This window comes from Talpa europaea (assembly GCF_964194135.1).
Source record: "Talpa europaea genome assembly, chromosome: X".
NCBI lineage: Eukaryota > Metazoa > Chordata > Mammalia > Eulipotyphla > Talpidae > Talpa > Talpa europaea.
Window position 1 is genome coordinate 41,542,116 of NC_140081.1, and position 72,089 is coordinate 41,614,204.

General features: G+C 42.2%; 2 protein-coding genes across 6 annotated transcripts; one reads left to right on the plus strand and one right to left on the minus strand.

Moving 5' to 3' along the window:
* Nucleotides 1-2,463: 2,463 nt before the first annotated feature.
* Nucleotides 2,464-35,385, plus strand: ZC3H12B (zinc finger CCCH-type containing 12B; the record flags this gene model as incomplete). The annotated part of the gene is made up of 5 exons (XM_084258308.1): nucleotides 2,464-3,149; nucleotides 28,882-29,021; nucleotides 30,428-30,662; nucleotides 31,962-32,068; nucleotides 33,962-35,385. Exons 1-5 carry the CDS (start codon nucleotides 2,542-2,544, stop codon nucleotides 35,383-35,385), a joined length of 2,514 nt encoding a protein of 837 aa, XP_084114434.1. The 5' UTR covers nucleotides 2,464-2,541.
* A 7,517-nt stretch (nucleotides 35,386-42,902) lies between these two features.
* On the minus strand, nucleotides 42,903-60,243 carry LAS1L (LAS1 like ribosome biogenesis factor; the record flags this gene model as incomplete). Of its 5 annotated transcripts, none has more annotated exons than XM_084258378.1 (14): nucleotides 42,903-43,035; nucleotides 44,770-44,917; nucleotides 45,735-46,258; nucleotides 51,678-51,825; nucleotides 52,172-52,378; nucleotides 52,719-52,769; nucleotides 53,096-53,181; nucleotides 54,429-54,538; nucleotides 55,384-55,430; nucleotides 55,715-55,996; nucleotides 57,002-57,083; nucleotides 58,110-58,179; nucleotides 59,170-59,295; nucleotides 60,038-60,243. In XM_084258378.1, the coding sequence occupies 14 exons, from the start codon at nucleotides 60,226-60,228 to the stop codon at nucleotides 42,903-42,905; spliced, it is 2,205 nt and encodes a 734-aa protein (XP_084114504.1). The 5 variants fall into 5 exon arrangements, with proteins under 5 accessions (XP_084114504.1, XP_084114503.1, XP_084114506.1 ...); XM_084258377.1 differs by having other exon boundaries at nucleotides 44,770-44,920; XM_084258380.1 differs by lacking the exon at nucleotides 52,719-52,769.
* Nucleotides 60,244-72,089: the final 11,846 nt, after the last annotated feature.

A 72,089-nucleotide genomic window follows, 5' to 3' on the forward strand; every position in this document is an offset into this window, starting at 1 on the left:
TGGGACTGGCTGCTCACCTTTGTTTATGGAACACTCCCTCTGCCTTTACTCAGTTCCAGAAGGAGGACATGGGGCTGCCTGTCTCCAACAACCTTTCAGGCAGGTCTGGGATAGCTGCTCACCTTTGTTTGCAGAGCTCTCCCTCTGCCTTCACTCAGTTCCAGAAGCAGGGCTCAGGGCTGCTCAGCTCAAACAACCTTGTCGGTAGATTCATGATTTCCTGGGACTGGCTGTTCACTATTAATTGCAGAGCCCTCCCTCTGGTTAATCAGTTCCAAATGGGGCCATGGAGTTGCTGGCCTCTAACAGACTTGCAGGCAGACCTGCAATTTCCTGAGACAAGCTGCTCGCCTTTGTTTGTTGAACAATCCCTCTGCCTTCACGCAGTTCCAGAACAGGATGCAGGGTTGCTAGCCTCTAACAGCCAAGAACATGCTTTCATGAGACTGGCTGCACATTGTTGATTGCAGAGCCCTCCCTCTGCTTTTACTCAGTTCCAAAAGTGGGGTGAGTGAAACCAGCCTCCAACAGCCTTGCAGGCAGGCCTGTGCTTTCCTGGGAATGGCTGTTCAAGTTTATTGTGGAGCCCTTCCTCTGTCTTTACTCTGTACTGTAAGTGGGGCACAGGGTTGTTGGCCGCCAATAGCCTTGTAGGCAGGCCTGCAATTTCCTGGGACTAGTTGTTCACCCTTGTTTGTGGAGCCCTCCCTCTGCCTTCACTCATTTCTGGATGGTTGATATGGGGTTGTCAGCCTCCAACAGCCTTGCAGGCAGGCCAGCAATTTCCTCAATATGGAAGTAGGCTTTACAAATCAAATAACAAAGATTAGTGGAGAAGTAAAAGTAAAATGGGTATTTATGTGTTGGCTAATTCATTATGGGAAAATTCTGAAGTCACAGATAAGTAATATAATCATTAGAGAACTCATGCTGTCTGAATTTCAGTTCTGAGATGTCAATACTGTATACATGTGATGTTTTCAAATATGACTCTCCTAAACTAAAAATGTAGTTATTCATAATATTCTTAAAGTTATTGATAACTTTTATTGTTTCTGTAAATAAATTGAATTGTAATGGGGAACCCAAGTATGCTGGTTACACAGCTTTTAGATTAGTAAGCAGAGGTGTCAGTGCTCACAGGTCTACAGCCTTGCCTCAGTGCTCTTTTTTTTTAACCAAACCCCTGGAGGTATCTGTCACATACTTTAAATGTGTTGCTTAGCTCACTTTTATAGGTACTTTCTTTTTTTAAAGATTTATTTATTTATATATACAAGGACTGGGGTACAGGCCAGATGTGTAGGGGGTGAGAGAATTTACCAGGGACAGAGCAGGGAGCAGAACAGGCAGATCAACTGAAACACGCTACTAAGAGGAGCAGAGGGCGAGCCAGGAGAGGTCTGCTGTGCTATGTGGGTGCCTCCTTGGCCAGGCCTCAAACTCGTGCAGCAGTGGCTGTGGATAGCTTCACAGGTTGCATCTTAACTCTTTGTGCCATCAGGGAGGCCCTGATAAGTACTATCTTAGCTCATGAAATGAAATCCTTACCTTGTGAGATGACATCAATATCCTCATTTTACATATGAGCAAACCAAGGCTCAAATAAAAGGAAACACTTTGTTCAGGTTAGAACTCAAACCACTGGTAACAGATGAAGTAGATATAAGAGGACATGTTTAGAAATAAAATTGTTCCTAATTCTCTTAGTAATTAATATGCTTTTAAAAATTTTCTAGTTTCTCATGTAAGCTGAATCAATATTCTGCTTTTATTTAGCAAATGTAATAAGTAAAAGCTGAAGATAAAATTCATGAGTGCACATATACCTCTTTTCTTATCTGGAGCACACTTCTATTTGTTATCCTTATAGTCTACTTCAACTCCTTGAGCGCAATTTTAAATGACTGTCCAGTCTCCCCCTCTAGATGGGATCCTTATTATTTTGCACAGAGCAGTGTTGGAGAGTTTGTGCTCTTCAGGAGTGGAGCTCAGCTTTGCAAGAAATATCCAGTATAGTGTCTGAAAAATTTAACCAGATAGAAAGGAAAACAGACAGTCCTTTCAAGGATGTATATATTCTTGCACCCTGCTAAAATGACATTTTTCGCTTTCTCAGAGTTTTTGAGATACACAGTTAACTCTAGCTGTGACTGAGTGTGTGTACATGTATGTTTGTGTGTGTATGTGTAGAAATTATAGCATTACTTCCCCCACTGAAATTTTATGTCTAGAATTATTAGAGAATATTTTCAATGTAAAGTGAGTACAATCATTTTAAGAAAATAAAATGTCAGACAACCTGTAGGATTTTAGGAAGAAACATCTGCATTTTAAATTTCTTTTCCTGATTTTTACTAAACATGATAATGGTGTGTGTGTTTATTTGTAGGGACTATTAACATCTGAAAATACCAAATGAAACAGGCAAACTCTTGCACCATCACTACCACCACATTGTACCACAAAGGGATGCCACTATACAAGGATTCCAAAGAGGGTAAAAAGAAAAAGCTCATTACACCTCAGACTGCCCACTAAATGGGTATGACAGCCACAGCTGCAGTGGAAGCACAAAAAATGGAGAATTCTTCTAAGGAAGAAAGGCAGCAGACTAGGCAAGACAGCAGGGAGCAAGAAAATGCTGATTCTGAAGAATGGATAAGCTCTGAGAGTGATCCTGAACTGATGAGCATTAAGAGTGGCAAAAATGACAACTTCCACCCTGGGGACAGTCAGCTAAAGAAAAAGGAGATTCCATATAAGTCACACCGCCAGCTCTGTAGATCACCTTGTCTAGATCATCCAAGTTTTTCCCAGAGCAGCATTGTACAGCATGGGAAGCCTGACTTGGAAAAGGAATACCAAGTTAAGATGGATTTTGCTCTAAAACTGGGTTATTCCGAGGAACAAATTCAATCAGTGCTGAACAAACTGGGCCCAGAATCACTTATTAATGACGTATTGGCAGAGCTTGTCAGACTTGGGAACAAAGGTGATTCAGAAGGGCAAGTCAACGTGAGTCTGTTAGTGCCTCGGTGGCCCAGCTCCAGAGAGATTGCAAGCCCTGAATTGTCTCTTGAAGATGAAATAGATGACAGTGATAATTTGAGGCCAATTGTCATTGATGGAAGTAATGTGGCAATGAGGTAAGACTAGCATATATATTCTATCTTTTTAAAAACTGCCTTAAGCACATAGAAATTGTCTTTATTTGCAAAGCAAATTGGTTGTTGTCTTTTTATTCTAATTCTCTAAGAAAACAAAGACTAAACTTATCTTACTCTGGCTTTTTCTCTTTCCTTGGAAATTGTTACCAATGTGTTTTTAGGTGTCCTCAAAGTAACATAGATGTAAGTGATGCTTCAGAGCAGACAAAACCATTCAACCTTAGTTCACCTTGGGGCCCCCACTCCCATCCCTACATGGCTAGGCCAGTCATTCTGAAATGCTGAATTAATGATGTATCTTGAAGACTTATTTGGATCTCACAGTAACTCACAATTGCAATTCTACCAAATTTGGATCCCTTTGGTCTGACTTTTGATATGGTCTTTTTCTTCTCCCATTTGATTGCACCTTTCACACTGCATTTAATCAATCTCTTTAATAGTTCCCTATAGGGCCTCCCTGGTGGTGCAAGAGGTTAAGCATAGCACTATAAGGCTGTTCACAGTCTCTGCAGCATGAGTTTGATCCCCAGCCGGCCAGGTAGCTACCCACATGGTGCAGCAGACCTCTTCTGTCTCGCCTGCTGCTCCCCTCAGCAGTGTATTTCAGTAGATCTGCCTGTTCTGTTCCCCACTCTGTATCTGGTGAATCCTCTCACTCCCCACACCTCTGGCCTGTACCTTAGTTTTTGTATGCATACATAAATAAATATTTTTAAAAAAACAATCCCCTATAAATTAAGCTGATTTCTACCCCATTTCTTGTGCTCATGTCATTTTCCAACCCAGGAATGACCCCCTCTTATCCTAATACCCTTCAAAATTTACCACCTCTGCAAATACCATCTTTATTTTTCTGACCCCAATGATTGTCTTGAACTACGGTACTTATAGTAGGATGAATAATATCCCACTAAAGATGTTCACCTCCTAATCCTTTGAACCTGTGAATATTCTATTTTACATAGTAAAAGAGATTTTGCAATTGTGATTAAGTATCTTGAGATGAGGAAGATTATCCCAAATTATGAATGTGGGATCAATGTAATCTCAAGGGTCTTCATGAAAGGTAAGGAAGCAACAGGATCAGAATGAGTAATAGATGTGATTCCAGAAACAAGAGGTTGTGATATTTTAAGAAAAGAGGCTATAAGACAAGGAATATGGGTGACCTCTAGAAGTTGAATAAGGCAAGGAAACAGACTCTCCCCTGAAACCTGCAGAAATAACATAGCCATGCCAAATCTTTTATTTTAGACTTCTGACTTCCTGAACTATGAGATAATAAATTGGTTTATTTTAAGTTACTAAATGTGTGACAGTAACTTGTTACATCAAAAATTGGAAAGTAATAGAGACCAAGACTTTTGTACCTCTTTGTTCCTTACTCTCTCATAATGTGTTTTCATATCAGAAAATGTTAGAAATCCCTTCTTGTATTTCTCAATACAAGAGTTGTCATCTAGCTTTGACTAAAAGCCCCAATGACCATGTGCCTGCTTCCTACTGAGTCCACCAATATTTGATGAAATTCTTAGATTGTATACAATCAGAACAAAGTAAAAAACCTTAGATTAGCAAGTTTTAATTTAATTTTCCCATTTCCTTTGAGGGCAAGGACCTTATTTTATGACTTACTTGTTTTCCTAGTATTCGTTACTCCCATAAAGATAAAAGGGAGTAGGAAGGGGAATAAATTTTATGAACCATAACATTGTTATTTACATGAGTTGAGCATTTTAATATATAATTCTGTTTAATCTCACAGCAACTTTATTTTACACAAAAGAAAACTAGAGCTCAGCAAGATTAAGTGACTTCCTTAGGTCACTTTATTGATTTGTTTCTAATAGTTTTTTTAGTGGAGTACTTAAGGTTTTCAAGTGTATGTTATCATATTAGCTGTAATAGTGATAGTTTTAATTTTTCTTTCCAATTTAGGTATCTTTTAATTCTTTTTCTTGCCTAATTCCTCTGAATAGGACTTCCAATACAATATTGAATGATAGTTGTCAGTGGTTATCCTTGTCTTATATGTGATCTTAGAGGGAAAACGTTCAGTTTTTCACCATTAAGCATGATGTTAGTTGTGAGTTTGTTACATATGAGGCATGCTTATTTATTATATTGAGACATGCTCCTTTTATCACCATTTGGTTGAAATTTGTATTATTAATGGTATTGGATCTTGGCAAATTTTCTCTCTACATCTATTGTTATAAACATATGAAATATATTTCCTTTTTGACAGGTAATTGCATTAATTGATTTGCAGATGTTGAATCATCTTGCAACCAGGAATAAACACATCTGGTCATGGTGCATGATCCTTTTATTGTATTATTGAATTCAGTTAGCTAGAATTTTGTTGAGGATTTTTGCATGTTCATCAAGTATATCGGTCTATAGTTTTCTTTTCTTGTGATGTCCTTATCTACTTTGGTATCAGAGTGCTTTTGGCCTGACAAAATGTATTTGGAAGAATTCACTGTCCAATTGATTAAAGAGTATGGATAAAATAGTATTAGTTCATCTTGTAGGTTTAGTAGAACGCATTACTGAAACCACCTGGTCCTATGTTTTATTTTTCTTTTTAATAATTTTTCCTACATTGTTGAGCCCCCATAGTTCTTCCTCCACCCTATCACCCATGAACCATCATCACATTCTCCTGTGTTCTTCCATCCCCTGTTTTAACCCCTCCTTCACCCTCCCTTGCTAAAAGCCTCAGATCTATGGTCGGCTGGCTAGTTTTGACTTTTTTACCCTTTGTTTGGTTTCTCTATGTTCCACGTGTAAGTGAAACCATCTGATATTTATCTTTTTCATTCTGACTTATTATGGCTACCATAATCCCTTCCAGCTCCATCCAAGCTGTGACAAATAGCACGAGTTTGTCTTTTTTGATCACTGAATAATATTACATTGTGTAAATATACCTCAACTTTTTGATCCATTCATCTATTTGGGGCTATTGGGGTTGTTGCTACATATTGGCTAATACAACAAGTCCAATTTTAAACATAACAGTGCTGATTTTCTTTTGAATTAGTGGTTTTCTCTCATTTGGATAGATTCTTAGGAGTGAAATTGCTGGATTATATGGTAGATCCATTTTTTAGTGTTTTGAGTAAATTCCACACAGCTTTTCATAGTGGCTGGAACAATTTACATCCCCATAAGAAATGTAAGAGGGTTCTTTTATCTCCACATCCTGCCCAAGATTTGTTGTTTCTGTTTTTTTTTTTAATGTGGGCCATTCTCACTGGAGTGAAGTGTTATCTCATTGTGGTTTTGATTTACATTTCCCACATAATTAGTGCTGTTGAACTTTTTTTTTTTTTATGTGATTGTTGGCCATTAGCATTTCGTCTTTGGAGAAGAGTCTTTTTAGTTCTACTGCCATTTTTTGATTTGGTAGTTTGCTTTGTTAATGTTCAGTTGTGTAAGCTATTTGTAGATCTTTGATATTAGTCCCTTCTCTGTCATCATGTGTGCAAATATTTTCTCCCATTCAGGAGAAATTAGGCAAGAGAAAGAATTAATAATCTTTGTTTTGATTATTGTCTCTTTGCTGTACAGAAGCTTTTGAACTTGATGTAGTCCCAAATGTTTATCTTCTCCTTTGTTTTTCATGCTTCTGAAGAAGGCTCCTCAAATATATTTCTGAGGTTTATGTCATGGAGTGTTTTGACTATGTTTTCTTCTATATATTTTATGATATCAGGGCTTATGTTAAGGTCTTGTATCCATTATCAGTTGATTTTTGTATAGGGTGGATAAAGTTAGTTGTCTAGTTTCGTTCTTTTGCATGTTGCAGTCTGTTTTTCACAACTTCATTTATTGAAGAGGATTTCCTTGGTCCAATGTAATTTTTTTAATCATTTATCATAGATTAGTTTGCAATATATGTGTGGTTTCATTTCTGGGCTCTTAATTCAATTTCATTGGTCTATGTGTCTGTTTTTGTTTCAATACCATGCCATTTTTATTATGATGGCTTTGTACTATTGTTTGAAGCTTGGGAGTGTAATACCTCCATTCTTTCTCCTTTTTTGTCAGGAGAGCTTACACTATTCAGGGTTTTTTGTGTTTCCATATGAATTTCATTTTTTTGTTCTATTTCTTTGAAGAATACCATGGAGAATTTTATTGGAATTGCAATACATCTGTAAATTGCCTTTAGTATGATTGACATTTTTACAATGTTGATTCTTCAAATCCATGAGCAGAGAATATCTTTCCATTTCTTTGTGTCTTGGTCTATTTATTTTGACAGTGTTTTGTAGTTTTTCTTCTATAGGTATATCACATACTTTGGTTTATTCCCAGGTATTTAATTATTTTGGTACAATTGTAAATGGGTTGGTTTTCTTAATTTCTTCCTCTTGAGATTGAGTGTTTGCATATAGGAAGGTAACTGGTTTTTATGTATGCTACTTTTCTGAAGTAGATTATGTTTTAATTAGTCTTTTCTTTGGCGTTTTTAGGATTCTCTATTATATATATTATCATATCATCTACATACAATAAAAGTTTTACCTTTTTCCCTTTTTGGATCATTGTCATGTCTTTCTCTTGCCTAATTGCCCTAGCTTGTATTTCCAGTACTATATTGAACGGAAGTAGTAAGAGTAGGCATACTTGTATTTTTCCAGATCTTAATGGGAAGGCAATCAGTTTTTCACCATTAAGAATGATGTTAGTGGGCCTCCCTGGTGGCGCAGGTGGTTGAGTGCCACACTGTGTAGCCGTTTCAGCCCCAGAGCCAGTTCAATCCCGGCCGGCTGGCGAGAGTCCCACATGGTGTGGCATGCCTCTCCTGTCTCACCCACTGCTCCACTCAGCAGTGTGTTTCATTTGTCTGTTCTGTTCCCTGCTCTGTCTCTGGTGAATCCTCTCACCCTTCCGCACATCTGGCCTGTACCCCAGCACTTGTATAAATGAAAAAAATAAATCTTTTTTTTTAAAAAAAGAGAATGATGTTAGCTGTGGAATTGTTATATATGGCTTCTATTTTCTTAAGACATGGCTCTTTTATCCCAAGTCTTTTGAGAACCTTCACCATAAATGGATGATGGACATTATCATATGCTTTCTGGGAATCTATTAATATGATCACATGGTCTTTATTTTTCTTTTTGTTGATGTGGTGAATTTAATTAATTGATTTTTGGATGTTGAACCATCCTTGTGTTCTTGGACTAAATCCCACTTGGTCATGGTCTGTAATCCTTTTAATAGGTTTTGGATTTGGTTTGCTAAGATTTTGTTGAGGATTATTGCATCTGTGTTTATTAGGGAGATTGATTTATAGTTTTCTTTGTGTGTGTATTATCTTTATTTGGTTTTGATATTAGTGTAATTTTGACCTCATAAAATGTATTTGGTAGTTTTCTTTCTCAATTTTTGAACGTTTTTGTAGCAGAAACATTAGTTCATGCTTAAAGGTTTGGTATAACTCATTTGTGAAACCCTGTGGTCCTGGGCTTTTGTATTTTAAGAGGGTTTTGATTACGTTTTGGTTTCACTGCTTATAATTGGTTTATTCAAGTTTAATATTTTAATTTCTTCAGATTTGGGTAATTGTACAGTTCTAAGACCTTGTCCATCTCTCTGGATTGTTGAGCTTGTTTGCATGTGAATGTTCACTGTTATCTCTTTTCATCCTCTGCTTTCCTACTGTGTCTGTTTAATTTCTTTTCTTTTAGAAACTTGTTAGAAGTCTATTTTTATTTTTCAAAGAACCAGCTTTTGTTTTCATTGATATTTTGGATTGTCTTTTTATTTCTATCTCATTATTTTTGCATTAATTTTATTATTTCCTTTCTTATGTCCTTTGGATTTTTAGTGTTCTTTTTCTAGTTTCCAAGATGAGAGATTAAGTTGTTTCTTTGAGTTATTTCTTGCTTTTTGATATGGGCCTATATTGCTATAGGACCACTTTCACTGGTTCCCATACATTCTGGAAAATTCTGTCATCTTTGTCATTTGTTTCAAGATAATTTTATTTTCTTCATTAACCCAATGATATTTCTGTAGCATGTTGTTCAGCCTCCATGTAACAGGGGAGCTCCTTGCTGTCTTTTCACAGTTGATTTCTAATTTGATGCCTTTATGGTCAAAGACACTTGATATGATTTCATCTTCATGTATTTATTGATGTTTGCATTGTGACCTAATATGTGATATATCCTGAAGAATGACCCATATACATTTGAGAAAAACGTGTATTCAGTTTGTAGGGGGTGCAGTGTCCTATCAATATCTACTAGGTCCACATGATCTACACCTTCATTTAGGGCAACTGTGTTCTACTTTAATTTTTGTCTTGTTAAACAGCCCGATGGTAAGAGTGAGGCATTGGAATCACCTACCATACAAATACATTTTCTCCAGTGTCTGTTTTCAGAGCTGATAGTAATTGTCTAATGTATTTTTGATGCTCCCTCAATTTGATGAGTATATATTGATGAGTGTTACCTCTTTCTGGCATATTGTTCCCTTAATCATTTTATAGTGTCCTTTAGAGTCACCTTTTTTTTTTTTTTAGTTTGAAGTATGTTTTATCTGATATAAGTATGGCTACCCCTGCCTTCTTTTTGGGGTCATTTGCTTGTAAAATTGTTTTCCAACCCTTTACTTTCATTCTATGTTTATCTTTAGAGTTTAGATATGTTTCCTAGAAACAGCAGAAGGTTGGATTATGTTTTTTTTTAATCCAGCATGCTACTCTGTGTCTTTTTATTGGTGAGTTTATTCCATTAATATTTAGGGTGATTATTGATACATGCAAGTTTTTATTTTCATTTTGGTGATTGTTTTGTGGTTCTATTCATTACCTTGTTCTGTTCTTCCTGTTCATTACATTAAAGATTTATCATAATATTTCTTGGAGTGTGGTTTAGTAGCATGGATTTCTGAAGATATTGCTTGAGAAGACATTCTTTTTCCCTCATGAAGGAAAGAGAGATTTATAGGATAAAGCATTCTTGGCTGATATTTTTGTTTTGGAATTTTTTTTAATATGTTACTCTATTCCCTTGACTGTAGTGTTTCTTCAGATAAGTCTGATGTCAGCCTGATAAGTTTAATTTTATAGCCTGTTATTTCCCCTCATCTGCTTCATTATTTTTTTTTCTGTCTTGAACTCTTGGAAGGTTTACTATTATGTGTCTAGCTGTAGTTTTCTTTTCATTATGGTAGTTTGGTTTCTTCTAGCTTCCTGTATGCCTATTTTCATTTCCTTCTTCAAGTTTATTCAATTATTCAATTATTTCTTTCAATAGTTTCTCAGTTCCCTAGTATCTTTCTACTCTTTCTGGGATTCCTATAACTCATATTTTCTTTCCTCATGGTGTCAGATAATTCTTGAAGTGCTTCTTTGTTTTTTTTTTCCTTTGTTTCCCTCTTTCTTTTTTTGGCTCTTTTTATATCTGTGTCTTCAAGAGTACTGATTGGTTCTTTCATTTCATTTTGTGGCTTTTCCCAGAATTATTTAGTTGTTCCATTTATCTTTTGACATTTTGCAGTTCCTTTATTTTCTTATTTGTGGAATCAGTCTCATTGTTCTTTGATTATGTTTCTCTAGCATTCCGTTCCTTTTCTGTTTCTTTTTGCTTTCTAATTAAGGTGATTTTGAATCATTTTCTGTCAGGGAGATAAATTCTTACATGTCAGTGTCATTAGGTTCTGGAATCTGAGTTTCTTTCTGTGGTATATTGTTCCCAGAAGAGCTTGTTTGTTCATTTGTATTTGTCTTTCTTTCTCCCATTTTTGTTTTTGTGTTTGCTCTAGGCATAGGGCCACGTGGCCACTGGTGCCTGCAGGCATGACTTCTGTGTTCTCTTACCAGGGTTTGAATGTGTCTGCTTATAGCTTGGGCTCCTCTGGGAGGTGGGTGGAGGTAAGGGAGGGTGTTCTTGCTACTTTCCCCTCAGTTCTGACAAACCAAACCACTTCTAATAGCCAGTAGGATTTCTGGGTGCTCTTCCAGGGCATGGGTGGATCCACATGCTGCCTGGGCCACTGTGACAGATGGGTGGGCTTGGGAGCAAGGGGTCCCATGGCACGCATCATCTAGACCACTGCTGCTGGTGAGCAGGAAGTCTTAGCATCCTTACCTGGGCATGGGTGGATCACACATTCTGGGCTGCTGTGGCAGCTGGGTGGAGTAGGGGCTGCCCTCTCTTCCATTGACCAGACTGCTTTGTCCCTGATGTAGGTCCTGGCACCACAAGCCTCTGGCTGTGGCCTTGTATACTGGCAGGTACAGTAGACTAAGTGGGATACACTTCCTGGTGTGTCTGGGGACAGTTGAGTGTCCCCAATGCAGGACACAGTAATGTAAGGCTCCAGTTTTGGCCTCCTCTGCTTATATGCATGGGCCAGTTGAATGGTGTGGCTGGCACTTGGAATTTCTAAATTGTGTCTGTGGGTATCCAAAGGTCTCAGATGTAGGGTGGGATACTCTGAAATCCAGGCTGGGGCCTAGTCTGGGCTGGAAGATGTTGGCCAGCTTGCTGGGATGGGCTTTCTGGTGTGGCGAGGTGCCTGCGGAATATGGGCTCCACCTTTCCTTGCCCCCTTCTTTCCATTTAGTTAGTTCCAAGTGTCTGGGTTTTGCTAAGAACTCATATCAATCCTTTTATTTTTTTTTTCTTGTTTTTAAGAGAGGTGCTGACCCCAGCCTTTCTATTCTGCCATGCTTTGGGTAGAGTCTTCCTTGTTCGGTTTTGGAAGGCTGTGTGATTCTAAAAATTTGTCAACTTATTTTAGATTATTCAAAATGTTAGTATTTAGGTGTTCATAGTTTTCTCTTGTGATCCTCTATATGATGTCTGTTGTAACGATCATTTCTAATTCTAATTTTTGGAGTTTTCTTTATTTTTCCTTTCATGATTCTTGCTAAGAGTTGTCTATTTTAGCTTTGCAAATTACCAACTCTTTTACAAGAAACTTACCTTACCAACAAAGAAAAGTATAGACTAAGAATTAAAGGTTAGAATATGAGAAGATTAGTGGGTCCCTGTGTGTTTTATATGTGCTGCTATCCAATTCCCAAGTCATCGCCCTGTGATACTTTGTGGCTATGGGTCTGGATCTCAACAGTTGTCAAAAGTTGACAAAGAATGTGAGCAAAATGTGACATGGCTGCAACTGCAGACACTCCTCCAATCACATGGTTATATGAGATATGCTCCAAGAGGTGATGGTTTTTGCCCCCTACAAGCAGCACACCACGGTGTTGCTCAATGAGAAAACGGTCCTCAAATTCATTACAAAAAGGATGGGGACACACATGCATGTCTAGAGGAAGATGGGAAGAGAGAAGAGTTGTGCAATGTCCTGGATACCATGAGGAAGGCAACTGCTAACAAAGACTTAGCCTTCCCATTATGCAAAAATAAAATATTTCAGAAAAATAAATTAATAAATAAGGTTAGAAATCAGCTATACAATCAAATGGCAACCAACAATATCAGGAGCAATTATACTTATTATCTGTTAAGGTAGACTTTCAGTTAATAAAGTTTAACAAAGATAAAAAAGGATACTATATTATGATTAAGAGTCTAGTGATCTAATACAAAAAGAACAAATAATATTTATAAATAGATATTACCAAATGATGAAGCACCAAAATGCATAAGATGATAACAGAACTTAAGAAAGCTATTTATAACAACACAGTAATTAATGAACCTTAATATCTAAATTACAACATGGACAAATCAACAAGACAAAGTATAAATAATAAAACAACATCTCTAAATGAGGAGCTATATCAGATAGGTCTAAGAGACACTTACAGAATATTCATGCAAAAACTTCTGCATATACATTTTTGTTAAGAGCACATGGAATATCTTCAAGATTAGACCATATCTTGTGACACAAATAAGTTGGCAATAAAGCCACAAAGGCTGAAATTATATCTAATACTTTCTCTGACTATAATGATATGAAACTAGACACCAACTATAACAAAACAAAAACAGGAAAAATATGAGTACATGGAAATTAAATTTCTAACAAAATGGTTCTTTTCATTTGAAGAATCTTTTTTTGACAGACAATATCCAAATTATTGTAATAGAATTGGTACTTGTAGGCCAATGTGTTTTTCTGTCCACTCCATCTAATTAATTGTATTTTAGTATGGAGCATTATATGACATGCTAACATATCTAAATTTTGAGTCAAATGAGACATAAATCTAGTGTACCATCTGTGAGTATTTAATATAACTATAAATGTATCTTCTCCCAATTCCTCTGCAAATTTTCCCTTTCAACTTCCAATTAAATGAATAATTTTTAGCTGTTTTGATTTTCATGTTTATACCTACAAGGAATTGTAATAGAATTTCTTCTCTTTTTATTTCATGTTCTAATTACAAAAGGGATATTTATTTTTTTGTTGTTGAGTTAACACTTTTTTTAAGATTTATTTATATATGCATATAAGAGCTGGGGCACAAGCCAAAGATGCAGGGGGTGAGAGGATTCACTAGGATTCACCAGAGACAAAGTGGGCAACAGAACAGACAGACTGACTGAAATACACTGCTGAAGGGAACAGCGGGCAAGTCAGGAAAGTTCTGCTGCACCATGTGGGTTGCTCCCTTGCTGGCTGAGATTGAACTCATGCTCCAGAGGCTGCATATTGCTTCATAATTTGGTGCTTAACCCCTTTCACCACCAGGGAGGCCCTGTTGAGATAACATTTGTTTACAACACTCTTATGATTCAGTTTTATCCTGTTCAGATATATATTACCACACTATACCCACCATTATATTCCTCCAACATAGTCTGTTGCACACCCTGTTCTGAATGCTCCACTTCACCTCTGATAACCTTAATTCTACAGTCAGACTGGCAAGGTTTGTTACTATTTTGGTTCTGTCTGGCACTTTGTTTTGTTTCTCTATATTCCAAATATAAGTGATACCATACAGTACTTGTCTTTCTCCTTCTGACTTATTTTACTTAGCATTAGTCCCTCCAGTTCCATCCATGTTGTAGTAAATGCAAGAGTCATCATTCTTATAGATTAGTAGTATTCTAATGTGTATAGATAACGCATCTTCCTAATCCACTCATCTGTCCTTTAACACATATAGGTAGTTTCCATAACTTGACTATTGTAAAAAATGCACAATGAACATAGGAGAGCATATATCCCTTTAAATTAGTGTTTTTGCACCCTCAAGTAGAAATCCAGGCATAGAATTGCTTAATTTTATGGCAGGTCTATACTATATTTTTAGAAACCTCCATAATGTTTTCCATAAGGGCTGGGACAGTCTACTTTTCCACTCACAGCATATGAGGGTTCTTTTTTCTCCACATCCTCGCTGACACTTGTTTCTGTTATGTTTTTTTGTTTTTGTTTTTTTTTTTTTTTGATGTGGACCATTTTCACATGTTTCTCACTGTAATTTGGATTTGCATTTTCCCTGACGATAAGTCATGATGAGGACTTTTTCTTGTCCACCATTTGTGAGTTGTGCACCATTTTTATCTTCTTTGGGGGAGTATCTATTTTGCTCTTTTGGCTATTTTGGTTCATAGTATTAATTGTTAATTTATCAAGAAAAAATATTCCTTAGCACTAGTATTTGTGTTTCATAGTCCAGGAACACAAGTCAATGATATACTTCCATGCAAGTCAATGCAAAGAAATTCTTTGTTTCAAGATCACTTTACACTTTGAAAGATACTATCCTTCCTTATATCTTCAAAATCTTTCATGGAATCCTAATTTCTGTATAATTCTAGTATGCCTTCTTTCATGGTTCAACCACAGGAAACTTATAGAAAGCTGCAATCCACAGGAGTGCAATGAATGCTCCAACAATATGAAATCACAGATATTTGGCTAGAGGGCCTTGCATCTAAGGTTTCAGCAAAACACTTGGAGTAATTATGGTTATTTTCATTGACAGTAATGCCCTTCCACCCTGAAGGGGAAATGGAAAGTTGTCCATTTTTCTATTGGGTTATTTGTTCTCTTCTTGTTGAGTTATATGCATTCTTTGTCGATTTGGATATCAGACCCTGTTAGATGTACTATGTGCAAATAATTTCTTTCATTCATTAGGGTTTAATAATAGTTTCTTTTACTGATCTACACATCTGGTTTATATTCTCTTTTGATTCTTTTGCAATTTAAACTGAATCCACAAAGATCACTGAAACCAGTGCCATGGAGTGTTTCTCCTGTGGTTTCTTCTGTAAATTATAAACTTTCAGGTTTTACATTCATGTCTTCAATCAATTTTTAGTTAATTTTTGTATATGATTTGACACAGTAGTCTAGTTTTACTCTTTTGCATGTGGCTATCCATTTTCTTAACACTAGTTTTTGAAGAGACTTTACTTACTCCAGTGTTTTTGGCTTCTTTGTTGATTAAATATACATATATTTGTGGGTTTACTTCTGGGTTTCCAACTCATTTCTATTTTTCTCTGTGTCTGTTTTTGTTCCAATAACAATGTTTTTATTGTTATAACTTTGTAGTTTAGTTTGAAGTATGGGTTTATGATACCACTATTCTTCCTTTTTCTTTTCTTTAGGACTAATTTGGTTATTCAGAGTCTTTGTGGTTACATATGAGATTCAGTAATGTTTGTTATATTTCCTTGAAGAATTGCATTTAATTTTTTTTTAGGGATTGCGTTGAACCTGTGAATTCCTTTGGGTAAAATGGCCTTTTAACAAACTTAATTATTCCTGTGCATGAACAGAGAGTACTTTTTCATCTCTTTATGTCTTCTTTTATTTCTTTTAACATTGTCTTATACTTTTTATTATACAGTTCCTTCAGCTCCTTTGTCAAATTTACTCCTGGGTATTTAATTCATTTTAATGGTATTGCAATTTTGACTGTTTTCTTTATTTACTTATTTTCAAATTCATTGTTTTCATATAATTATTTAACTGATTTTTGTATATCAATTTTGTAATTTGCTATTTTGCTTTACCAATTTATTGTTTCAATTATTTTTTTGTAGTTTTTAGGGTTTTCTATGTATTTTTTTAAGATTTATTTATTTGTGCATACAAGAACTGAAGTGCAGGCCAGAGGTGCAGTGGGGTGAGAGGATTCACTAGAGACAGGGTGAGGAACAGAACAGGCAGACTGACTGAAATACACTGCTAAAGGGAGCAGCAGGCAAGACATGAGTGGTCTGCTGCTCCATGTGGGTAGCTTCGTGGCTAGCCAGGGATCAAACTTGTGCTGCAGAGGCTATGAATAGCTTCACAGTGCTGTGCTTAACCCCTGTGACACCAGGGAGACCCATTTTCTATGTATTATTTCATCTGCAAATAATGATAGCTTTACTTCTCTCCAAATTTGGATTATTTCTATATCTTTCTCCTACCTAATTGCTCTAGATAGGACTTCCAATACTATGTTGAATAGTAATAGTGAAATCAGACATCCTTGTCTTATATCAAATATTAAAGGAAAATTTTTCAGTTTTTCATGAATGAGTATGAAATTAGTCGTGGCTTTTTCAAATATGGTCTTCAATATATTGAGATATGTTCCATCTGTCACCATTTTTTAGGGTCTTTGTTATAAACAGAATTGTATTAAATATTTTGTCTTCATCTATTGACATGACCATACAATTTTATCTTTCCTTTTGTTGATGGGGTGAATTATTGGGTACATTGATTCATTTTGGAATATTGACCCATCCTTGTATCCCACTTGGGATACAAGTGTAATTCCCACTTGATCATATGTGTTATCCTTTCAATGTATTCTTGAATTCAATTTGCTATATTTTATTGAGAATTGTTGCCTGTATTTTTTTTAAATTTATCTCTATATATTTTACATCAGTATTCATTTTGGTACAGTTTGCTTTCATCTCTCATATGTTAGTCCCTACAAAATTCCCACCACCAAGTCACCCATGAACCATCACCATGGTCCCTTGTGCTCTTCCCTCTTGCTCCCCACCCCCCTGCTGCTGAATGTCTCCGGATTTATAGTTGCCTGCTAGTTTTGTCTTTTTCCCTTCTGTTTATCTGGGTTATTTTTCTATAGTTTTCTTTTCTGTGATGTCTTTGCCTGCTTTTGATATCAGAGTAAAGTTGGCCTCATAAAATGTGTTTGAAAACATTCCTTCTTTCTCAATTTTTTGAAGACTGTGAAAGATAGCAATTTGTTCATCTTTGAAGATTTGGTAGAACTCATTACTGAAATTGTTTGGTTCTAGACTTTTGTTTTGGAGAGACTTTTGATTGCTGGTTCAATTGCATTACTTGTAATTGGTTTATTTAGGTTTACTATCTTCTTGATTTAATCTTGATCCGTTGTAAATTTCTAAGAATTTGTAATTTCTTCTAGGTTATTCAACTTACTGATGTAGAGATGTTCGTAGTTTGATCCTATTTTGTTTCTCATTTTATTTATCATAATTTTCTCCTTGTTTTTCTTTATGCACCTAGCCAGAGGTTTGTCTATATTTTTTTTTGAAAAAACATATTTTTTATTGATCTTTTAATTGTCTTTTTAAATTTTCTGGTACAATTTATTTTTGGTACAATTTTCATTATTTCCTTGCTTCTACTGTTTTTTGGTTTTGTTTGTTCTTCTTTATCTAGTTCCTTGAGATGAAAGGTAAGATCATTTAGTTGAGCTTTTTTTTTTTTTTATAAATTTTATTGTTATATTCCCCATACAATTGCAGCCCCCCATTCTGACCCCAATCCCTCCCCTCCCGCCCCCGCCCCCCTAAAAGTGTCTCTGGTTCATAGTTTTTTGTTGATTTTGATTTTCACTTTCTTATAGTTATTCATTTTCCTGGTCCCTTATTTAAGTTTTCTAGATTCCTGCTATGAGTGAGACCATCCGGTATTTTTCTTTTTCTTTTTGGCTTATTTCGCTGAGCATGATCCCTTCCAGCGCCATCCATGTTGCAGCAAATTGCATGTGTTTATCTTTTTTGAATGCTGAGTAATATTCCATGGTATATATGTACCACATCTTCTTGATCCAGTCATCTATTTTTGGGCATTTGGGTTGTTTCCAAAGCTTAGCTATTGTAAACAGTGCTGCTATAAACATAGGGGTGCAGGTGTTCTTTGGAATTGATGTTTCTGTGTCCTTTGGGTAAATACCTAGGAGTGGAATTGCTGGGTCATATGGAAGCTCTATGTTTAGTAGGTCCAGAAATCTCCACAGAGCTTTCCACAGTGGTTGGACCAGTTTGCACTCCCACCAACAGTGCAGAAGAGTTCCTTTTTCTCCACACCCTCGCCAACATTTGTTGTTGCTAGTTTTTTTAATATGTGCCATTCTCACTGGTGTAAGATGGTATCTCATGGTAGTTTTGATTTGCATTTCCCTGATTACAAGTGATGTTGAACATTTTTTCATATGCCTGTTGGCCATTTGCATTTCCTCTTCAGAGAAGTTTCTTTTAAGCTCTTCTGCCCATTTTTTGACTGGATTATTTTCTTTGTTGTTGTTGAGTCTCATCAGCTCTTTGCAGATTTTTGTGATCAGTCCTTTATCATTAGTGTTGGGTGCAAAAATGTTCTCCCAGTTGGTGGGGTTTCTCTTTGTTTTTGTTATTGTCTCTTTTGCTGTGCAAAAGCTCTTTAATTTGATATAGTCCCAGCTGTTTATCTTTGCCTTCACTATCACTGCTTTGGGTGATGTGTCTGTAAAGATGTCTTTGATGTGCAAATCCCGTAGTGTTTCGCCTATATTTCCTTCTATATATTTTATGGTTTCAGGTCTTATGTCTAGTTCTTTAATCCATTTTGAGTTGATTTTTGTGTATGGTGTGAGGTGGTGGTCAAGCTTCATTCTTTTGCATGTAGCGACCCAGTTTTCCCAGCACCATTTATTGAACAAACTTTCTTTGCTCCAATGCATAGTCTTTGCTCCTTTGTCAAAGATTAGTTGACCATAAATCTGTGGGTTTATTTCTGGATTTTCTATTCGATTCCATTGGTCTGTATGTCTGTTCTTGTTCCAATACCATGCAGTTTTGATGATTATGGCTTTGTAGTATAGTTTGAAGTCTGGGAGTCTGATGCCTCCATTCCCTTCTTTTTTTTTCAGGAGAGCTTTGGCTATTCGGGGGTTTTGTGATTCCATATGAATTTCATCAATAATTGTTCTATTTCTTTGAAGAATGACATTGAAATTTTGATTGGAATAGCATTGAATCTGTATATTGCTTTTGGAAGGATGGCCATTTTAATAATGTTTATTCTTCCAATCCATGAGCAGGGGATGTCTCTCCATTTCTTTGTGTCTTCTTCTATTTCTTTTAACAGTGTTTTATAGTTTTCTTTGTATAGGTCCTTTACCTCTTTTGTTAGATTTATTCCCAAATATTTGATTTTTTTTGTTTCAATAACAAAAGGGATGGTCTTTTTGATTTCTTCTTCTTCAGATTTATTGTTTGTGTATAGGAAGGCTACTGACTTTTGCGTGTTGATTTTGTATCCTGCCACTTTACTGAACTGATTGATGAGTTGAATTAGCTTTTCTGTGGAGTTTTTGGGGTTCTCTATGTATAATATCATATCGTCTGCAAATAGTGATAGTTTGACTTCTTCTTTTCCTATTTGGATTCCTTGGATGTCTTTCTCTTGTCTTATTGCCCTGGCTAGGACTTCCAGTATTATATTGAAAAACAATGGTGAGAGTGGACATCCTTGTCTTGTTCCAGATCTTAATGGAATTGCTTTCAGCTTTTCACCATTGAGAATGATACTGGCTGTTGGCTTGTCATAGATGGCCTTTATGATGTTGAGGTATGTTCCTTGTATCCCAAGAATTTCAAGGGCTTTTATCATGAATGGGTGTTGCACTTTGTCGAAAGCTTTCTCAGCATCTATTGATATTATCATATGGTTTTTATCTTTCTTTTTGTTGATGTGTTGGATAACGTTGATTGATTTTCGGATGTTAAACCATCCTTGTGCCCCTGGAATGAATCCTACTTGGTCGTGGTGAATTATCTTATGGATACATTGTTGGATTCTGATAGCTAAAATTTTATTGAGGATTTTTGCATCAGTGTTCATTAGGGAGATTGGCCTGTAGTTTTCCTTTTTTGTGTTGTCCTTGTTCAGTTTTGGTATTAGTGTAATGTTGGCTTCATAAAACGTGTTTGGTATTGTCCCTTCCTTCTCAATTTTTTGGAAGAGTTTGTGAAGGATAGGCAGTAATTCGTCTCTGAATGTTTGGTAGAATTCATTTGTAAATCCATCAGGTCCTGGGCTTTTGTTTTTGGGGAGGTTTTTGATTACCATTTCAATTTCGCTAATTGTAATTGGTCTGTTTAGGTGTTCTATTTCTTCTTTATCTAGCTTTGGGTGATTGTAGAGTTGTAGGAATTTGTCCATCTCCTCTAGATTGTTAAACTTGTTTCCATATAACTGTTCATAGTAGTTACTGATTATTCTTTTGATTTCTGCTGTGTCCGTTGTGATTTCTCCTCTTTCATTGATGATCCTGTTTATTTGTGCTTTCTCCCTTTTTTCCTTTGTGAGCCTGGCTAGGGGTTTGTCTATTTTATTGATTTTTTCAAAGAACCAGCTCTTGGTTTCATTGATCTTTTGGATTGTTTTTTTAGTTTCAATTTCATTTATTTCTGCTTTGGTTTTTATTATTTCTTTTCTTCTACTGGTTTTGGGTTTTTTTTGTTGTTCTTTTTCTAGATCTTTGAGCTTCGAGATTAGGTTGTTTCTTTGCGTTCTTTCTTGTTTCTTGATGTGAGCTTCTATTGCTATATATTTTCCTCTTATTACTGCTTTTGCTGCATCCCATACATTTAGGATATTGGTGTCCTCCTTGTCGTTCAATTCAAAAAATTTTTTAATTTCTTCTTTGATCTCCTCATTAGTCCAATGGTCTTCCAGTAGTGTGGTTTTTAATCTCCATGAGGTAGGAAAGTTCCTTGCCTTCTTTTTATGGTTTATTTCTAGTTTGATGCCTTCATGGTCAGAAAAGATGGTTGATATGATTTCAATCTTGGTGTATCTGTTGATGTTTGTCTTGTGCCCCAGTATGTGATCGATCCTGGAGAATGATCCGTGTGCGCTTGAGAAAAATGTGTACTCCGTTTTTTTGGGGTTTAGTGTTCTATAGATGTCTGTTAAGCCCAATTGCTCTAGGTCTTTATTTAGAGCTTTGGTTTCTTTACTTATTTTTTGTCTTGTTGATCTATCCATTGTTGATAGTGGTGTGTTGAAGTCTCCCACTACGTATGTGTTTTCTCTGATGTCTGTTTTCAGAGAGGACAACAGTTGTCTGATATATTTTGGTGCTCCTTCGTTTGGTGAGTATATGTTAATGAGTGTTATTTCTTCTTGAAGTATTGTCCCCTTGATCATAATGTAGTGACCATTGGGGTCTCTTTTTATCTTTTTGAGTTTGAAATCTGTTTTATCTGATATAAGTATAGCTGTTCCTGCTTTCTTTTTTGGTCCATTTGCTTGTAGGATTGTTTTCCATCCTTTAACTTTGAGCCTATTTTTATCTTTTGTAGCTAAATGTGTTTCCTGGAGACAGCAAAAGGTTGGGTTTTGTTTCTTAATCCAGGCTGCAACTCTGTGTCTTTTTATTGAAGAGTTTAGTCCATTTACATTTAGAGTTAATATTGATATGTTAACATCTGTATTTGCCATTGTGTTTGTCTTTCCTTTGATTTTATTTATTTATTCTTTTAATAACTTTTTTTTTTTTTGGCCTTCTTTCATTGTTATTCGTCGCTCTGAGGTTCTGGCTTTAGGACTCCTTGTAGTATTTTTTGGAGTGGGGGTTTAGTTGCAATGAAATTCCGGAGTTTCTGTTTGTCTGGGAAGGTCCATATTCTTTCTTCAAAGAGGAAGGAGAGCTTTGCGGGATAGAGTATTCTTGGTTGGCATCTGTTTTCTTGGAGTCTGTTGACTATGTCCCTCCACTCTCTCCTTGCCCGTAGTGTTTCTTCGGAGAAGTCTGATGTCAGCCTGATTGGTTTTCCTTTGAATGTTATCTGTTTCTTCCCTCTTGCCAGCTTCATTATTTTTTCCTTGTCCTGGATTCTTGGGAGCTTTACTATTATGTGTCTTGCTGTATTTTTCCTTTCGTCGTGGAAGTTTGGTGTTCTTCTTGCTTCTTGTATATCAATTTTCAGCTCCTTCTTCACATTTGGGAAGTTCTCTTCAATTATCTCTTTGAATATTTTCTCTGTTCCTACATCTCTCTCCTCTCCTTCTGGTATTCCTATAACTCTTATATTTCCTTTCCTCATGGAGTCAGATAGTTCCCGAAGTCTTTCTTCGTTCTTTTTCCTTCGTACTTCTCTTTCCTTTTCTGTTTTGGTTCTTTTTATTTCTGTGTCTTCAAGATTACTTATTCGTTCTTCCATTTCATCTATTCTGCTTTCATTGCTTTTCCCAGAATTCTTTAGTTCTTCCATTAATTCTTTGATCTCCTGCATTTCTTTTACTTCCCTCTTTAGGGACTCAATTTCTTTCTTCTGACCATTGTTTTCCCTCTCTAGGGACTCAATTGCATTCTTCTGATCGTTGATTATTTTTCCCTTATCATTGTTTTCCTTTATGAGTTCTGTCAGTTTTTTAATCACGGCAATTTTAAATTCTCTTTCTGGAAGGCTCAGAAATTCTTCCAAGTTATTGTTGCAATCTGGGGGCTGGCTTTCTTTTTGTGGTGTGCTTTTTCTCTGGAGAGTTGCTAGGTTGCGTGTGGTTCTTCTCCTCCCTACTGTCTGTTTTCTAATTTGCCGTATGCGTTGGGACACTGTGTTGTTGGGACATGCCGGCATCTTGGGTGGGCTTCTCTGTTCCCCTCTGGTTCTTCCAGGAGTCATCTGTCAGTTTCAAGCAGCCTTTACTGGAGAAAGGTCCCTGTTCTAAAATGCCGATGTGGGGACACACTCCCCTGTGCGCCTGGTCTGCCCCGGCGGTGGGTTCCTGCTCCCCTCTGGGCTTGGACTGCAGGCCAGAGGGGGTCTGGCGTGGGCGAACTTCCCCCGCTCACCTCTGGCTCCTGAGGAAGCCTTCTGCAGGTAGTCTTTACTGAAGAAATGTCCCTGTTCTAAAATGGTGATGTGGGACACACTCCCTGCGCTTCTGGTCTCAGGCACACTCTTCTGCGCGCCTGGTCTGCCCCGGCTGTGGGTGCTCGCTCTCCCTGTGGGCTCAGACTACTTGTTCAGAAGGGGCCCGGTGTGGGCTAACTCCCCAGCTGGCCACTAGCTCCTTCAGTAGCCTGTGCTGGGGTCAAGTCGCTAGGTGGCACCAGAGATCTCTCCTAGAGCCCTTGGGGAGCTGATTTTCCACCCCGTGGGACAGGGAGCAGAGCGGGGATGGTAGGGTACACCTCAACGGCTTTGGGGTGCTGTGTCTGCCTTGTGCCCCACCGTCGTGGGGAACCCACGCCCCTAATTTCGTGCCCCGGGTCTCAGTTCCAAAGCCCTCAGTTCCAGGATGCGGGCTGTAGCCCAGATCAGTGGCGCGGGAATGGCGCCTTTTGAATCCCGCTCCCCTGCCTGGGCGCCTTGTTCCTGCTCACTCAGGGAGGGCCTCCGCCCGGGTCTCAGTTCCAAAGCCCTCAGTTCCAGGACGCGGGCTGTAGCCCAGTTCAGTGGCGCGGGAATGGCGCCTTTTGAATCCCGCTCCCCTGCCTGGGCACCTTGTTCCTGCTCACTCAGGGAGGGCCTCTGCCGTCTCCCCGCAAGCCTAGGTCGCAGGCGCGGGGACCTGGGCAGCTGCAATCCGAGCGCCGCTTTCGCACAAGCTTACCGGGTGGCCGGGGCTGTGTGCTGGTGCTGGTCTCCTCCTGGTGGGCGGGGCTCTCTTTAATGGCGCGTGGAGCTCACCTCCATGGCGGATCCTGCAGGGTTCGCCTTAGCTCCCGTTCACGGGGTGTGGTGGCTGAAATAGTTCCTTTCCACTCACAGTCCCACTTGCTGCATCCGTTTTTCTTGTTGGGCGTTTTGGTTTGTTGTTTCCCTCGTCTCTGCCGGTCGGAGAGTGCCGCCTCTGTGGGCGGGGGAGGGGAGCAGGGTTCTGCGCTTCCCTCCCTTCTCGTCCTCTTTTATGGCAACTTTCTTCTTCGGGCAGTTTGCTGGAGTCGTCCGTTTATCTTCCGTGTCCCAGTTCTCACTGGGACCTGCCGCTTTTCCTCCCTATTAACTTTTTTTAATGGGAGATCTTACTCGCAGCGTCTCCTCGCCGCCATGTTGCTCCGCCCCTCTAGTTGAGCTTTTTTGTGATTCTTGATGTGAGCCTGTATTTCTATAGTCTTCCCTCTTTGTACTGCTTTTGCTTCTTTTACAACTTCTGATTTTTTGGGTCTTCATTTTCATTTGTCTCCAGGTACTTTTTAACTTCTCCTTTAATTCCATCATTAACCCAGCAGTCCTTCAGTAGTGTGTTACTCAGATTCCATATATTAAAGACTTTTTCCTGCTTTATCTTTTTTTTTTTAATTTTTTTATATATATTTTTTAAGATTAATTTTTATTTATTTATTTATTTATACAAGCACTGGGTACAGTCAGAAGCGCGGGAGGGTGAGAGAATTCACCAGAGCCAGAGCGGGGAGCAGAGCAGGCAGAAGGACCGAAGTACACTGCTGAGGGGAGCAGCGGGCGGCAGGAGAGGTCTGCGCGCCATGTGGGACCCTCCTCCGATGGCCGGGGAGCAGCCGGGGATCGAACCGGCGCCGCAGAGGCCACGGGCAGCTTCGCAACCCAGTGCTCAACCGCTGCGCCAGCGGGGAGGCCCTTCCTGCTTTATCTTTCTAGCTTGATAGCATTGTGATCTGAGAAGATATTTAATGTGACTTTATTCTTCATGAACTTATTAACACTTGACTTTTGACCCAATGTGTGTTGAATCATGATGGATGTTCTATGCGCACTTGAGAAGAATTTGCTTTTAGGGTATATAGTGTAATATCAATCTTTATTACATGCATGTGATATAATTCCTCACTTAAGGCTACTGCTTCTTTATTTTCTGTTAAAGTGAAGTATTGAAATCCCCTAGTACTATATATAAATAGTATAGACATGGAATATATATATAGACAAGGAATATATATATATATATTCCATATATATGGAATCAATACATCAGGAAAACATGCACCATATATATATATATATATACATACATATGATTTTTTTTATTTTTGTACTATATTTAATTAAATGTGATAGCCATTTTCAGTCATCATTTATGTATTTATCTTTATTTCTGTTAATGTTGTTTAGACTTAATATATATGCTTATGATACATCTCTAATTCTCCATATGAATTTTATCTAAAGATCTGATGAAAGCTCTTCTTCATTAATTAACCCCTTTTTTCTTATATCTTATGTTTACCTGAATATTTTAAAAGAAGCTTATAGTAGAAACAGAAAAAGATGAGAGACAATGGAACCAAAATAGGAAATAACCACCATTATGTTATAATTTAAGAGTTCTTATTAACCATCTGTGACCTTTAAGGAAGTTATGATAGCAGTGATAATATTTTAATGATTGCATTAAAAGTAATTCAGACCCTAAGATTCTGAAAAATATGATGTTCACCTAATGGGAGAAGGGAGGGTGTTAAAGGTTGAAAGCTAAACATGATTACATAGTGGCACTAGATTTTGGTGGTGAGTCGGTAAAGCAAGTGCATATGACAAGGTATGAAGCTATACTCCCAAATCACATATTTTTAAATGAATAGTAATCAATATAATTTGAGTAAAATTGAATGATAATAGTAACAATAAATTGATGTCCTCTCTCACCACTGCTCTTCAATATAATACTGGAGCAGGGCAATACGACAAGAAAAAGACATAGAAGGAATTCAAATAGGGAAAAAAAAGTAAAAATCTCACTATTTGCAGATGATATAATAATATACATAGAGAATCCTAAAAATGCCACAGAAAAACTACTCAAAATAATCAAGCAGTTCAGTAAAGTAGCAGGATACAAAATCAACATGCAAAAATCAGTAGCCTTCCTATATGCAAACAATCAATCTGAAGAAGAAATCAAGAAAACTATCCCTTTTATAATTTAAATAAGAAAAATCAAATACTTGGGAATAAACCTAACAAAAGAGGTGAAAGGCCTATACAAAGAAAATTATAAAACACTCTTAAAACAAATAGAAGAAGACACAAAGGAATGGAAAGACATCCCCTGCTCATGGATTGTAAGAATTAACATTATTAAAATGTTCATCTTACCAAAAGCAATATACAGATTTAACGCTATTCCAATAAAAATATCAATAACATTCTTCAAAGACAAAGAACAAATACTGATGAAATTCATATGGAACCACAAAAAACAAAAACACGAATAGCCAAAGCCCTACTGATGAAAATAAAGGAGAAAATAGGTATCACACTTCCAAACGTCAAGCTATACTACAAAGCCATAATAATTAAAACAGGTTCGTATTGGTACAAAGACAGACACATAGACAAATGGAACCAAATAGAGAGCCCAGAAATAAAACAACACTTGTATGGACAACTGATCTTCGACAAAGGAGCAAAGAACATGCAATGGATAATGGACAGTTTGTTCAATAAATGGTGCTGGGAAAACTGGACCTCCACAAGCAAAAAAATGAAACTAGACCACTACTTCTCACCATGCACAAAAAATCAACTCAAAAGGGATTAGAAAACTGGACATAAGAACTGAAACTGTAAAATATGTAGAAGAAAATATAGGTAAAACACTACAAGACATACATCACAATGACATCTTTAAAGACTCATCAACCAAAGCAAAGATAGTCAAGGAAAAGATAAACAGCTGGGATTACATCAAACTGAAAAGATTCCGCACAGCAAAAGAGACATTAGGCAAAACAGAGAGATACCCCACTGATTGGGAAAAAAATCTTTGCAATCCATTCAACAGATAAAGGACTGATCACAGAGATATACAAAGAACTCACATGACTCAACAAAAACAAAATAAACAATCCAGTCAAGAAATGAGCAGAACTTAAAAGACATTTCTCCAAAGAGGAAATGTAAATGGCCAACAGGCATATGAAAAAATGTTCAACATCCCTTATAATCAGGGAAATGCAAATCAAAATCACATTGAGATACCACCTTACATCAGTAAGCATGGCACGTATCAAAAAAATAAGCAACAACAAAGGTTGGTGAGGATGTGGTGAAAAAGGAACTCTCCTACATTGATGGTGGGACTACAAACGGGCTTATGGAAAGCTATCTGGATGTTCCTCAACCTAGTAAAAATGGAGCTACCACAGGACCCAGCAATTCCACTACTAGGCATCTACCCAAATGACACAAAAACATTGATTAAAAAGAACACCTCTACACCTATATTTATTGCAGCACTGTTTACAATAGGTAAAACCTGGAAAAAAAAAATGCCCCAAAATAGATGACTGGATCAAGAAGATGTGGTATGTGTACACAATGGAATATTATTTAGCAATCAAAAAAATAAAATCATGCCATTCGCAGCAATGTGGATGGAGCAAGAAGAGATTATGCTCAATAAAATAAGCCACAAGCAAAAAGAAAAATATCAGATGGTTTCACTTATGGCAAGAATATAGGGGAACCATCTGGTATTTTTCTTTGTCTTTTTGGCTTATTTTGCTGAGCATGATCCCTTCCATCTCCATCCACATTGCTGCAAATTGCATGAGTTTATCTTTTTAGATTGCTGAGTAATATTCCATTGTGTATATGCACCACATCTTCTTGATCTAGTCATCTATTTTTGGGCATTTGGATTGTTTCCAAAGCTTAGCTATTGTAAATAGTGCTGCTATAAACATAGGGGTGCAGGTGCCCTTTTGAATTGATGTTTCTGTGTCATTTGGGTAAATATCTAGGAATGGAATTGCTGGATCATATGGAAGCTCTATCTTAGTAGGTTGAGGAATCTCCGTACAACTTTCCATAGTGGTTGGACCAGTTTGCGCTCCCACCACCCTAAATAATGGACCAGGAAAAATAATATCTATAACAAAGAAAAAATCAAAATCAACAAGCAACTGTAAACCAGAGACACACTACTGTGGTGGTGGGGGGAGGAGGGATTGGGGTCAAAATAAGGGGGGTGCAATTGTATGTGGAATATAACCAAGATGAAAATGCATACATTGTGCAAAAATGAAAAATGATGTAAGAAATATATAAAACAACAAAAATTAAAAAAATCATTGCAATTAAAAATAAAATGAATATAGGGGAACCAAATAAGACATCAGTGTAAAAAAAAATAATAACATCACAAAACACCACAAAGCAAAAACAGAGAAATGTAAGTCAGAGACATACTGCAAGGGAGGAGGCAGAAGAGGGATGAAAGGGAGGGAGGGAGTGAGGAGCAAAGGAGACTGAGGTGATGCTGCACAGGTGCATTGGTGAAGGAAACTTTATGGGGACTACACCTGAGGGGGTGTGGGAAGCAAATATTGTTTAAAAATGAATCATGATGTAAAAAATAAATAAATAAATAATAATAATATTAATAAATTAAAAAATAAAAATAAACAGTAATAATTAAAAAATTAGTTTTAGCATTATCAGGAAAGATAATATCTACTGCAAATGCCTTGGTACTAATAATAAAACCTTTTGGGAGCATTTTTTGCTATCTGTTGTCAATCTTCTTTTCTCTCATAATCTTAAAGCCATGGGAATAAACAGGAATTCTCCTGCAGAGGAATACAACTTGCTGTGGATTGGTTTCTAGATAAAGGCCATAAAAGTGTTACTGTATTTGTGCCTGCTTGGAGAAAGGAGCAATCCCGCCCTGATGCACCAATTACAGGTAATATTTCAAATCAGACATATCTTCTTATCCAGAAGTAAAGCTAGTAAAGTAGTTTAGTGAGCGGTTGATGGTCATAATTTAGATAATTATTTTTCTAAGTTTATTAAGTATACTTAAAAGATCTTTTACCAAGTGAATTTTTAAGTGTGAATTTTCTGATCTAAATAAACCCACTATTGTGTTGTGTCATAGGGCAGTTAAATCTAGCAACTTCAATTTTGCAGAGAATAAAGCATACAGCTGAAAAGAAAAACAAAATAAAACAAAACAAAAAACAGGATACTTTTCTATTTGAACATAAACCAGACTAAAAGGGGAATGAATATGGTTATGAATGTGACTATATTTTCCAAAAGTCTAAATAAACAATGTTAGACAATGGATCTCATTCTATACTACAGAAATAATTGTAGGGGTTGCAAATTATGGGATAGAATAGAGAATGAGAGAAGCCCCATGGCAGTCAGAGTCAATTTATCTGTGAGCCACAGTTGGCCCAATGCCTAAGGTCACAATACATTTATAGTCCCTTACAAATATTATTTTATTTTATTTTAACATCATAAGAAAAAAATTAATATGATAATGAATAAATAATAATATATCTAACTAGAGTATTTGTCTTTATACCAACACAGATTTTAAGTATAATTTTTAATATTTCTTTATGGAGGAATGGACCCACTAAAGGAAAAGTGTTTATTTTTCACAAAAGTCATGTGTTCCTAATAGCAGTAGGATCTTTACATTCACTTACAGCAGTAAATGAAGCTTGTTCTCTGTAGTGTTTCAAGGCATATAGACCCCAGTTCTTTAAGTATCATCTCTTGCTGATTTGCCAAATAAGAAAGTCCAGTGAATGGCTGTCAAAGCTATGTCACAGAAATGTCTGCTAGCTGCTGAACAGGCTCCTGATTATTTGAGCAAACCTTCTTTCCTGAACAATTAGGAGGTTAAAAGGAAAGAGGGTCAGTAATCACATGCTACAGATTGATGTTTCCCCTTAGTTGTGATCCTCTTTCAAGCAGAATGCAAAACTTTCCTCCTGGCAGACGGCTCCTCAGAATACTGCCCTGTTTTCTTAACCAGCCAAAAGCTGGTCCCTCAGCAAAAGGGCAAACCATGCATCAAGAATGTTATCAGTGTGATTTCTCATTATTGGTATTTTTTTTAATTTTTATGTCATTAAATTTGATTCCTTCATTTTATCAGTTTAAAAAAAAAACTGAAGTTCAAAGGTGAAGGTGACTTGCCTAAGGTCACAATCCAAATTGGTGCCATATCTAGAAACAGAGACCACTTTCTCTCTAAGAACAAATAATATATCCATCTAGTACCAACTTTCATATTTGCAGTATGGGGATAATTTCTGTTTTGTGGTATGTCAATCCATATTTCAACAGATCAAGATATACTACGTAAACTGGAAAAGGAAAAGATTCTTGTCTTCACACCATCCAGAAGGGTCCAGGGCAGGAGAGTTGTCTGCTACGATGACCGGTTCATAGTTAAACTGGCTTTTGATTCTGATGGCATCATAGTATCCAATGATAACTACCGAGACCTTCAAGTTGAAAAACCAGAATGGAAGAAGTTTATAGAGGAGCGGTTGTTAATGTATTCTTTTGTGAATGACAAGTACGTTTCTTTTCAGTAGGCACCGAATAGCCTAAATCGAAGTTACAACTAGGGTTAGATTTCATTTCAATAAACCTTTAGTAAACACTTTCTGTATAATGTGCGTTATGCTGATGGCCATGGGGATAAAGGCTGAATAAGAAATGAGACTCATCCTTAAAACACTTAAAGTGTAGTGGACAGAGAAAGAGACAAACCCATTGTGAGACAAACAATAAGTGCTATGCTTGGAATTTTTTTAAAGATTTATTTATTTATACATGCACTGGGCTACATGCCAGAGGCACGGGAGGTGAGAGAATTCACCAGAGACAATGCATGGAGCAGAACAGGCAGAAGGACAGAAATACACTGCTGAGGGGAGCAGTGGGCGAGACAGGATAGGTCTGCCGCGCCATGTGGGAATCTCCCTGGCTGGCTGGGAATCGAACCGGTGCTGCAGAGGCTGCGGACAGCCTCACAGTGCTGCGCTCAACCTGCTGCTCCACCGGGGAGGCCCTATGGTTGGAATTTTTAAAAGTTGCTTTGTCTATGCGAAATAATAAAAAATCACTTCGAGATAAAATATACAGAAAAGAAAGGGGGCTGCTGGACATTAACAGTAAAGAGGACATCATAAATAATAAGGATATAAGGAATGAAAATGTGTTGCATGTTGGGGAAACCAGCAGTATATAGCCCATGGAAGAATGATACACATCTTTATTTGTGATTAAATGTGACCAGAGGGAAGGACTGCTGGCTTAGTAGAAGATAAACGAGGAAAGAAGGACAATTAGAAGGCTGTGCCTTTCTTTCCTTGTTTATCTTCTTCAGAAATCAAAAAAGATAAACTCATGTCATCCGCAGCAACGTGGATGGAGCTAGAAGAATTATGCTCAGTGAAATAAGCCAGAGGGAAAAAGAAAAATACCAGATGGTTTCACTTCTAGCAGGGAATATAGATGAACCAAATAAGACATCAGTGTAAAAAAAACAATAACAGCACAAAACACAACAAAGCAAAAACAAGGGAGGAGGCAGAAGAGGGATCAAAGGGAGGGAGGGAGGAGCACAGGGGCCTGTGGTCATGGTGCAGGGTTGCATTGCTAAAGGAAACTCTATGGGGACTACACCTGAGGGGGTGGGGGAAAGCAAATATTGTTTAAAAATGAACAAGGATGTAAAAAATACTACAAAATTAATTTTACAAAAAGTTTGTGATGACAGTATAGGCTAGTGGTAATGCAAGTATGAACTTCTGATAAGTGATAGTGGGCACAGAGGAAAGACATTTACTTCCTGCTTGCGAACTTTCAGATTTATGCCTCCAGATGATCCTTTAGGACGTCATGGCCCAAGCCTTGAAAATTTCTTAAGAAAAAGACCTGTTGTTCCTGAGCACAAGAAGCAACCATGCCCTTATGGTGAGTACCTCTGTGTAGAACTGAGTTCTATGGGAAACATAAATACTCTGAGAATACTTTTAATGTTTCCCTTTCAACTAAAAAATTCCAGCTAATTCACTTTATGTAGGTTAAAGTCTGTATCTTCATATATTCTCAGTTACACATTTAAAGACACATCCTAGAAACTGTATTAGTTGTCACTTGTTAGAATGATGCATTGTGCTCTAGCTGTTCCTGTCCTGAGCAGTGTCATTGAGGGCTGGAACTTCCAGAAACCCACATGGCCTATGGAAGTAGAAAGGACAATGACAAATTGGGCTTGTCACCAAGAAAGATGTATCTCTCAGGCAGCTATCTATACCCTTTGTCAACTATCAGTAATCATACCCTTTTCTTCAGAATGCTACATTTCAGTTTGCTTCCAGACTTCATTTTAAGTTGCTTTTAAAAAATAAAAATATTGGGGCCTCCCCTGGTGGTGCAGGCAGTTGAGCGCCACACTGTGAAGCTGTCCGCAGCCTCTGCAGCGCCGGTTCGATCCGGCTGGCCGACGAGGGTCCTACATGGTACAGCAGAACTCTCCTGTCGTGCCCGCTGCTCCCTTCAGCAGTGTATTTCATCAGTCTGCCTGTTCTGTTCCCCGCTCTGTCTTTGGTGAATCCTCTCACCCTCCCGCGAATCTGGCCTGTACCCCAGTTCTTGTATAAATAAATAAAAAATTTCTTAAAAAATAATAATATCATTTTCTAGAGTGCATTCATGATCTTAAGTGCCTCTCATACAAAATTCATGAGCCTAACCATGAAATATGGGTTGCCTGGTCTGAGGCTACTTTGAATATTTCACTTTTTGTTCATGGCCCATCTTTGGTTTTTTTCTTCACAAATAACATTTTTTTAAATCATAGCATTGCTTCACATTTATTATCTTTATTCCATCTTCACAATGACCCTATAACATATGCATGATTATGAGCCTAGTTTATAGAAGAGAAAAATGAAGCTTAAGAAGTAAAGTTACTTACAAGATCACAAGATCAGTAAGTGACATAACTAGGATTGAAACTTAGCTCTGAGTAGTCTACAAGCCTGTGTTCTTTGCAGTGCATTATCCTGCTTGCTGCTGCTCTACACTATTTCTGCCTATGTTGTACCTAGTAAAAGTTGTGTGGAAATGAAGACTTGTTCAACTCTCAGCTTTCAGTTTTTTTTTTTTAGTTTCCATTTTATTTATTTTAACATTTATCATTTTTCACATTTTTTAGACAATATTTGCTTCACCCCACCCCCTCAGATTGAGTCCCCAGAGCACCTGTACACCTATGTTTATTTCAGCACTATTTACAATAGGTAAAACCTGGAAACAACCCAAATGCCCAAAAATAGATGACTGGATCAAGAAGATGTGGTATATATACACAATGGAATATTATTGAGCAATCAAAAAAGATAAACTCATGCCATTCGCAGCAACGTGGCTGGAGCTAGAAGGAATTATTCTCAGTGAAATAAATCAGAAGGAAAAAGAAAAATATCGGATGGTTTCACTTATAAAAGGAATATAGGGGAACCAAATAAGACATCAGTGTAAAAAAAATAATAATAACAGTACAAAACACAACAAAGCAAAGACAATTATAAACCAGAGACATACTGCAGGGGAGGAGGGAGAGGGGTGAGAGGGAGGGAGGAGCTCAGCTTTTAGTTTTCATACTGCAGTTTCCTCTCTAGCTTTCCTTTTCTACCCCCTTTCTTCACAGTATATGATACCTCCTTGTTATTGTCTGCCTCTCATCTTTATGGTCCATTAATTTTCTGCCTTAACCCCAAACTTGTCACCTGGGTGACCAGTTTTTAGCACAGAGAATTGCACCACTGTGAGACAATCTTACCTTAAGGCACTATTTTTCAGGCAAAAAATGCACCTACGGCCACAAGTGCAAATACTACCATCCAGAGCGGGCCAACCAACCCCAGCGTTCCGTGGCTGATGAGCTCCGCATCAGTGCCAAGCTGTCCACGGTGAAAACCATGAGTGAAGGCACCCTGGTCAAGGGTGGTACAGGGCTGCCTATTGCCAAAGGTGAGATAACTTCAGAAGTCAAACGTGTGGCCCCCAAGCGCCAGTCAGATCCCAGTATTCGGTCTATGGCTGTGGAGCCTGAGGAATGGCTGTCCATTGTCCGTAAAGCTGAGGCAAGTTCTGTCCCCTCACTTGTCACCGCCCTAAGTGTCCCCACAATCCAACCCACCAAAAGTCATGCAGTGGGTGCACTCAATACCCGTTCAGCCAGCAGCCCAGTGCCAGGATCCTCTAATTTTTCCCACCAGAAGGCCTCTTTGGAGCACATGGCCAGCATGCAGTACCCTCCCATTCTGGTTACCAATAGCCATGGCACCCCTATTAGCTATGCTGAGCAATACCCAAAGTTTGAGTCCTTGGGGGACCATGGCTACTATTCAATGTTAGGGGATTTCTCCAAACTGAATATTAACAGCATACATAATCGAGAATATTATATGACTGAAACAGACTGGGGTGTATATGCCCGGAACCCCAGCCTTTGTCCTGACAGCTGTATGAGCCATACCAGGAACGACAACTATTCCTCTTACAACAACCTGTACATGGCTGTAGCTGATGCCCATCCTGGAAGCAGTTTGAAACTGCATCGTTCAGCATCTCAAAATCGACTCCAGCCTTTTTCTCATGGTTACCATGAAGCCTTAACACGAGTGCAGAGCTATGGCCCAGAGGATTCTAAACAAGCCTCCCACAAGCAGTCAATTCCTCACTTAGTTCTGCATACCCAGCATTCAGCAACTGGAGCATGCTCCACCTGTGCTGGAGACTACCCCTTGCCCCCCAATACATATCCTGGTGCGATGCCCCTGCAGCCAGGACGTGCCCTAGTGATGACGAGGATGGACAGCATTTCTGACTCACGCCTTTATGAGAGCAACCCCATAAGGCAAAGGCGTCCTCCTCTGTGCCGGGAACAACATGCCAGCTGGGACCCACTGCCATGTTCAACTGATTCCTATGGCTACCACTCCTATCCCTTGAGTAACAGTCTCATGCAGCCATGCTATGAGCCAGTCATGATACGAAGTGTGCCTGAAAAGATGGATCAACTTTGGAGGAATCCTTGGGTTGGAATGGGCAATGATTCCAGGGAGCATATGATCCCTGAGCACCAGTATCAGACCTATAAGAACCTCTGCAATATTTTTCCTTCAAACATTGTCCTTGCGGTGATGGAAAAGAATCCCCACACAGCAGACGCTCAGCAGTTGGCAGCCTTGATTGTCTCTAAGCTTAGGTCTGCACGTTGACAAGATACAACTTATTCCTTTATACAGATATGAATATTGATGCTAATAATGCACTAATACTATGTAATTAACAATTATGTGTTGGGCTTTACAAGTTACAAAGTATTTATACCATTGAAGCGCATAACCTTGTGAGGTAAGTCTTACTAATGTTTTGTTTCCTGGACAAGAAAATTTAAAACTTGGTGAGATTAAATGACTTGCCATGTTCACACTGCTACCAAATGACCAATTCAGCACTCTCACCCAAGTCCTCTGACTCCAAGTTCCATGCCCTTTTGCACTGTACCATGCAGGCAATGGAGAATAAAACCTAGGGGGAAAGGCCTAAACTCAAGAAACCCCAACGGATTCCATTATCAGCATTTTCTTAGTCACACATTCTATATTACCATGTATCGACGATACATGTAATTTAGAGTAACAGCATCAGGATCACATCGTATGTGGAATTAACTTTCTAGGATTTGTAATAGGAATATATATGGCTATTTAAAAGTAAATGAATACTTCATTGCATGGCTATCTGACCATTCAATATCTTTAATAACCACATTATTGGGTCACATTGAAGTTTCTAGAGCTATATTTCAAACTTATTGTTAGCAATTATGTTGCATGTGTGACTATATGTAGTTTAAGATGTGTATATGTCTCTGTATTACCTTCTAGATAAAAGATAGATGGTGAAAAAATAGATGATGCACCATCCTCAATCTACAGCTGTGTAGATCACAAATCTTACTCGACTTTTTTATATGACATTTCATAGTTTCAACTAGTTTTGAAAGTGAAATTATATGCCTATATTTGAACATTGCTTTCCTAGGTATCAGAGCAAACCAGCTCTATTTCCTTTGCACTTTTTACTTGTCAACATTTATTGACAGTTCTTATTAGCTTTCAAGTCTCTTCATCTCAGCAATTAGGGGTTAGATTGCAGCCTTCTTCTGAAGATGTGTGTGCTAGACAAGTACAAAAGAGTTTGAACAGGACCAAGGGATTTACTACAAGAATTGGCTTCCCTTATCCCAAAAGAAATAGCTAAACTCATAAAGCATTCAGTGATGAACACAAAAGCTGCACTCAAGAAGGGATTGACACAAGTCTTTGGACTCGTGACCTATGCAGTATTCAACACCATGGGATGAAATATAATGGAAGACAGTGCACAGCCATGCAAACCCTTTCTCCTGCTGTCCATTCTTCGGGTGATAAGGTCAATCATTCACAGAGCAGAATTTAAGAAACAAAACCAGAGGATCTTCTAGGTTGAAAAGGCAGCTTCCAAAAAGGGATGCTGCATGTTTGTAATAGTTGTCATTTTTAATCCATGCAAGGAGGATGAAGTGGCCCTTAGATAATTCTTTAAGGTGTTAAGAAAGAAGGCAGGACTTTGCAACACCATTTGTGCAACTTGTATCTTGTTCAGGGAGGGTATATTTTTAGTTAAATGCCTCTTGAAGAGGTGTTTATTGTTTTGTTTTGTTTTGCTTTGTTTTTAAGCTGCCCTAAATGAACCCCCTTTTTGAATCCATTGTATACTTCAACATTTTGAACCAGCTCACTATTTCTTGAGCTGAGACTTGCTAATTTCTATGGTCTTTTTTTTCATGAAAGTTGAGAAGGCCTGGTCTTGGCCTTTGTTTCTTCATAAGAAGGTGTGACACTGCCTATAAATGTTTCTTACTGTGAAACACTCCGAATGTGAGCCTGCAGTCAGGGTTGTTTCTGGTGGTTCGATAATGGCTTGCATGCTGCTTTCTGACTGTCTCTGTCCCTAGTTGATCAAAACTGCATCTCAACCAATGTTTCTCTTTAGTTAACCACAACTTCACATTCATCTCCTACCCTCTGATCTTCCCATCCTCCAGCACATTAATGTGTAAAAGCATTTCTTATCAGGTAGGTCCATAAAGAGTGACAGTTGCCACTGAAGTACTTGCTATTTCACAAAACACCACCTCATACCTTCAACATTTTGGGCCTTCTAAATCTGTCCCATGTTTAAATCAGGGTGTATGACAATCTTAGTTGACTTTACTGCCTTTGTGCCATTCATCTTCCTACCAAAATCATCAATGGCCCTATGGTTTCCACTAGCTGCACAATTTACAGGGAAGCACAAGAATACTCTTGTCAGCTGCAATTCTCATCCTGAACATGTTCATAGCACTCGAAAAACTTAAGCTACTCCAATACAGGAAATATTTTTAAGGCAGCATATGTATTTATTTACTAAAGACAATGGCCATTCTCTTCATAAAATGTGTATGAACCAAAGCAGCTAAAAGCAATGCTCAAATAACCAGGAATGACCTTTTGTTGATGCAAATTGTATCTTTTTTCCTGATTGTATAGAAACAAATGTACAAAACTCATCTTAAAATAGGTTTGCTACTGTTTTTTCATTATGTTTGTGGCACTGTGTGTCACAGGGAAGTAGCCCAGGGATTGTGAGGGAGCTTTTATTTCCAAAGGGCAGTAGTAATTTATAGACAAAGAAAATTTTTCAAGGCCTCTTTATTACTGTGCACACAGGAGTTGTGTGTACAATTAATTTCAAGCATTACAATGCACAAGTTCTCTTTAGCCTATTAATGTCCTTGCAAAAGGGATTTTGTGTAAAGTCGTCAGTGAATCACCTGTAAAAATATATAAAAGGAGGGCCTCCCCGGTGGCGCAGCGGTTGAGTGCTGCGTTACGAAGCTGCCCACAGCCTCTGCAACGCCGGTTCGATCCCCGGCTGCTCCCTGGCCACAGGAGGAGGGTCCCACATGGTGCGCAGACCTCTCCTGCCGCCCGCTGCTCCCCTCAACAGTGTACCTCGGTCCTTCTGCCTGCTCTGTTCCCCGCTCTGGCTCTGGTGAGTTCTCTCACCCTCCGTGCTTCTGACTGTACCCTGTGCTTGTATAAATAAATAAATAAAATATATATATATATATAAAAGGAGCTACACAAATATGAATGCAAATATCCAGCTTGCTTCTTCATTACTAAAGAAACATTTTTTTTAAATATTGAGGTCTGCAGCACAGTTCCTGACTTTTACATTTTGTCTATAATTATAAAACAGCAAATACAAAGAAGTACTGGGACCCCTTTGGCTCCCTTAATAATAAAATCAAGCTTCCTTTGTGGGGCTAAGAGTGTGTCCTTCAGGATACTTACCTCCAAGCACTCAGCAGGGGCTTACTACACAGTTTTGTGTAATTTTCAAGAAGCAGAACATTTTGCAAGAGGTGCTTTGTAATTTTAAGTCTCTGAGTTTCTGAACTCATAGCAAGTCTGTGACTGTTCAGGTCCTAAATTTTATAGATTTTGTGATTTTTTTTTTCTTTTCATGATTTGTTGTTATTTTGACCTGAAGAAGTGTACCTCTGGAGTGGCATTGTCAATCCAGGGTACTGCTTCTGTAAGACCGTTCAAAGGAAAGTAGCCTTTTCAAAGGGAACATACAGCCATTATACTCTTGTACTCTCTCTTAAGGTGCAAGGTATGGAAGGGAGAATGACAGGTGCCTTATGGAGATGGTCCACACGATTTTTCTTCTTCTAAGTAATGACATACACACACACATTCCATCTCTCTCTCCACCCTCTTCCCGTATCCCCTCCCCCCATCTACTATCTTCCAGGAGAAAACTTTGAAAACCCATTTTTTTCTATTTAGAAATAAATTATCTTTCTATAATTGATATCCACTTTCTACATTGATATCCACTAATCCGTGGCACTGGGTTTTCTTCTAATATAGAAGAGTTCATTTTGAGAGACGCTCAGTTGCCATTCTATTTATGCTGTAAGTATGGGACTTTGTACAAATGTCCTTGTTTAGGGCCAACAATTTCACTACACTTTGTTTTCCTCTGAGAACCACATCTGAAACTTCACAAAGAAAGTAATGTTGAGCTGTTCAAAGAGTCCTCCCTACTCAGGTCTCCTTCTAACCCTTTTCTGCCTTCCACTCTAGTTTGTTACTCCTCAGGTCTTGTAACTGAGGAGTGGAGTTTTCAACAAAAATGGCACTACCTTTAGTTCTCATTGGAAACCAGTATATTTCTGTAACCTGCTTGTCTAGTCTATGCCTTTGAAAAGACCAACCACACTAATCATCTATCATATTCTAGCCAGCTATATACATAGGCAGAATGACTACTTTTAGTCTTGGTTTGTGTATCACTGAGCTGTAGTAGTATGCTTTATCCATTTGTGAGATTAAACAATATTGTTTAATGGTTGTAAATTTTTACAAACCTCTTTGGGTTTTTTGTTTGACCCAAACATAATGTAAGTCTCAATGACAAAATACACAAGGCCAAACAGAAATGAGTGAAAAAATATTGTGTCCCTAATTTTGTCTGCCCCTATAATGCATGTGCAAAGTTTTGCAGTATGTTCTTGCTAGCATGAATGTGCTATGATTACTTCATGAGGTTTTCTTTCACTTACAATCATGATGACGAATGCTGTATCATTGACACTGAACTGTAACCATAACTATTTACTACATAAATTATTTGTTTACTAACTACTAATGACTCTGTTTCATCAAGAACATCACACAAAAGCCATATGGCCCATAATATACAGATTTCAATTCACTCCTGAAAAATGAAATTTCTGTTCTTGGGATTTGCAGCCTGAGTTACATTATAAGGATATAAGGACAGGGATTTTCTTAAATGAGTTCATCTGAATTTTAGCATAGTAAGCATATATCCTATAATTTTTATATACTAACACAGCTCCAAATCCTTGTCAACGGCTATTTCCCACAGGGCTGAGCTGGGCTGGGCTGGGCTGGGCCTCCACTGGTAGGTCACAACCAGGTGGAGGGCTCAGGGCCCAGGGCTGATTTCTGTAAGCAACCTGTAAGTTCTCCCCTGGAGCCTCAAGGCCACAGAGATAATTCAGTGTCCAAAGCCTCTCCCTAATCATAGGTGGAAAATCAACTAATCTGACCACATTCTTCTCTAGCTTACTTCTCTGTCCTCAGGATCTTCCACTTTAAACACACTGGGACCTTAATTGGTGTCCCAACATGCCATGCTATTTATTATCCTCCAGACCTTCCTTCACTCCTTGTTCTGACTTGAGACTACATCACATTTGCAAGTAGTGTAGCTTGCCTGGTACATAGGTCTTTGTGTAGCTCACTCCTCTATACCTGTGATTCTCAAACTTCTTTATACATCAGAATCAGTGGAAAGGGCTGTTAAACCACATTGCTGCTCATCCTCAACTTTTCTGATTCAGATCAGGAGTGGGGTTCAAATAATTTTCATTTCTCACAAATACCCAAGTGATGCTGATTTTGGGAAAAATGTGGATCTCTACCAAAATAATTGTTCTGTGCCTTCCCCTTTTTTGTCTGCCTTGGTTTCTTAATGTATAAAATGAGGGGGCTAGCTGAGAACTAGGATTTCCTATTTTTTTAACAAGCAAAATCCATTTTACAAAAGAAATCTTATGTAGGATCCCAAAACATACACAATAGATAAAATCCAGGCTTCTCTAGAGAGTAGCAGAGGGGGAGCAAGAACTTACAGTACCCAGCTCCCCAGGAATAGGCATTCAGGCATTCACAGTACATATTTACAAAATCTCTTGACTAGAGGTGAGCTAGATGCTCTTTGAGGGCTCGTTCAGCTGACATTCCAGGGTGTTAAAGGACAGCATTTACCACTGTATTGAAAAGGGAAGAATTGAAAGGAAATTGACTGCATTAACCAGTGCCGAAGACTGCTTTGCCTCTGCCTAATGCTTGGGTTCACATAGGACAGTAAATCTTAATTCTCATGGGCCATTGGGTTGATGGCCCCCTTTGATAATTTGGTAAAACCTGTGCACCAATTCTTAATTCAAAGAGGTGTTGGGGACTCCCTAGGCTTTTAACACAAATTAAAACATAGCTAAGCTTTGGAAACAGCCCAAATGCCCAAAAATAGATGACTGGATCAAGAAGATGTGGTACATATATACCATGGAATATTACTCAGCATTCAAAAAAGATAAACTCATGCAATTTGCAGCAACATGGATGGCGCTGGAAGGGATCATGCTCAGCGAAATAAGCCAGAAAGAAAAAGAAAAATACCGGATGGTCTCACTCATAGCAGGAATCTAGAAAACTTAAGTAAGGGACCAGGAAAATGAATAACTATAAGTGAAAATCAAAATCAACAAAAAACTATGAACCAGAGACACTTTTTGGGGGGTGGGGGGTGGGAGGGGAGGGATTGGGGTCAGAATGGGGGGTTTGCAATTGTAGGGGGGAATATAAAAATAAAATTTATTATTTAAAAAAAAAAAAAAAAAAAAACCTCGACTGAGGCCTCCCCTGGTGGCGAAGCGGTTGAGTGCTGGGCTGTGAGGCTGCCCACAGCCTCTGCAGCGCCAGTTCGTTCCCCAGCCAGCGGCGAGGTCCCCCCCCCCACACACACACAAACAAAAAAACCTTGACTGGACTCTGGTGTGATATTTACACTAAATTCCTCCTGGGCATTTTCATAGCATAAGCCTTCTCCTTCCTCAGCTAACTCAGGGCTGGAATGCTGCTGCTTCTGTCCCTTGCTTCCCCTTCTGTCCTCAAATTTGTCCCCCCAGAGATGCCCACTCTCTCATCCGGCTATTTCTTCCCAGTATGGGGATGGGGGATAACTTCATGGCATACTAGAACTCCTTTATGATACTTAGCAGAAGCATTAGATAATCAAAATTAGTGACTGTCCTTTCTCACTGGGCAGAGGGCTCCGAGGGCTAAGAATGTGGTTTATTCATCCATGTTTCTCGACAGTTTAGGACTGACACAGGATAGGCAGTGTATCTGAGGGAATTGGTCTCTAATCTGACTCCAAAGCCCACCACAGGGAGGTCCACTTTATTTTTTCTGTGTCAAAGGAGTGGGAAAGTCATAAACATTTCCCTTTGGTTTTCATATGCTGTTTGGTACCCAATGAAGGAAGGCAGGGAAATAAGCCACAAGGCTATTTAGTATCAGCGTGGGTAGTCTTCATGCTGTCAGGGAGGTTCTGAGGTGGCTGGACTCTGTAGCCAGCAATGCATTTCCTCTGGGGTTTATGTTTCCAAGTGAGTTGACAGTACTTTATAGCTAAGGGGAGCAGAAAGGCTGGAGGCAGGCAGAAGGTATGAGTGGGGCCTGGTGGTGAGAACAATCTGGGGCAAAGGAATCACCTCCCACTCGAAGGCCTATTATAATCCCGCCATCTCTGGAGCCTCTAGAATAAAGCAAGGACTACATAAGTCTGGCCCAGAACACACACCCTCATCTCACAAACAATAGTTGATTATTTATTGTATTTCAAGGTAAAACAAAAAAGGCCCAAACATATTCAAATTTTCACCACTGCAGAAAGCTGAGCTTAAGTGGCTAGTATAGGTTGTCTCCCAGGTTATTTCATGGGCATCAGGTACACTGGGGAAGGGTGTGTGGGGGACAGGGGAGGGGGTTGTTGCCCCAGGAGGGCTGGAAGAACATATGCATCAGGGCAGGTATCAGAAGAGCTGCAGGCCAGTTTTAAGCCCATGTAGCTGGCCTTGGTTCCAGAGCAGGCCCTCCAATTTACTGCTGCTGTTGCTGCCATTGCTGCAGTTGCCACTGCCAGTGCCACAGCTCAGGCCCAGAGTACTGTGGAGAGAGAACAGGGGTCAGATAGGAAAGAAGGTTGCATTTGGCTCTGGAAGAGCTAAGTATGCTTGATGTGTATGTGCCTATGAAAAGGGCCCACTGTCCCACCTGGCTTTATAAAGAAGAGACTGGAATAAATGTGAGAAACTACTTAGGATGCCCCCATGATGGCTCTGCCTTTTCTTCAGCTGAAGGAAAGGAGGAAAGAGCGGCCTTTTCAAATGAAACATTATGTAGAGCCAGTAGCAGAACTATTTGGATTGAGGTAGGAGGAGGACCCAAACCAACCCACTCCCAGGAAGATACTGAAAGTGGCTGCCTAAACACACTGACTTCCAAGGCCCTAGAGCTTGGGGAAAGACCATCCTAGAAGTACACAATTGCCCTAAATGAGATGACAGCCGGCCCTCCCTCACCCTGGCCTAACTCAGAACATTTTTGCTTCCCCTGCTTCTTGCAAGTCAAAGGTCCTTCCAGGTTGATGAGGGTGACAGCTGAGAGCCCATCATCCTTCCCTTCAGGCAGATCCACGATTAAACTACTGCAGCTGAAAAAACCCTTAGAGATGATCTAGTCCCAGCCCCTCCCATCACCCATCATTTTCCAAATGAGGCCCAGGCATGAAAAGGCATATACCCATGTCATATAGCCAAGTCAGGGGTGGGGCAAAGACAAGGTTCAGGGAAGGTGGTGTGGGGTGGGATGGGGGGTTAGCCATGTCCACTCTTGCAGAGGAAGCCTACCTACTAGCGGGGGTCTGGATTTAACAATTCCATCTACCCACACTTCACCTTTGATACCCTGATGCTCATCAAGCCATCCTGGCCCAAGTGGAGAGGTGGTTTCTCTCAGACGTGTGGGACCCACTCCCAACTACAGACCACCTGGCTTTCCCCAGCTGTCTCTTCTCCAAGAGGCATGCTGCTGGCCCAAGACACTGTCTATAGCACTGCCTTGGGCATGGCCTGGTGTTGGGGCCCCTGGGTCCTATAGCCCTCCAGAGGAAGGACTTATCTCCCCAGGAGTGGGCAGATGGCACAGGAACAGACTGTTTCAGGGGCCCGCAGGGGTCTCTCTCTGGTACTCACAAGATTCTCCCGGTCACAATGGCCCCCGCATTCCGGAATGTACAGGCCTCTGGACGGGATCCTTTGTGTTACCAGCAGAGCCCCTCAGCAAGGGCTGCCTGGGTCCTGGCTCCCTGATGACCCAAGGGCTCCCACGCCTGTGATCCAGAGGCGAGTTTCGAGGGAGAGCATGGAGTCCTGCACAGGCTTTGCTACCAAGATGCCTGGACAGTGCAGGGAGGCCTACTGATTACTCTGAGTACCTGTGGACAGATCCCATCCCCTTTCTGGGCCTCAGTTTTCTCCTCAGGAACATGAAAAAGTTGAATTAGAGCATCCATTCTTGACCTTTTGGCGCTGGTGGACCCTTTACAGAATCGGTCAACAGCTGTGGACTTTTCTCCTCCCAACCTGTGTGTACTCATACGTGTGTGCACACACATGCACACACATGCAAAAACTGGATGCATCTGAGAGAAGTGCAAAGCCAGTTCTGCATGACTTCCTCACTGGCTCCCCCAAATAGAGGCTGGGAGACCTGACAAAGGCACTGATTGGGGAAAGCTACCCCCCCCCCAACATTGTGTCGTCCTCTCCCTTTCTCCCCTCCTTTCCCCTGTAGGAGGCAGAGAAAGGGGTGAGAAATCCTGCTGCCATGGGCACTCACCCATTTTTGCACTTTGGAGGTTCCAGCCGCTGCTCTAATACAGGCTGGTCCAGAAGATACATGGTGTCATAATTCTCCAGCATTAGCTCTGCTGGGTCCTCAGTCTGACCTGGCATTCGGCCTAAAGGAAAGGTGTCCCATCGCACATCTTCTATAGAACAAAGGGCCGAGTCAAGAGCAAACTGATTAGCTGGTTCTCAGATGGTTGACATCACACAGGCTATGGCCCACATCTACCTGCCTTCAGTGTGTACACATACATACAAACACATACACACACACCAAACTGCTCATTCCTTTGAGGTTTCCCTGCCTTAACATTCCTGCTGCCTTTACCTAAAAGAGGGTACTCAAAAACCCACCCTCATGAGCAAACTTATGTTCCCCTACTTTTTTATCATTCAATCCTTCCTGTTCCCTCCTGGCTTTATCTAACTTGTATGTGGACCATGAAACCACACCACTTTTATTCTCACTCTTCTGATCTTACTTATACCTCCTCTGACTTAATGCCCTTAATGCCTTTTTTCTCATACACACAGCAAAACTCTATCTTATCACCATCCAGCCTCTATGTGTATATACACACTCCTGTATACAGAAAGCTCTTTTGTCTCCCTGTCCCTGGATCACCACATGTGATAAACACATGCAGAATCACATACCCGTCCATCCCTCTCTCACTTCTCTTGCCTGTTTTGTTGCCCCATACTCATCCCTTCTGAATGTGCTCTCTGCATGAAGCAGTTAATAGGCTGGTAGTACTTAAGTCCCCAGCACTTACACACACCATCGTAAGGTGAAAGAAATCTACCTGTCACCATACACCGAGCTGCTTCCCAGGCTTGCTCACACTGGATAGCACCTGCAACTTTCCATCTCTTCTCTAGGGTGGAGGGGAGACTCAAGAATCAACCAGACAAGGAAGATTAGTGCAGGGCCACAGTGCATATTAGGCTTCTTACCTGAGCTAACTTGCCATGCAGAGCCCTGCAAAGCTTCTCTTTTCTGGGCAAGGAGCAAGGCATTCTCAGCAGTAGGAGTCTCCTCCTCTGTAGAGAAAGGCCCCATCTCCATTCTGTCTTCCTCCTCCTCCTCCTCATCATCATCTTCATCATCCTCATCCTCATCATCCTCATCCTCCTCTTCCTCCCACTTCTCCTGGACATCATTTTCGTCTTCTTCATCTTCCTCCTCCTCCACATGGTCTTCCAAGACAACTTTCTCTTCCTCCTCATCTTCCTCGATATCATTAAGGGTACCCTGCTCCCCCTGATGCTGACCTTTTCCTTCAGGCCTGGAGCAACAGTCAGCTGGTTTGAGGTTCCAATACAGTCTATCCAGTGTGTATGGAGACTTCCCAAGGGAGGAGGTCTCTGAGCCCTCTTGCACCAGGCTCTTATCTCCACTCTGAGTATAAATGGAACAGATGTGCAGAAGCTTCTCCTGCTCCTCGTCAGGCAGGACCTGACCCATGGCTTTGAAGATGCTGAGCAAAGGGAGGGATGAGGTAAGAAAGATTCAAAATCTCAAGTCACTTCATACCCCAACACTTCAAGGTTTGAATTTGGTCTGTGACCTTCTAGATCTGCCTCTGAAAGGCAATGCAGTAGAGCAGAGGGAACACAGAAAGAACAGGACCATGGACCCAGAACAAATTCTACAGTTCACGTCTGACTCAATTCTATTCTTAGGAAAATAAGGACAATAATGGTAAATGACTTATAGGGTGGGTGGGAGTAAATAACAGCTTATATAGAATGCCTGGCACAGTGCCTAGCACATAGTGGGCAGGCAATAAATGATAGCTATTAGTCTGTACTAAAACACTACGTAAATAAACAAACTAGCCAACAGGCCTGAAAAACATGAGAATAGCAGATCCCTCTCTCCTTCTGGCCTAGCTGGATAATCTGTCCTGAGTCCCAAAGATATGCCTGGAAGTATACCGGGCACCTTCTGAGCGGAACACAAAGTGGGATCACTTTCTGGGAACAACTACGGCCCAGCCTGGAATGCAGAAAAAGGGGAAAAAAAAAGCAACAGCTGACAAGACAAAGCAGGATGTGGGAGGGAGGCCTGATGAGAACTTTGTGTCCTCAGGCACTGTAGGAGCTGGGGAGAGGCAGAGAGCACAAAGAGGGCAGGAGAGATCAAGGGAGGGTTTCTTGCAGATTCAAGAGCTCTCTCACTGTACACTGTGGTGCTTTGTGTGCAGTGAGAGGAGCCTGGTTTGAGGGGAAGGGCTCTGCTGAGGAAGAGAAGGCTATAAGGTTATGTGTGTGCTGGGCAGGGGAGTCACATTCCCCTGTGCACAGGTTAAGGTTGCATTTCTAAAGATCACCATGTTGGGCCTCCCCTGGTGACGCAGCAGTTGAGCACTGGGCTGCGAGGCTGCCCGCAGCCACTGCAGCACCGGTTTGTCCCCCGGCTGCCAGTGAGGGTCCCACAAAAAAAAAAAAAAATCACCATGTTGCCCCTGTGGAGGATGGTCTGGTCAAGGTGGCCTGGAGGCAGGGGCAGGGAGACCAAGGAGAGTTGGTGAGGAATGAATGACCTAGAACACTGGTAGTGGAGAGGTGGGGGAGAGAAGCTGTGAAGGACAGACAAAGCAGGGCTTGGTGACCAGATAGCAGGGGTCTGGCAGTGGAGAGTTAAAGATGATGACATTGTGCATACACAGGATGACACTAATAGCAAAACCACCAACAGACACAGAGCCATCAGGAAGGAGAACCCCTGGGGAGGAAGAGGGTGAGCATCCCTTGCACAGCCCCACATACAATCCGGCACCCTGGGAGGCACCTGGTTATGCTGGAGTCATGGGCAGGGTGGACAGATGGCTAGTTTTCATGAGGGTGTGTCGAGTTTGACTACCAAGGCACTGTGTGCTCCGCGGGTGGCCTCTCTCTGGGTCCCACAGGTGCACTGACCACACATGGCCTCTGCTCACTAGTTGCTGGGAGAGGGCCGTAGGAGACTGACTTCACTGGAAGACCCTCTCTGCAGGGCTAATTTCATATTCTGAGAAGACACTGGCTCAAATTGAATTGACATTGGCTGGCTGGGGAAGCTCTTGAAGTTTCCAGCTTTACTGGAGGAAAAGTCAGAGAAACTCTTCCTTCTGACTCTGTCCATTAGCACGATTAATAATAAATATTCCCGGGCCTCCCCAGTGGCACAGCAGTTGAGCGCTGGGCTGACGAAGCTGCCCGCAACCTCTGCAGCACAGGTTCTATCCCCAGCCGCTGGCGAGGGTCCCACATGGCGCGCAGACATCTCCTGCCACCCGCTGCTCCCCTCAGCAATGTACTTCATCGGTCTGCCTGTTCTGCTCCCCGCTCTGGCTCTGGTGAATTCTTTCACCCCCCGTCCCCCGCTTCTGACTGTACCCAGTGCTTGTATAAATAAATCTTTAAAAAAATAATAAATATTCCCAGGCACTTGATATTGGCGCGATGCAATATCACCGATGTTTATTATTACCCACCCCTTATCCTGAGCTGTCTAGTCTGAGCACTGAGGTGCAGGGATGACACAAATCTTAAAAATGCCTCTCCTTCCTTGGGCTCAAGACTAAGAAAGTCGCCAGTCAGGATGGTGGACAAAAGGTTGACTTTGGACTCACAAGACCAGGGCCAAATCCCTGTCCCACCATCAACATATTATGCAACTTCTCTGGTTAATGCTCTTCTCTCCTCAGAGACTCAATGTCGTCTGTCATGTAAGGGTGTGATACCACTACTGAAAGGTTGCCATGTCAAATAAAATGTAGTAACGTGTACAAAAAGCACAGCACCATGTCTGACCCTTAGTTGCCAGTGATAGCTTTCATTCTTCCTCTGGGGAAAACAAAAGCCATGTTCTGTAGACACCTACTGACACACACTCTCTGGCAACAGTGCAATCTAGTGGAACACTGTAGAGAGGGCACAGGAGAAAGGACAGGATATCTGGATCTGGCCCCAGCTCAGACATGTGGACTTGCCAATGACTGGCAGCATTACACCTACCAAAACCCCATTTCCCAATTTTTACAAAGGGATTAGGAATAGATTCACTGATTACTGGGAAAGACGGGATCTGTGCACAAGAAATCGTACCCAAGTGAGCCGCTGTTACTGCTGGCATGTGTTGCATCCTCTGGTATGCTTGGGTTGGAAGAAGGTCTCTGTGGTGCAGACTTCTCCGAGACCAGCAGCTTCCACTCTGCAGGCACTTAGGATTGGAAAGTACCTTGAAGGCCACCTATCCAAACCTCTCCATGCTGCTCTTTTTACTCCCTCCCCACATTGCATATACATGCCATGTTCCTTCTGACTTCGTAACTTTTATTCTTTCTCCTGCCTGAAAGCCTCCTATGTGATGATTGCCTGAACCAGGCCTTCTTCGTTTTCCTCCCAGTTTCCCACCCATCCATATCATTTCTAACATAGAATATACACATTTGGAGATTTGGCTGTTTGATTCAGTCCCATCTCCTGGAGGTTTTGCTCTGGCTGACTTTTTCTACAAGGCTTTTTTTTTTCCTTATATGCTATTACTCAGCCCCAAATGTTGTCAGGGCACAAGAAAGACTTTTTGACTTTATTGGTGGGGGTTGGGGGGGAGACAGGGAGCTAAAAGGGTCTTGACATCCAGATTACCACTTCATTTATTCCCCAGGGATAGTCAGCTCCCACCAAAGACAGCACTGCTGGCAATGAAACAGCAGAGTATAGTTTAGTTCAACAGCATTTACTGAAGTCTATTTGGGGCCTATATTTATGTGGTATGCTGGGGCACAGATGGTGAATACGGAGCCCTTGCCCTCAAAAAGATTAGTTTGATGGAGGGAAGGAGACACGAGGCGAAATATACATGGCAACACAAAATCTCATATTTGGAAAGAACTTGAGAGTCAACATGATAGGGTACATGGGCCACCTCCAAGTGAGATGAGGAACAGAGGAGGAAGAGCACTTTGGGGTTGGGGTGGAGAGTTAGATGACCAATTCTCTTTTGGCCATAGTAAGGTGCCTGTGGGCTATCCAAGGGGAGATATTTGACATGTTACCACATATAGGAGGTTCTTATGGGAAAGCCTGCACTAGAGAGAGAGATTTGGGTTTGGGTACTTTATAGGAACTTGTGAAAAAGCACAGGCCTTTCCAGGGAGTGGTAAAAAGCATCAATAGAGCAGACAAAACGATGGACAAGGGCCCGGTAGATTTAGTAATAAGGAGGCTGAAGAAGCTCTCACAGTAAATGCAAGGGTAGTGACAAAATTTTGAGGTTGTAGAGTATAGACTATTCTTCTGAGATATGGGAGGGGAAGGAGTAATAAACTGGTGATAACCTAACAGAGGAAAAGGTGGAAAAGGTGCAGGGGAAAAGGTGATTTTGCTTATGTTGCTGTTGTTTTAAGATGAGAAAAATCAGGCATATTCATAGGTTGAAGAACAAGAACCAGTAGAACAAGGGAGAAGCTGGGGGTGAGGCCCCAGCAATGATGGCAGAGGTGGTTCCAGAGCACAGGTAGAGCAGGCTTTGAGGTAGGCAAGGCCACCTCATCCTGAGACTGGCGAGAAGGTTGAGTGTAGCTGTAGATCAGTTCACGAGTGCTGGACCTTAGGTCGAGGGGGCCCTGCTGGATGCCTCAATGTGCTTGAGGAAGCTAGGGTGAAATGGGAGATGGGGAGGGCTTGAGGTGAATAGTAAAAGGGTTTAGAACAGTCAGGAAATGAAGAGAAAGTGGGCAGAAAACAGGTAAAAGTTTCAGACAAGCAGAACTGAGGCCTGGCTCAAGATTAAAAATCATATCTCTGCAGTGGCAGTAATCCGCAGGGCTATGTGGTTTTCTCCAGCAGAGCTCAGCTACCTGGGCTGACGAGTAGGGGAAGCAGAGTGGGGAGGATCAATCTCAGCCAGGGCGGGGGGGTGGATTGCAAGTCAGAAATGCCAAAGGATGGGTAGAGCTGAGTATGCTGATGATGAGTGGCTAAAGTAATCACCCACAGAAAGGACTGAGGGGAGGCAAGGTTGACGGAGGCAAGAAATGGAGTAATGGATGTCTGGATGTAGGCAAAGAGATATCAGGGTAAAAACTGGAAGGGCAAGAGGTTGTGGTCACTGAGTAGGCTGCTGGGATGTCAGCTTTCAGAGATGAAACAGTTCTGAGTGATAGAAATGGGTTGCTAAGTGTAGTGGAGAATGAAGGTCACTGGAGTTGAAGAGCTGTAGTGTCAGATGCATCACTCAAATGAAATAGATGTTTCAGAAAGCAGGAAGAGAATAGGGTGCTAAAGGCTTTCATGAGTATGACAGAGGTAGCTTAGAATCAGGAAATGACAGAGAAGAGGAAAGGGAGACAACCATAGATATTTACAGGAACCAATGCAATAATTAATTCAGTTTGATCATAACATCTAGGGTGGATAGGATAGGGAGGAATCACAGGAGGTATGGTTACCATGATAGGGCAGGGGAAAATCCAAAAGAAAGTTACATGTCAGGCTGACTAGAATTAATCAGGAAGGCAAAAGGGAGTCACTGAAGGTTGTTGAGCACCTATGCTTTGGGAAACTAATGAGAAGATAGCACTGGGCTTAGAGTCAGAAGACTTACTTTCCTAATAAATATAAGCTACCATTTATTGTGCACTTACTCTGTACAGGCCACTGTGCTAAGCACTCTAGGGGGATTGTCTCATCTTTATCAGGCTGACTTTGCTCAGCCAGGTCTTAGGCTATATGAAGTTCAGCAAGAATACTTTATCCCTCCCCTTTCTGGGAGTCCCATCTGTTATTAAGAAAATGGGACTAGATGAAACTTGCAAGGGGCCCATCCAACTATGTCATTCTCAGGCTGTGCAGCCCTGAGGCTTGTAAGACCTCACCCTCTTACCAGATGGAATTTAAGAAACTTACAGCTGAAGGAGTTGGGGGCTGGCCCAGCAAGGTGAGCCCAAGCAGGACTCAATCACCCGGGGCCAATCAAGGGAGGCAGAACAGTTGAATAACCTCCAGCTCTTTCTTGACTCCCATTGGCTTGCAGAAAATCGGCGGGCATTTCGTCCTGAGAGAGAAGAGAGAACTTGAAGAGGAAGAATCAGTAAGACCTTCCCAACCCAACCTTACAACATGAAAACCTTGGCTCTGTCCCTACCATCCCCGACGCCAGACTCTATTTCCCAATTGCTCAAAATATTCAGGGTTCTCAGCCCCAGCCCAGTTTTCTTGGCTTTGAGAAGAAAAAGATGGGAGGAAATTTGTTCCCTGCTGCCACAGAGCCTTCTTAGCAAACCTAAATCCTTAACAAGGGACATGTCTATCTGGTACGATTCAGCTGAGAGCTGAAGACAGTGGCAGATGCTCCTGCCTGGGCTGCCTTAGGCCCTGGGGCTAGGGCTAGTCTCCCTCACCAGTCTTGGTGTTAGCCACGATCAGTTCAACTGTCCATCTGAGGATGTAGGTGGGCCGGATCCCGCTGTCTCCCAAGGTTGGCAGCTCAGAAAGCATCCTCTCCAGCAAGGCCTGCGTGAAGGTCTGGGAGTGCAGGCCCCTAAGCAGGGGCTGCCAGAATTGAGAGAACGGCTTTGGCACCATGACATCGTTCAAGTCCATGTTTTCTGGTTTGTGAGGGACACCCATTGACAGGAAAATGGGAAGCAGGGGCCAATGGGATATAGGGAGAGGTGGGGGAGAGGAAGAGGAAAGGAGGGAGTAAAGAAAAGAGGGAAGAGAAGGAAAGGGTGAGAAAGAAAAAGAGGAAGAGAAGGGGAAAGAGGAGGAAAGGGAGGGGGCCCCACCACCACCCACCAACAGAGTTGCCACCACAGAACCAGGAGGAAAGAGGAGAGCAGAACATCAGGAGAGAAACCAGTTAGTATCTGGGAACCAACAAATAACTCAAAACAGTATGTAAGAAAAAGAGCTCTGATTCTAGCTTCAGCTTTGTCAATAACTCACTGTGTGACTTTGGTTCAGTACCTTCCCCTCTCTGGACCTCAGTCTGACCATCTGTAACATGAGGATGTTAGACTAGACGACCTCACAAGGCCCTTCCAGTTCTGCTGTTCTAGCTCTCTAGCAAGTGGCTAAATCACAGTTAACACAGTACAATAATGACATTATGTTTCCCCTCTCCCCTCCCACCCCAACCAATTCCAAGGCACCTAATAATAGCCCAACAACTGCAACCTGTTCTGCTCAGCAGAGAGGGGCTTCCAGAGGGGATGGCAAGAAATAGCCCTTGCCCCCCTGCCCAAGGTCACCCAACCTACCCCTGGTGTTCCTGTGCAGGAAACACAGTACGCTAAAGCTTCAGTGAACCCCCAAGACCCTACCTTCATATTCTATCTGCAAAGCTGCCAACTGCTCAAACGTGGGGACAAGAAAGCCATCATCCAGAAAAGCATCCAGCACAGCCTCCCTGGAGCAAGAGGACACTTAATTAAGCAACCTGAAGCAGACAAAAGACCCTCACCTCCTTTCCTATTCACTCCCAAGGCAGCTAGTGTCTCCAACTCAAGTAGCCAAAGCAGCAAGGTGAGCAAAGGAAGGGAGCTGAAAGCTGAATCTCAGGCCTCAGTGTCCTGGGCATGGGCCAGAAACAGATCTGTGGGTTTTGAATAAACTTTTATCAAGCACACACTGAATGACCTAAGGACCATAACAAGGGCTGCAGTTGCTACACAAACCCAAAAACACAGAGAAAAAAAACCTAGGCTCACAGAAGGCAAGGACTTTTAGACTTCAGTTCCAGTTTATCATTTTTGTTTCTTGACAGTCCTCTGATCTTCTACCCATCCCCTTCTCCCTGATTGTGCTCTTTCAGATCCTAGAGGCAGAAACTTTGAGGACTCAATGGCAGAACCAAATATCATCCTTAGTCCCAAGGACTCTGAGAACCCAGAACAAAGATCAAAAGCTACAGGGTAATCTCTCCTCCCCATCCAGTACAAGTAAAAACAAGCAACAGCAGTCATCTCCTCCAGAACTGGAAGCTCCCCAACAGAGGTTCTTCTAGCTGACCAGTCCTAGAGGGGAAACAAGAGCTTCTAAGGTGTCACAATGCCTGCATAGTTGTCATGCTCAGATCGTTTCCTCCACTAGGCTCAAAGGAAAGAGCTGTTGTTCCATCCCTCTCCCATCTCCTCAGGTCAATATCCACTTAAAGCAGCCAGTGAGCTGCCTGCTCAGCACCAGGAGGCAAACCCTACTGTGCAGATGTACAAGGGTAATTCTTCCAGCTACTGAAGGGGCTACCCACCCAACTGATGCTGAAGGATGTGACCAAGGAGCCAAGGTTGGGCAGACATTGATAACATTTTCAGATTTAGTAGTATCCTAGGAATATCTGGGGACAATCCTAACCTATAATTTAAGTTCCACATACCAATGGACAGAGGGGAAAAAAGCTGGCCAGAAGATGGATGATAGCAGACATTCTTGCCTCTGATCATTTTAGGAACTCAGAGTAGGCAAATTCCCACTTGGTAGCTCGCAGGGCCAGGGGAAGAGGATCATGCACAATACAGTATCACTCTGTGAGGGATCAGAATTAACCCTGGGATTTCCTATAGCAAAAGTTGGCAAGCTTGAATATGGAGACCTTTTTCAGTGAGGCTGCTATACTCTACATTAGGGAGGAGGCAGCCCCTGATTACAGTTACACACCTGTTCTCCCATATAATGCCTTTAAGCTCTGCCAGGATGCATTCTACAGGTGGAGACAGATTATTCCACGCCTTAATGGCCTGAGGCAAATGCCTAAATTTCTCCAGCACCTGTGGGCAAAAAGAGTCCCATCAGAAGACTGGTTCAGTCAGACAATCCTCCCCCACCCCTCCAAATGCCTTCCCATAGAACCTCTCAAGACCTCCCTTCAGGTGATCAAGCAGAGCATGCAAAGGTGAGCTCACAACTTCCCTATTGGCCTTGAAACTAAAAATGTCTAACACTCAAATGTCAGACTTTCTTCTCCTGCTCTCCTCCTCCTTTCCAATATCCTTAATCACCTGTGGTTTCCAACCACCAGATACCCCAATACTGAAAAATCCAGTTGGGGCATCTCTCCAGGCCTCAGGCAAAGTGATGAGGGGAAATAATGGGTTATGGAAGAAGGGATTCAGAAGACCCAGGTTCTTATACTGGCTCTACCACTAACTGTATCTGTTACCTTGGGTAAGTCCCTTCACTGTCAATGGCTTTAATTTCCTTGTCTGTGAAAAGGAAGGATTGAGCTGAATGGTCTCTATAACTACCACCTTTCTTAAAATAGCACTCCTCAAGCTCACCTGATCTAGGAGAGTTCCTGGGTGCCATCTGCTAGTCAGCTTCAGTAATGCAGAACTATGCAACCACTTATGCCCAGTTGTTCCCTACACCAAGTGGGGCAGATTATCCACAAACTTCCATCATCTGCTCCCTTCCACTGGTGTAGAGGATCAGTCAAGCAGACTCTGCTCCTCTTGTCCTTCTGACTTTCCCCCCTCTCTTTTTCTGAGAAGTTCCCTCAAGCTTTCCTACTTTTCCTTCAAATCTTTCTCAGGACTTCTCTCAGGTAGCTGGCAAGAGGGAAGAAATGGCTGGAATAGGTGAGAACAAGTCAAGTTAAGATCCATTTTCTTACCTTAAACTGCTCCTCTTCAAATGATACAAGCAGTTCTCGGGATCTTTCTGGAAAAAGAAAGGGAAATAGATAGGGCATTCAATCCAGTGGCCTGTTCCTGATGGGATTTTGAGTCTCTCTCACCTCATTTTTTGTGTTGTAAACTGGGAATTAAGATTCTTGTCTCACCTACTTCACAGGGCTTAAAGAAGATCATTTATGATAGTGATTTTTTAATCTAAAACTCACCGCAACCCCAGAGGAAATGCAAGCCAGGGAAATAATCAGTGTCCACACTAAGTCTGAGTCTTCTAGGCTCATGGGCCCCTCTCTGTTTCCCAAGGACACCTACCATAGAGCTCTTTATGTCTCAGAGCCTTTTCCCAATGTGGATCAACCTCTTTGTTGCCTTCACTGTCTCCGTCAGCCTTGACATCCAGCTCTGCACCTTTCCCCTCATGCTTAGGCTCTGGTCTCTGATCAGTGATGTCATCAGCAATGTTTTTATCTTCCTCTGGATCATCTTCATCTGTCTCTTCCCTGTCCTCCTCCAACTCCCAGGTTTCTCTCAGGCTATTCTCCAGTTGGCGGCACCAATAGGTCTTCTGGAGCCAATCCAGGACAAAGTAGCAGCCTAGAAGAAGGGAGGAAGAAAAGCAGTATCATAGGCATGGCCATAGACAAGCAACTTCCAACAGGTCCCCAGCTCTCCCAGCTCCCAGCCTCATCTTACAAGGCCCCAAGGGAAGAAAACTAGCTCCAAAAAAGGCACAAATCTCAAATATCCACGGGCAGCCCCTCTCACTCTGGGTTATCCCCCTTCTCTTTGCTTTCTCCTGTCACTAGTACATCTCCTAGAAAAAACTAATACTGGACTTGGAGATGGGATGTAAAAAACAGGGCTGGAAAGTAGAAGAACAGAGACCCTGCCCCACTAACTACTTAATGGCCTTAACTAAGTCTCTTCCCTTTTCTAGATTTGTTTCCCCAACATGAAGGGAATAGGTTGAATCAGGGGTTCTTAACTGGGATGGGGTATCTTAAGAACCCCTGGGTTCATAATACTTGGTGGCACACACTTCTTAAACCACCCCTTACTCCTCTCCTCAGACACAAAATTTAAGGCAAAGTCAAAAAACTCAGTATCAAGATATCAAACTAAATTAGAACAGTGCCAAGCCATATTGGAATATCTGAAGCAAAAGGAAAAATAAATAATATTAATTCTGTTTTTATTTAAAGTTCTGACATTGTGTTCACCATGGGGTTTCTGCACCAAAACACTATTTAACTTGATTGCTGAGCTTTTGATGCCCTCCTTAAAGTTTGTGGCTCACTGTCTCATCCCAGTGCAAGCTCTGACCTTAGGCAGAGATCTTCCTCTCTCCACATTGCCACCACTGTGCCCGAGAGGAGTAAGGGGTGCTTTGAGAAGTGTGTGCCATCAAGTGTTATGAACCCAGGGGTTCTTTGGACACCCCATCCCAGTTAAGAACCCCTAACTCAAGCTATCCCCTTTATATTGGGGAAACAGATCTAGAAAAGGGAAGAGACTTAGTTAAGGCGATGTAAGTAGCTAGTGGGACACCAATCCCAGGTCCCTATGCTTAACTGTGATGTTTACTCCCCGGAGACTCACCTCTACGGCAGTCATTTATATGGGGCATTTTCTTGTGGGTCAACTGATGGCGAAGTTCAACAACCCAATCCGGAATATTCACCTGATTGTAGGGGAGGGTGTAAGTGCAGAAATTAGAAAATATTAAAGCTGAAGGGACCACACAAATGAGTTAGCCTGGCTTCTCCCAAATTTATAGATAAGGGAAAATGAGGTCCTGAGAAGCAGTTCTGATCTTAGTGGTAGAGTCAACATTAGATAGCGGCTCTCCTAATTTGTTTTATTGTTTTGTGGAGGTAGTCTTGCAAATTCAAAAAGATACTAGCCTCCCCTAACCACCAACCACTCTTCTCCAACATAGAGATACTGGTCTGTACCAGTCTCTTTACCTAGGTACCCTTTACCTCCCTCCCTCTGTCCTACACCTTGTCCAAGTAGCACCTCTTAATGACCGAAAATCTGCCTGCCCTCTGGGCACTACACACCTTAAATACTCACTCAAGGAAGGAAAGGCTGGTATTTTCATGCTGCTTGGCTGAGCTTGTCTCTTTCCTCAGATAGTCAGCTCCATGAGGGCAGGTAAACTTTGACTGCCACCTCTTTTCTTGTCCCCACCCAGCAGTACAATTTTTTTTTTTTTAAGATATATTTATTTATTTATGCAAGTACTGGGTACAGTCAGAGGCACGGGAGGGTGAGAGAATTCACCAGAGCCAGATTAGAGAGAACAGGCAGAGTGATGAAGTACACTGCTGAGGGGAGCAGCGGGCGGCAGGAGAGGTCTGCGCGCCATGTGGGACCCTGGCCCAGCGGCTGGGGATTGAACTGGCGCTGCAGAGGCTGCCAGGCAGCTTCGCAACCCAGCGCTCAACCGCTGCACCACCGGGGAGGCCCACCCAGCAGTACAATCTTAAGTCTCAGCTTCACTGGGCCACTTCCAGCATGTTGAGCAGACCAAGACTACTGAGATAGTAGCCATAAGCAAGAGACAGGCTCTGGTGTTCTTGATGGGCTAGGTCAGTAGTAGTGGGATAAGATAGTCTGACTGTGTGCTCATATCAACCCAGGACCGATTTAAAGAGTCCTTCTAGAGAGAGAGAATTAATCAAGACAACTTTATCATACACACCTCCTGAGCCAGGAACTTGAGGGGGAGCTTGGCAAACTTTGTCTTCCTTTCCGAAATAAGATTCACAAACCTGGGGTAGGGGAAAAAATAAGTGGCACAGCCCAAGTAACGTAACTGTTTTATTAAAACTAGTTGGGGCTGCAAAACACCCTGCATGTCCACAATCTTTCCAATGACTATTCTATCCTGTTCCAATGGTTGGTATCAGCCATAACAGGGATGGGTTCCATCCAGTCTGCCCTCTACTGAAGCCCTATAGATGAGTAAGACACTAGTCCAGTCTTGAGGAGACCTGTCTAGAGTAAGTAATCATGACACAATATAACATATCATACTAAAACACAATATGTTACAAATGTAAGAACAAAAGTTTACATCAAATGATATGGAAAGCACAGCTAAAGGAAGGAGAAGGTAAGAAGAGCTAGGGAGGAGGTAAGAAGAGCTAGGAAGGACCTACTGGCAACAAAGGGAACGGTATGCGGTGAGCAAAGACTTTAACAGATGTGAAAACTCAGTGGCAGCCTTTTTCTCAAAGTAGTGAGTCTCTAGAACTATTTGAGTTACTTTGTAAGTCAGGAACTTCTAGCCCATGTCTCCACTAACACCACTTAGCAACATTTCAGTGTTCATGGAGAGAAGGAGGAAAGGCTGAGTGGTGCTAGGTATAGATAGGGGCAGGATTGGAAAATTCACATTACATCATGACCAAGAACATAGAGCCAGTCAGAAAAGTTCCTTTGGGTAACAGTTAAAGGGAAAGAAATGATAAAACTGTCAAAGCTATAAGAGACCCACAGGGATCACTGGCAGTGAACCAATCCGACATTCCAAGCAAGAGGGAAAAGAAATATAAAAGAGAGAAGGCTTTCAGGAAAAGAAAACGAAGAATGTGTGCTGACAGGTGATACCAAAAGCTGTCAAGTCAATCAATCACAGGCTGACTCAAAGAGATACACAGGGTATTTTGCTTCAGGTAGCACCTGGAGACAAGATTTCCTTATCACATGCTATACCCACACCCACCTCCACCCCCCACCCCAACCAATGTAGGTCTTACCTGACCAGTGCCATGCCATAGAGCAGTCTAAGTTCATCAGTGCCCAAGCCACCAGTTACATCCATGAGCTTACAGCGTACCAGGTCAGCAGTAGAGGCCACTGCCAGGGGGAGTTCGTTTCCTAACCTAAAGGGTCACAGTCCAGTACCATCATAAAAGTCCCTTTCACTGGTCCACCCTCCACCTCAGAATTTAGGTTGATGTAGCCTATCCCTACTATATACTGGCTCGAGTGAATGAACAGACAAATCAAGAAGGTGGGAAGAGGGTAATGACCCCGGAATCCAAAAGTATACAGGGCATGAAAGGCTGGCTAGGCTATACATAATACACCTAACTGCAACACAATCAAACAATTAAGTGTGGATACACCCCTTTCTCTCACCCTGAAACTCTCAAATCATTCAGCTAGAGAAGACCCTTATCCCTTGAGACCTTTATCTCGTTTTTCTGTTCCCAACTCTATCTTACCAACCTGACTGAAGCACCCCATTCAAACATGGTTTTGCAGGCAAGTCGAAACCAGAAATCCTCCCTAGGGAGCTAACCTACGCCTTAAATCCTGGTTCAGCCACACTGGTCCCTTGTACATCCTCCCCAAGATTAATGAAGGTAAGAGCTAAACCTCACAAATTTGACAAAAGGGTTGTTGAGGCACACCTCCTTTCTTTCTACAAATGGAAAGAGCAAGAGCTTGGCTGCTACTTTCTCCCAGGCACCTGGGTGAAGGGTAACGCCCAAACCAATCATAGGGGCATCATTAGACAATTTGGGTAAGTCTGGCAAATAGGGCTTTATAGGAATTATACAAAAGAGGAGGTGAGGAGCCATCGGCACACTGGCAGGAAGACTGAATCTGTCGCCTTACCTGCTCCTCCACACGGTGATACGGTTCAAGGCGTACCGTTGCAATTTATGGTCGTCGCAGAACAAATACACCGTCACCTGATCCCACTCGGCCCTATTGAGCCAGGCGACAACGACGCGATGGGCCCAGAGTGGCGATGACCCGTTTTCTTTGACGCACTTTCCGCACCACGCACTCCACACGCGATCCATTCCCCGGGGACCCAGACCTGGTGGGCCCCGAATTCCCTCCAGACACAGGACTCTCTGCCAGGCCTGGTGCCACCACACTCCGCACAACCTTCAGCTCAATGTGCTACCTCCCTCCAAACCACCGCAGGCAGCAGCCAATGGGAGAGCGTGACCCTGACGCAAGCCCGCCTCCCAACGTTCGTGTTGGCCAATCGCAACTCGAGAACTCAGGGCCGATCAAACTTCAAATTGGAGGTACAGCCTCGCCGGCCGGAAGTGTTCTTTTCTTAAAGCAACCGGACTAGCTGAAAGCGTCCAGCCTCTACGTTCCGTTAATTTCCTGGTTGCTAACGTGTTTCTGACCCAGACCCGGAGAGGTGTTTGGACTGGGGGAGGAATTTTGGTTTGCGCCCTTTGGCTGACGTCAGAGGTATACTAATTGTCCGTTGTACTGCAAAAGCGTGTGTAATTATGTTTTTAGTGCCGTGAATCAGCACCTGGCTCAATAAAACACTAAACACATTGAAGCAAGACTACAGAGCGACTAAGATCTAAAGTTGGAATGAAAAATTGGCTGGTTTTTCACATCTGTGCAATGAGGAGCTTAGTCAGGGTGATCTCGTGGTTCTCTTCCATAGCTGAAAATTGTAAGGTTTTTACTTTGCCAGCATTCAACTGCTGTGTTGGTTTCAAAATCTACAAAGTGTACTTACTTTGTGTGCCTAATTCCTTGGGATTCTGGAAATCTAGAGGGAAAACAGTATTATTAAGACATTCTGATTTTACCAGTTGGCTAAAATGTATTTACATGACTTTTCCCTAGAATCCTTGTCATAGGAGAATTTTTCCAATATATCACTTGAGAGAGAACACTAACTTGCAGTTTTAACAGCATAGCTGTAACTCTTTATACTTTACAAGAAAAAGAAATTCCAATCTATTCTCCATATGTGCTGCTTTCTCCAACCAGTTTCTCCTAAAATGTTGCTTGCCCAAGGTTCTTGAATAGCAGTAGCCATGCTAAACTGTAGGTTAGGTGTCTGCCAGAAACCAGATACCCTGTCACCTGTGGCTGTGTGTAGGCAAAGACAGGGAAATAGCGTATTTGACTCCCCAACATCCAGTTCAGTCAGAAGACCTGCCATGTCTTCAGGAATCATTCAACACTTTGGGGTTTTAGAGACTAATAATTTTGAATAGTGCTTTTCAAGTAAAGCCCTAGACGTTCCCTTTCCCTCCCCAAATAGCTAAATCCCCCCCCCATTCCATGTGTTTTAACAAATCTGACCAGTGCATATAACAAGGACACTATATCTAATATGTAACAAATGAGGTCTGAGACTTGTTGAGAATTTGGAATTATGGGATAAAGTTATTATAAAATTATGGTAAGTAGCAGTAATTTTGAGGTCATATTATGTTAGTTTCCCGTGGCTTCTATAACACATTTCCACAAATTTGGTGGCTTAAAACGAGAAGATTGTGATTTCACAGCACTAGAAGTCAGAAGTCTGAAACCAGTATCACTTGACTGAAAATAGGGAGCATGCAAGGCCACAGTTCCACTGCTGCTCTGGGGAAGAATCCATTGCTTGTCTTTTCCAGCTTCCGGTGAGTATGGGCATTCATTTGCTTGTAGCCACATCATTCCAATATTCAAAACCAGCATCTTCTGTTCTGTCTTCACCTTTTCTGTGTATCAGGTTTTCCATTACTATATGTGATTGCCCTTAGGGCCCATTTAGGTAATCTCGGATAAGCTCATCTCAAGATATTTAATTATACCTGCAATTAATTTGTTTACATCTGCAATATTTTTTCCTAATTTTACTATATAAAGTAACATTCTTTTATTTATTTTTCCTTATATGGTAAAACACTTTTATGAAGTGATATTCACAGGTTCCAGGGATTAGAAAGTAGATGTTTTTGGGAGGTGGATGCAGGGAGGTATACAATATTTTCAGCCTACCACAGGCATTTGGAATCTGCCCTGGCACAGGAATCCTATTGCTACAGGAATCCTCCAGCTATACCAGTTGGCTTAAACAAATGCTCTCCAAGTTTAAGTCTTGAAATTGATCAAATTTGTCTTTAAATTACTGCTTCTCCTGGTTAGTTTCACCACCCTCTCCTTCTAACCCCTATCCCCACTTTGTGCATGCTATTCACCTAAGGCAGTCCCGAGGCCCCTGTTGATATTGATGCCTTTCAAATTTCCATCTCTGTTCCAAATCTTTCTTTGGAGCTCCAGATCCATTTAATCAACTTCCTGCTGCACTGAAAATCAACCTGTATGAAACTAAAATACTTTCCCAGTAAATCTGCCCCTTCTCCTATATTTTTTTTTACCCTAGCAAGTGGCAACATTACCCACACAGTCATCCAAACTTAAGTCTTTGCACTACGCAGCTTGGGCTTGAATTCTGGCATTTCCTCACTGTGCGATAAGTAGGGGGGGAAATCTTCAGGCTTTTCCGCCCTCCCACAGCACATGCACACTCGGCCAAATGGTGTGCTGTGGCATGGCGTGCGTGGAGTGGTGTGGCGTGGTGCAGCGTGGTGCCAAGGGTGGAGGAGTGCAGTGGAGTGGATGGAGGTGTGAGGCAGAGAGTGGTAGAGCGTGACCGAGTGCGACAGAGTGCTACGGAGTGTGGCAACGAACAGCAAAGAGCATGAAGACACCAACATGGCTGCTAGAACCAGTAATGAATCTACCCAGTATGGGTTGGTTGTGCTACATTTGGCAGGACGGCAGGACAGTTCCAACCAGGATGGCTCAATGCAGATGGGTATGAAACCCTTTGATACCTGGGGAGGGATTGTGGGGTGGCCGGCCACGAGCAGATGGTACTCGGTGGCCAGCCTCCTCTCCCAGTGGGCACCTCCCCAGGAATGGCCACAGGTATATGGATCCTCAGTGCATTTGGAACAGGCCCTATACAAAATAGAAGAGACCTTGGATAGATATAGTGCCCACGAGGTGGCAGGGGCTGTGGGATGGGTGTTTCTCACAGCTCTGCGAAAGTCTAGGCAGAAAGAGTGATCCAGAACCCAGCAAGTGTGGGGTGAAATGCGGGAAGAGATGCAGAAACTGCAACGACATTTGAGGATTCTGGAGGAAGAAGTTCAGAGAAACCAACCCACCATTCCCAAGACACCAGACTCCTTTTCAGGAGAGGAGGAGAGGGAGGCTGGCCCTTCACCCAAGTCTCAGTTGGTAGTGGCAAAACAACCTGCGACTCTGGAAATGCCGGACTCCTCTGGAGAGAAGGAGGAGGCTGGTCCCATGCTCTGGGCCTGCCCGGTGGTGACTCAGAAAATGAAGCAACAGCGACCCATGGACCCAGGGGGTGAGGCTGCTGGACCACCACAAATGACAGAATTTATTACATACCGACCATACACCCAGGCAGAACTGGTGGACTTGGGCAAACAGATCCTCCAGAAACCAGGGAAACCCTTGGCTGCCTGGCTGCTGGGTTTGTAGGACCTGGGGGTGAATGGGATTATTTGTATGGCACAAGAGATGGAGAGACTGGCCTCAGTGACATTACACCCATCCTTGAGACAGAGGCTGCAGAACTGCTGGCGGTATGGCCAGGGAGATCATACCCTGCTGGAATGGATAATGGCTTCCATATGAACAGTATGGGCTGATGTAAGAGACATGCCAGAAACAGTGAGCAGATGGCAGATGTACACCAAGCTGGTACAGGTACTTTGGGAATTGGGGATGTGGCAGGCCATGTTTAATGTGAATACTCATGGTCCTGACGATGAGAGTTTCACAGCAGGGATGAAAGATTTGGTATTAAAGAGTGCCCCCCTCATCCTCATTTAGATCCCTCATGGCAATTCTAGCACCCTATGTGAGATGTCAGATACACAACATCACAACAATGATAGCTAGCTTGGGTGAAGTCGGGAGCCCAAACTCTCAAACTCAGAAACGAATACAGGTAATTGTTGAACAATCAAAAAGAATGCCAAGGAGGGCAAGGAAGACTCTTGACATCACAGAACCTGTTAAAGTTACCCATAACAAATGTGGACAGATTTAATATGGGCAGGTGTAGATCATACTAAAATACATGCAAAGCACGATGCATATTTGTTAGAATTATGGAAGCAACTGCAAGAATACCAGAGGTTCATGCTCATAAGAATGACTGCTAATAAGGGGAAGTCTAGAAGCTTCAGGCCTCAGGCACGCGCCCTGCACCTGGAAGACCACTTGCTGCTTACCTCGTCCTCGGGCGATGACCTGATCACTTTTGAATAGGGTGAGGGCCAAGGAACCCATCCACAGGGGACAGATGGGCGAGGACCGAAGGCCACATGTGGAGCTTGCCATCCACTGGTTCCCCCACTAACGTGCAAAGAGATTTGGCTTTGGTAGACACAGGAGAAGAATGTACTCTGCACTATGGAAATCCAGAAAAATTTCAAGGGTCTGCTTGTTACATTGATGGCTATGGAGGCCAGAGTGTCTAGGTGACAGCAGTGAGACTACCCCTGGGGATTGGGTGATTACCCCCCAAAAGAGTATGAAGTATATGTATGGCCCATCCCAGATGTATTATGGATGTACTACATGGCTTATGGCTAGAGACCACAGTCAAAGAGTTTCGCCTTAGAATGCATGTGGTAAAGGCAGTGGTTGTGAGGACATGCTAAGCATCTGTTCGTACAACTGCCACTCCCTGGGTGAGTGGCTAATACCAAGCAAAATCAGTTGCCCAGAGGCCACAAGGAAATTATGGGCACAATATCAGAATTGGAGGAAGTGGGCATTGTGAGTAATGCCCACAGCCCCTACAATTCGCCGGTGTGGCCAGTGAAGAAGCCCGATGGCTCTTGGCACATGACAGTAGATTATAGTGAGTTAAGTAAGGTATATACCCCCTTGCATGCTGCAGGGCCTTCAGTGGTAGATTTAATGGATGGTCTGAGCCATCAGCTAGGCATGTATCATTTTGTAGCCAATCTGGCAATTTTTTTTTTCAATAGATAAAGCTCCAGAGAGTCAAGAACAGTTTGCCTTCATGTGGGAAGGCTGGCAATGGACATTCACTGTGCTCCCACAGGGATATCTGCATAGCCCTACTCTGTGCCAAGGGCTGGTGGTAGCAGATCTGGCCTGGTGGGGGAGGCCATCTTCAATGCATTTGTATCATTATGTTGATGACATTTTATTGACTAGTGACTCTCTTGCAGATTTGGAAAAGGCAGTACCTCTCCTATTGACACACCTGAATATATGTGGCGGGACAATCAACTAAAACAAACTGCAGGGGCCTGGGCTGTCCTTTAAGTTCTTGGGGGTTGTTTGGTTGGGTAAGACAAAGATTATCCCTGAAGTTGTAATAGATAAAGTATAAGCTTACCCTACTCCAACCACAGTGAAGCAGCTACAAGCGTTTCTGGGCCTGCTGGGTTACTGGAGGGCATTTATACCTCACATGGCCCAGCTCCTAAGATCCTTGTATGTGTTGATACGTAAGGGGGTCAGGTGGGATTGCTCAGGTGAGGCAGACACAGCATTTGGCACAGCCAAATGAACTATAAAGACTGCTCAGGCCTTGCAGCTTTTTGACCCAGCCGGACCCTGTGAGCTAGATATGTATGTTACTCAGAAGGGTTCGGGTGGGGACTCTGGCAGAAATCAGAGAGGCTACGACAGCCTATTGGGTTCTGGTCCCAACTCTGGAAGGGGGCTGAGGTTAGGTATTCCTTAATTGAAAAACAGCTAGCTGTGGTATATGCAGCCTTACTAGCTACTGAAAGTATAACTGTCACAGCTTCTATCTTAGTGAGAACCACTTACACAATAGCCAGATGGGTACGGGATTGGACAGCAAAGCCCCATGCTGCTACTACTCAAATGCCACTTTGGAGAAGTGGGGGCCCACCTAGAACAGCGCTGTACCCTGTCAACTAGCCCCTTAAGGGTGTAGTTGCAGGAAGTTCTTGGTCTGGTGACACATGTCAGTATGGAACCAACTTCAGAAGCCTGTGTAGAAGCCGAACCTGAAGCTAGTCCCTACAAGGAGGGACGAACACCGATTTCAGCAGAGGCCTAGCATATGGACAGCTCCATCCGGGCCCAACCAGTTTCTTGGACAGCTATGACTGTACACCCAGAAAGGGACACTATTTGGTTTGAAACCAGGACAGGACAGAGCGGCCAATTGGCTGAGCTGCGAGCAGTATGGATGGTGGTGGCCCATGAGCCATCCCCTCTAGTAATTTGTACTGACAGTTGGGCTGTGTACAGGGACCTGACACTGTGGATTTCCACGTGGAATCTAAATGACTGGACAGTCATGCATTGACCATTGTGGGACCAGGCCCTATGGAAAGATCTATGGGATCTAGGGTATCAGAAGCAGGTGATTATTTATCATGTCACAGGACATGCCCCATTGGCTTCACCAGGCAACAATGAAGCAGATACCCTAGCCCGGGTTCAATGGCTTGAAACTGCTCCGGGGTGGAATGTTGTGCAGTGGCTGCACAGACGATTACTCCACGCAGGGCAAAAGACAATGGGGGCCACTGTGCGTACCTGGGGTCTACCTGTAACTTTAGAGGAGGTTCAGACTGTTTGTGAACAATGTGTAGTGTGTTCCAGGACTTAACACACAGAGACCATTTGCATCCACAGGCCAGGTGTTGAGGAGGCAGCTACACCTGAAATGCTGGCAGTTTGACATCATTGGACCACTACCTTGCTCCTATGGACAACAGTATGCTGTCACCTGTGTGGATACTCCTACCGGGTTATTGGCAGCTTATCCTGCTTCACATGGGGACCAAAAGGCAGTTTTGGCAGTGCTGGCATGACTATGTGCTGCATATAGACGTCCTCTGGTAGTGGAGAACAATCAAGGAAATCATTTTATAGGAGCCCAGGTGCAGCAGTGGGCCAAGAACATGAGTGTTGGATGGAAGTTTCACACTCCCTATAATCCCAAAGCTGCAGGAATCATAGAGTGTTATAACAGCTTGCAAAAGCAAGTATTGAGAGCTACTGCCCCCACTCTGACACTGGCTGGGTGGAGATGACGTCTGTGGGACGTGCTACGAACACTAAATGAGAGGAGCAGGAAAGGCGGCCTGGCTCCAGTGGAGGTGTTGCTGCATTGTGCCACTGCACCCATCCAATTGCTGTTGCAAACATCGGCTATTTTGTTAAAGCCTGGATTTGGACAGTAGGGCAACATTTTATTGCCAGCCCTGACTAGTATGGACCCAGGGAAGACTGTGGACTAGGAATGACCCTGGACTGTGAAGGCTCCCCACATGTGCTGGTTGGTTCTGATAGTCCCTTGGGGTCGTGGCCTGGAGGTGAATTTACAAATAAGACCATGGGTTACTGCACAGTGGCCGCCACGGGTGCGTGTTACTCACCCTGGGGTGGCAAATCAGAAGGTAATCCTAAAGGGGAGATTTGGGATGACTCTGTGACCTATTATGAGCTCACCACTCTTGCTACATGTAGAGCCCTCTGATGTCTCTTTGCTGGCAAAGCAAGTGTGGTACTCACGACCTGGAAGGCCACTGATGCCAGCTACAATATTATCTTCGGACACAAAATTGTCATGTATATTGCCAGATGGGAGGGATCTCCCATTGCTGGTACCAATAACTTCTTTATCTTTTCACCCCTAGGAGAACTGAACTTAGTTATATTGCGATGTATACTGTTTGCTTTTGTGAGCCATGGCTGCATGTTTATGTCTGTTAAAGGAAACTTGTATATACTTGCATATAGACTGTATGGTGGAAAACCCTGAGGGGGTGCATTGCAGGGTAAGTAGGGGGGGAAAGCTTCAGGCTTTTCCTCCTTTCCCACTGTGCATGTGCGCTTGGCCAAACGGCATGGTGTGGCACATGTGGCATGGCATGGCGTGGCGTGGCGTGGTGTGGCGCAGCATGGTGCCAAAGATTGGAGGAGTGCAATGGAGTTGATGGAGGTTTGAGGCGGAGAGAGGCAGAGTGCGTTGGAGTGTGACAGAGTGCTATGGAGTGCGGCGATGGACAGCAGAGAGCATGAAGGCATCAACCCGGCTGCTAGAAATGATAATGAACCTATCTGGTATGGATTGGTTGTGCTACACTCACTATCTGTGAAATCTTGAGCAAGTTATTTAGCTTTCCTATGCCTCATTTTCTTCATCGGTAAATGGAGGGAAAAAAGAGCACTTCATAGGATTGTTGTGTGGGTTGAAAGAGAAAAGTGTAGAACTCTTTCATTGTGTTTGACACAATGTAAACACTTGAAATATTAGTCTCTGTTATTTTTTTATTTGCCACTATTCCACCTCTACCTCATCCCTCACCTCCATTCTGCCCCTCCCCTTAACTTCGTAATCTTTCTAGTAAATTCTCCTTATTTTAATCAGTCCTCTCCTTGACATATTCTCAAAGCCAATGCTCTACTTCAGACCTTGGTCCTCTCTAGTTCACATACTACCTTCTAACTCGTCTCCTTGCTTCCATCCCTTACACAGCAGGGAGTGTCTCATAAATGGTGACCTAATCTTTTTTTTAAGATTTATTTATTTATAGAAGAACTGGGGTATAGTCAGAGGCATGGGAGGGCGAGAAAATTCACCAGAGATAGAGCAGGGAGCAGAACAGGCAGACAGACGGAAGACACTGCTGAGGGGAGCAGCGGCAAGGAAAGAGAGGTCTGTTGTGCAATGTGGGTTTCTCCCTGCCTGGCCAGAAATCAAACCCGCACTGCAGAGCCTGTGGACAGCTTCACAATGTGGCCCACAACCCGCTGCACCACCGGGTAGGCCCATGGGGAACTTACCTTGTTAGAATCCCAGAGGGTTTTCTTAAAACAGTCTGAGTCTGCTAGGCTTAAAAGGCTGTGTCAGCTTCCATTCTGGCTATGCAGTTTGGCCTTTTCAGTTCAAAGTCCATTTGGCCCAGTGCAGGGTAACTGATTTTCAGGCTTTTCTGCCCTCCTGCCATTAGGATTGCCCTGCCTGATGGGGCACTTGCATTTAGTTACATTGTTATAAGCTATCTTATTTACTTCTGTGGGACATGGCAGCAATATTGAGATATTCGCCAAGAGAAGAGAGGCAGGAAAGAACAAGAGAGAGAGAAGCCCAAAATGAAGACTTGCCAGGACCTTAGAGGCCTGCCAGCCTCCTGGCCCCCTGGTACCCCTGCCTGCCCTGTAACTGATTGCTGCTCTACATGTAAAAGCTCACTAAAAACCTGAGAAGGCTGCTGAGGGCTCCAGGACTCTCCTTTACCGGGGTCTGCTCCAATCATAGAAAACCCTCTCCGTGCCTTCCTGCCCCTACAATTGACATAGTCGACAGGATGATTCAAAGCGACAGGTGTAGAGCCCGATGAAGACCTCAGGAGGGACTGAGAAGTAGCAGACCATGAGCCTGTGACAATGCTGGAGGTGCCATGGCAGCACAGCAGATGGCCAAGGTCCAAGAGCTGTGGGAAGAGCTAAACATTCTGCAGGAGCACAGGAGGTGGACAAGGTCTGAGAGCTGTGGGATGAGGTAGGAGATGGCCAGTGAGGACCAGCCCAAAACCCATGAGGCAGCAGAATCATCAGGGAAGAAAGGACCATGATTTGGAGCTCACCAGTGCTGACACAGGTAACAACAGATGGACTTGGGACTGACAATCCTACCAGAAGGCAGAGAAACTTTGGCAGGTTAATATTATGTTTTGGGGACCGTGGCGGAGGATGGTATTGTTTGTAAACCCCAGGAGATGGGAATCTGGGGGTTGCCAGTGGGCCTCAGAATTTAAAAGCAGCCTGTGTACTGCCCAGCAATCCTAGGGCCACTCCTAGGGCTAATCCTAGCCTAGAGAGGCAATGGCCGGAATAGAGGAAGAGGCAGGCATGAGAAGAGGCCAAGAAACTGAGGGAGGAAGCCCTCGCCAAATTCTCTGCAGCCACGCAGACGAGACATATCAAAAAGGCCAATTTAGAAAGGCAAAAGAGCTGGCGCTGAGGTTGGGAAGCCCTGAGCGGCTGTTAAGCAGCCTCAGTATGCTAAAGAAGGCCAGTGAGTCTCTTAAAATCACCTGTGGGTGATGTCCTGCTCATTGTTGAGTGAGGATGAGGAGCTGAGGAACTTGTCCTTGGGGGATGGGTGGGGAACATGGCTTGTGGTGGAGCCCAAGCCAAAGAGGGGACCCAAGATAGGCCACATGTGGAGCTTGTAAGCATGGATCCCTGACCCATGTACTTTTGCAATGGGTTGGCCTGAGTGCAGGGGTCTGTGTGTCGCATTGGTGGCTATGAAAGCCGAGTGTTGAAATGACCGGCAGACAGAAAACCTTGAGGATTGGGTGATTACCCCCAAAGAGTACAGAATCACCAATCCAAGAGTGAGTGCATTCTGGGGGTGGATGCGGTGTGTGGCTTGTGGCCAAGACTACAACCAGAGAAGGCCAGGAAGACTGACGGTTCCTGGTGTATGATGGCAGATGCCTAAGTGGTTCCCCCCTTGAATGAGCAGTGCCTTCTGCAGCAGAAGTGGTGGATCATCTGCTGGTGTCAATAATCATCTTTTGCCACTAGGTTGGTGCCCTGCCTGAACTTATTTGTGTTCTGTTGTATTCTATTTTTCTTTTGTGGGCCATGGCTACAGTGTTTATGTTTGTTAAGGGAAAAATGTATAGAATTTACATGTAGACTTGTAAAGCAACCAACCCATTCCGAGCAGGTTTATGAACGGTTCTAGCAGCCACATGCTCTTCGCCGTGGTTTGTAGTTGCCGCACTCCTCCGTACACTCCACTCCTCCACCCTGAACACCGCACTACCACCACCGCCACACTCTGCTGCACCACCCTTATAAATCAGTCTCTTAGCTCAGGTGGACCCACTTCAGGTGCCCGCCATCAGGCATGCACCCAGGATCACAGGGCTCCCTCATCTATCCTGATGGCGGGAGGACAGAAAAAGCCTGATACCTTTTCTTTACCCTACAAGACTGTATAGCAGAAAATCCTGAGGGGGTGCATTGGGATTGCCCTGACTGATGTGACACCTGCATTTTGTTACACTGTTATAAATTATGTTGTTTACTTCTATGGGCCATGGCAGCAGTATTGAGGTATTTGCCAAGAGAAGAGAGGCAGGAAAGAACAGGAGAGAGAAGGGGAGAAAGAAAGCCAGAGAAACCCAGATGGAAGACTTGCCAGGCGCTTGGAGTCCTGCCAGCCTCCTGTCCCCCCCCCCCCCGCACCCCTGCCTGCCTTGTACATGGTTACTGCATGTAGAGGGAAAGAATGGACACAGTGCAGGTTTTCTATGATCCAGCAGACTGGGTAAAGGAGTCAGAGTCTTCAGTGGATTTTTCAGGTTTTTTATTTAGATTACCAGGTACACGGCAGGCAGGGGCGCTGGGGGGGGGGGCTTCACTCTGGGCTCTCCGACCTTCTCTCACATTCTCTCTGCTCTTCTCATGGCTCTGCTTCTCTCTCGGCTTCTGCTGGCATCCCTGTGACACCGCCCTTAAAAGCCCAGTCTCAGCCCAGGTGAATCCCATCTACCTATGCCCACACCCTATTCCAGGTGCCCGCATGCATTCAGGACCACAAGGATCCATTATCTATCCTGATGGCGGGAGGGCAGAAAAGCCTGACATTTTTCCTTACCCTACACTGCACTACATGTAAAATCTCACTAAAAGCCTGAGAGAGCCACCGACGGCTCCAGGACTCTCCTTTACCTGTCTGCATGGGATCTTAGAAAACATGCTCTGTGCCCTTTCTGCCCCTACACTCAGTGTAGGGTAAAGAAAATATCAGGCTTTTCTGCCCTTCCGCCATCAGGATAGATGATGGATCCTTGTCCTGAATGCATGCCTGATGGCGGGC